Source organism: Ochotona princeps, chromosome 3, assembly GCF_030435755.1.
Source record: "Ochotona princeps isolate mOchPri1 chromosome 3, mOchPri1.hap1, whole genome shotgun sequence".
Classification (NCBI taxonomy): Eukaryota; Metazoa; Chordata; class Mammalia; order Lagomorpha; family Ochotonidae; genus Ochotona; species Ochotona princeps.
The window spans coordinates 103,074,126-103,145,846 of NC_080834.1; the positions used below are offsets into that span (position 1 = coordinate 103,074,126).

The window sequence follows — 71,721 nt, forward strand, 5'->3', positions numbered from 1 at the left end:
TAAGTGTCGCGAACACCGAGCCCGGTACTCGAACAAACGCCACGAGTGGAGAGAGTGGATGCTTGCCATCAAGCGCTTATTCAAGCGAGCACACACCAAACAGGACAGGGGAAGCCACCGAGAGCGCCCTTGACTTCTGTCTCGTGGAAGTCTACTGGGCTTTGGTTCCGGCCTAGTGGGAACCTGCTGGGCCTTTGGCTCCGGTTTTGTGGGAGCCTGCTGGCTTCGGATGGAAGCCCGAGAGGTTTGGCTCCGGTCTAGTGGGAGCCTGCTGGCTTCAGTGACTGGGACCAAGGCATGGGTTTGTATACAATTCAGTGGGTCAGGCAAGCAGTTGTTACAATATTTTGATTGGTTATTATATGTTATCTACCAACAACACTTGCTTTTTCTTAGTTCTGAGAAACATGTTTTTTTACATATTTATTAAGATACATTTTCTTCTCTTTTTTTTATCATTTTTACCATAACTTGTTTTTCATGACATGCTTACGTACATGAGAGCTTCTTGACAGGAGTGATAAGAGAGGGTTTACGTATTTTGGGGTTTCTTGACAGGAGTGATAGGAGAGGTGGCCCCATTTCACCAGTAGCTTAGGAAGATGGAGTCACCTCTGTTCAAAAGCTCAAACATACAGACTATATCCATTATTAAGTCACAGCATAATTTACATAAAAGGTCTATTATTATAGTTATTTCTGGGTCATCAATCTCAGACAAAAGTGTAGTAATATTAAGGATATAATTAAGATTATTGATAATATTACTACCCATATCTCCCATAGATTCATTTTTATCTATACCCATTTAAGTATGTGTTGATGGAGCAGTATAGATGCAGATGGGAGTAAATAAACACTTATAACCAGACTGTTCCTATCAGTGACAAAGTGGAGACAGCCAAGAGACAGAGGGCTTCAGGCAGGAAACATAAGCCATGCTTCACAGCTTGGAGTTGGTGGTAAGTGGGCTCTTACATTTCCATGGCGGAAAAGGAGTTTTCGTTTCCAGAGCTGATGAGAATGCCAGGCTAAGGGAATCATTTAGTTGAGGCCCTTTTCACCTTCTAATCTATTCATCTTCTAACCCTATGCATTTTCTCTCTTACGTCTCTTAGATAACAATGTCCTATGGACATGAATTTTTTAAAGATTTATTTATTTATATTGGAAAGGCAGACTTATACAAACAGAGACAAACAGAAAGACCTTCTAGCAGCTGGTTCACTCCCCAAGTGGCTTTCAATGTTCATTTAAAAAACATTTTACTCTCAAGATTTAGAAGCAGCCCCGGCCTTCAGGGCAGCCCTCAACACGGCAGGTGGTTCTGGTTCATCACCAGCCCACAAGAAGCCCCTCTTCTCTATTCCTTCCTTTCCTCTCCTTCCACTCCCAGGAACACAGGCCAAAAAGTTCTTGAGCGCTGGCACCTGGCACAGCAGCCTGAAGGGGTCATCAAGTTTACTGTGAGCTCCAGGCAAGCCATCCAGTGTGAGCTGAGAAAGCGTCGAGGTCAGCACGAAAGCCAAGTCCCAGCATTGTGAGAGTCCCGCGGTTCAGTGAACAGGCTAATGGGGCCTTTGCACAACAGCATCCAATCTCTGCCTGCTGTGTTCCCCAGAGGTAAAGTCCTGGCAGGATTTCCTCTGAAAGCTAATCCATTCCAGAGCCACTCAACCGGGGTGCTGAGGCCCTGTGATTGCTGACTCACAAAGCGGCACACTGGGGTTGGGGGAAATGGGACCAGAGTGAAAGGAAATGAGATCAGTTAAGATCCTGAGGGCTAGCACTGGGTCTGGCAGAAACAGAGAGGAGAGATTAGCTTCCTCTCCCCTGAGGCAGCAGACACTCCACTGGCCCACCCAGAGTGCCTGGACACTCCTGGAACCTCCACTGTGGCCTTGGCCTTCTCCAGGCAGGGTCTTTAAGGCGACTAAGTCACCGATCACAAAAGCAGAGACATGCTGGAGAAAACCACAATCTGCTAGTCCCCAGTTTGTCACCACCAAGGATTTCTCTTGGGCCTCCTCTTTGGGTATTCTCTAATTGGAAGATTCTAGAAAAGCTGTCTATTTAGGACCTGCTGTCTAGGGTTGCTTACTAAGCTGACAAATGTCCCATTAATATCTCATCAAGTACCAACAAAACTTCTGGGGAAAGAGGATGGCCCAAGTGCTTGGGTCTCTGCACTCACATGGAAGACCCCAAAGAAAAGCCTGGTTCCTGGCTTCAGTCCAACCCAGCCCTGGCTGGAGCAGCCATTTTGGTGATGAACTAGTGAATGAAAAATGTCTCTCTGTCCCCTTTCCTCTACCCCTGTCTCTTTGAAACCTTACCTTTCAAATAAAATAAATCTTTTAAAAATCTGCTGGGGAATGTATCTAATTATCTATTTTACATTTGTGAAAGCTAAGATTAAAAAGGGCTTGCCCTATATCCTACAATTAGAAAGTAGGGAAGCTAGCATTCAATTTAGTTTCATGTGACTTCAATTCCCCACATGCTGCCAGCAAGAAGAAATAGCCCAAGGCTGCCACACTTGCTGGCACACACAAGAGCTAGAATGGGTGTGGACCAGCCAGCCCACTGGCAAGTACTGGGACTGGGTGCAAGTCATGTCAGGCTGGAATGTAGTTATCCCCTAGTAGGCACAAGATCCGGGACTGAGAACAGGCCTGGTGGGGGAATGGTGGGCATTCCCCTGCTGGGATGCACTTCCTGCTAATGAGCATGACAGCCAGAGCTGGGGGCAGGCCAGGCTAGTGAAGCCAAAAGCACCCATCAGTGAAGATATGGACTGGGTCTGGGGGTTGGGTGGGCTGAGCTAAGCTGCACCCATGGGTGTGCAAAAGAGCCAGATGGGATATGGGATAGATCAGGCTAGGCCATAGCACATGCTGGCACAGGCAAAAACCAAGGCTGGGGGAGAGCCTGGTGGGGTTTATTGGGGGGGTCACCCTAACTAGGCCACAGCATCCTTTGCTGTGCCTGAAGAACAGACCTGGGGCAGGCTACGCTGGGTTGGTCCACAGTACCAGTAGGTTCGTGTGAGAGATGGGGCTAGGGGTGAAACTGACCAGGCAATTGCACCCACCAGTACGTGCATTGACTGGTACAGTGACAGATTTAACCTGATCCTAGTCTGGCTGACTCTCTTAAGAGTCAAGTCTGAAGCACAACGGGTAAGGTTTCTTAGGGGACTCCCCAACTAGATGGTTGGACTCAAACCCTGGCCACAGGGAAAGTCACAATGTATGTGTTCCAATCTTGGACTGCATGTATCAGACTGGGCCTCCTTAGTTACAGATGCCTGAGCAGCGACATGTACAGTTGCACCCAAGGGACTAAAGAGCCAGCTTATCTAGGTAAGCAGGGAATGTCAAGTGCCTCAAGAAACCACTACTGACTCTAGCACCCTCCAGTGGGTATTCTGGCCTGATCAAGACAACCCTCCAGAACCCCTACCAGGCCAGCCCCAGACACAGTTATGGTGCAAGCCAGTGGTTGCTGCAACCAAGTCTAGCCAACCCCCAGACCTTGCACTTGCACATGCTATTGGGTGTTGTGGCACAGCTGAGTAGACCCCCTGAATACCTGCTAGGTCCCCAACTGCTCCATCACCTGACCTACTCTCTTGTTGACATGTGTTTGCAGTGGCCTGCTCTGTAGAAGTCCCTAGCAACCATTTTATAGTCCTCAAGTGGTCCTCAGTGGTGTCCCTCTGACCCATCCCATTTGGTTCCATCTGTTGGCTCACTAACCAATGAACCCTCAATAGCCAAAGCTGGACCAGATAAATAAGCAGTCAAGAATTCAACCCAAGAGACACGAGCCCTTGTACCATCACCTGCTGCCTTCCAGGAGGTGTATGAGCAGGACAACAATAAATAGGAAGCTGGGGCACGAAAATAGGCACTCTGATATGGGATGCATGTGTCTCAAGTGGTGTCTGTTTCAAAAGGATTTGTTTATTTTTTTCATTTGAGAGAAAGAAAGTGAGAGAGAGAGAGAGAGAGAAATCTTCCATCTGCTAGCTTACTCTCCAAATGACTGCAGTGGCTGGAGCTGAGCTGTCTGAAGCCAGCAGCCAGGAGCTTCTTCTTGGTCTCCCATGTGGGTGCAGTGGCCCAAGCATCAAGTGTTGTCTTAACCACTGCACCAAATGACTGTCCCTGGCTCTTTTTAAAGGTGGTATTATGGTTTGTGTCATTTTGATGTGTTTCTCTCCAACTAAAGTGTCTACTACACATGTGGAGATGTTTTTCTGAAGATGATTAGGGTTTAGAAAGATATACTGAAAGAGCTAAACACATTTAAAAGGAGAAAGAAAAGAAAATCAAATAACTTGGTACTTGAGGTATGTTAGTGCCCGGAAATGATGCTAATCTGATAAGCATGGTGGAAATGTAGAGCTGCTGCCCGTAACTTCATTGATCCCATATGATGAAGTCATCTTGCCACAAAAATTTCTTTGTCTCGGTTCACCACTGGTGGTGCTCTCATGGTCATTTATGAGACAAAGTAGCAAAAACCCCCAGTTGTCCAATGAGGGTGTTCCTGGCTGAAGCTGAACCTATGCTCTGCCTCCTTGCTCCAGCTCTCAAACTGAAAGCAAGCGCCTAATTACTGGCCACTCGGTGCTGTGTTCTCGTCATTATTTGACTTTTCATTCGTTTTACCATTTAAAACGAAGCCCATGTGTGGTGCCGGAAGCAGTGCTTGCTAGCATCCCTGGACATGGGAAGGCAGTAGTACACCTTCACACATGCAAAGTGCGTGTGAGAATGCTATAGCTTTCAGATGTGAGGGCCAAGTTAATGAATCAACAGTACATGTTTACCTGCCTTTACACAGAAACGCACATGGGAAAAAAATCCTTATTGATTATTGAACAAACAGAATGTTGGGACAGGAGGCTCATAGGGACCTCAGCTTCTGTTTCCTGTAGGAACAGCAGTTCTATCTCTGCATTTTACTGGCTTTTATGGGGTATACCAACTGAAAATAACAAGAATTGACAATAGCTTTGTTTTATTTGTTGTCTCCTTTTAATGCCCACAAAGTCTTCTCTGTTTCACAGATAAGTAAATCAAGATGATTTGTATTAAATTATGCGATTTACAGCTAACATGAGAGGTTTTGACTGCTTCTGACTCCCCAAGAAATAACAGGAGAGCTAGTTCTTTGGTAAAATGTGGCCAGTCCCATATCAGGGTTGGCAGAAAGGCACGAATGAGCTCAGCTCAGCTAAGAGCAGTGGAAATTGGGCTCAAAGGATTAAACCCGGTCCCTTAGATGGGTCTGTGCTGGTCAGAGTGCAGTGAAGATGGTGGGGAATAGATGACAATCAGCACAGAAAGGCCCAGGCTGGTGAGGGGTCTAGGAGTGAACTTGCCTGGAAACAATGGGAGGAACAGGGATTGGTCAGAGTAGAAATAACAGCATGGGGCCGACTGGAGGGATCTGACAGGGCATCTTGTACTTGGAGAATTAGATGGACAGCAGGACCAAGACTACAGGCTGAATGCTGCATGGGAGCAGATCTCAGCTCGAACATAAGGAACATTTTCGGATTCAGAGCCCTTGTATAAGCCAAGATAGTGGAGTCTATGGCCCAACGCCTCCCACAGACCTGCGTTGTTGATTTGCAGTGTTGTTGCTGTTGCTTTTGTGTTTTGAAAATGAAACCACATGTCCTTCTGTGGCGGGTGCATCCTCATTTGCATAGCCTGTGTCACTCCCTGTGCTTTTAGTTCCTTCACTCACGTGTCACTCAGCCCTGCCTTAAAGTAGGGCTGCTCGATTTAGCAAATGAAAATAGAGGATATAACTTTGAATTTTAGGCAATACATGGGATAAAATGGTGCTGTATTTATATTCTAATACTTTGAAATTTGTTGTATTTAACCTATCAGCCATACTCTGGATGCTTCAAAGGGGAGCCTTCGATGTTTGATTTTGAGGAAGTGAATGCTCCCTGACCTGCAATACTGAAAGGAGTGCTTGACATTGAAGTGGGGCCGAGATGGCTTATGTATGATGTTTGCTCGATAGTTCATGAGACTCCCCCGTTTCAGAGGACCAAGCAACATGAGGTGGGTGGTAACTGAATAAGCCAGGTGCAGCTCTGGGCCCTTTGACAGGTAGGATGCTGACTTCTTGTTCTAACAAATGTTCTATTAAAAGACTGATGGATGAGGACAAGTTTTGGAGGGGACTCATAGCAAATATACTGGAAAAATCCCTTGTGAGAGTTGATTGGTGTGTCTGCAGCTGAGGAAGATGCTGGCAAGCTTTCTGGATGAACGCCTGAACCAAGAGGCATTTAACGCCCCCAAACAATCATTGTTTTTATCTGTCGAAAGCCATCTTCTGTGATGATTAGTCATCCTGACACTTGCCTATTCTGCTGCCAGAAATGCTTTTCTGGTTGTTTTGAACAGACTGTGACCAACTTGCCAAGGAACACTACAGCAGCTGGTATGAGAGGAGAGACTGATGCTAACTTTCTCTTTTCACAGCCTGTTTGTTCGGTACAAAATGAAAGGCAGGGACCTCTGGGGTCACATCCAGAAAGACAGAAATCGTGCCTGGAAACACAGCAGTAACTTGTGGTCCTCAGTTGTTCTTCCAGATTTCTCCTTCCATCTGCCCAGCACTGTGAGTGTTGCTGCTTAATGGGACCTCAGAGAACAAATGGCTCAGTTCTCATTTTGGACATAAGGAAAGTCAACTTTATGTTGGGATGACAAGGTCCAGGGCTGATGGCTGTAGCCAGCTCATGTGCTGTGAACCCTCCACAGGTCCACAGCTGGCTTCTAGTCCTTCTCCTTGGTTCGCTGTGCCCCCCTCCTTTGCTTTCACCCATTTCTCTCAAAATCTCTTCAACAGACAAAATGAAAAAATACAGGTAATACAACATAACTAAAAACACCCAGGGAAGAAAAAGCACTGCAGTCTGTAGTAAGCGCAAAGGAAGTTTTTTCAATTCTAATTCATTCTTTTTGGGAAAAATCCTAGAAGACCATGGCCTTGTTGTCTCTTTGAAAGGCAGGTATGATCAGCATATGCCCAGGTTCCTGCAACTGCTCAGCAGAGACTTTTAGGGATGCTATTCCCTTCATCACTCTCCCCTTCATCCAGATGAAACAGGTAAAACCTCAGCGGCTACTCAAGTCAGCATAACCAAGCAAAGCAACACGTCAATTACTGTGAAGTAAGAAGGGTCTAATGTGCCTTTTCTTTTCACCCAAAACTCAAACTCATAGTTGAGGAGTAACTGGCACTGAGCCTTTGGATTTTCAGGTGACCCATGGCTCTCCTGTCTTCCAGTAATAACCCTGGCCTCACTGGTTATGCTTGAGGGGTATTCTGTGTCCTCAGCAGGACCTTGAGGGAACCCTGTCCTTTCTAGCTTTTAACTTTTTCAAGGGGTTGTACTTTCATAACTAGCCAATAGGAACAAACTCATTAGAAATGAGAAGAAGACTGGCATTTGATTCAGAGCTATCCTGAACCAAACTCTGCCTCCTCCATTCATTTATATGCTGGTGAGCTATGGTAAGTTTTTAAACTAAATCTCAGTTCCCCTGATAAATCACCTTTGTTACAGAGCTGTGATGAGGAAACGGGGTAATGTAGACACTCACTACATGGCAATTATCATTGTCATGCCTGTTGAATTTGTGTAAAATGTAAGGAAAAGAAAGTACTACATAGTGGGATTTTATATCCGTTTAATGCCATCCCATTTTGGATCTGACAAATGAGTTAGTTGCCTATGGAGCTGTTTGCTGTGACTGGCACTACATTGCTGGTCCCTAAAAGCATTTAAGAGAGCGGTTACAGTCAGCAGTGGCATGCAAGTCAATGATTTTACTTATGTTGTCTCATGGGACCACGGGAAGAAGCCTATGGCCCCTCCCATCATGACTCCACAATGCGGCGAAAGGACTGAACGGCTGGGGAGACTGCACCCCAATCAACGGGCTTCCGGTACTCCTTCTTGTCGAGGAGGTACTGCCTGCCACGGTAGTTGGGTAGCTCATAGAAGACCCAGGCACCCTCCAGCACCTTACACGAGTGGATCTCTCGCATGTGAAACTGCTCCAGGAGGGCAGGGCAATCTCCAGTGGTCTCATACATCTGACCGTTAAAATCCCCTTTCTCAAAGATCTGGAGCTTATAGTGGCCTCCACTAGACTGAAAAAAGAAAAAAAAGAGAGAGAAAAGAAAGATCAGGAGGAAACAAACAACTACCACCATGGAAATGGAAATGACCCAGAACTCAGAGAGAGCAGTCTGCTTCAGAAATCAGCAGAAGAGCCTGAAGAACAGAACTGAATCACCAGTTTGCAAAACAAAGCAGCATGCAATTCCTCAGACAACTCAAAAAGTAGAGAAAGACCCCAGGAATAACTCAGGTCTTTAATCTTGCCACTAACGGATCTAAGGTTTTATTTACGCTTTTTGCAGCTGACAGGAAGACACGAGAGAAAAAGAGTGTGCCAGCCCGGGCCTGCCCCCGCACTCACCAGATGGACAGCTCGGCAGGAGCTGAGGCGATCATTGAGGCCCATCCAGCGCTGGTACTTGGGGTACTCTCCCTGAGGCAAGATGTACATGTACCCGGCAAAGTTGGGCCGTTCATACACTGCCCAGGTGCCTCCTTCCACTCGGATGGAGTTGCAGCGTCTTAGATATGCGTGGAAATCCGAACAGTCACAGTCGCAGTCATACCGGCGGCCTTGAAAATTTTTGTCTTCATAGAAAGTAATCTGACATGCAGGATGAATAAAAAGAGCTGAGGAGTTGGGTGCTTATAGTCACACAGTAAACAAAAATTAAGAGGGCTGGTACAGGAGCATAGTAAACTAATCCTCTGCTGGATGCTGGTTCTTGTCCCAGCTGCTCCATTTCCCATCCAGCTCTCTGCTAATGCCTCAAGGCCTTAGACCCCTGCACCCATGTAGGAGACCCGGAAGAAGCTCCTGGCTTCGGATTGGCTCAGCTCTGGCCTTTGCAGCCATTTGAGTGGTGAACTAGCAGATGGAAGATCTCTCTGTAACTCTAACTTTCAAGTAAATAGAAATAAGTCTTAATTAAGAACATATTGCCAATTTTAGAAATTCCTCTTGCCTCAATTATAACACAGAACAAATTTGACTTCACCCCACATTTTGCTTCCTGGCAGGCAACTTCCAGTTATCAACAACAGGCATGAGCAGTCTGAGGTCTAACCTGGTGCCATACCTGAGAGTGCTCTTATGAGAGCCTGCAGTTTTCTAGTCAAGTTCATTGCTTCTTTCTTGATGTCCCCACAGCCCTCTGCACTTGTCACACTGTTATAAATTACCCTCCTTCCCATCAGACTTGTGCCAGACTTTCTAAGGGAAGGACCAAATCTTACTTAATATGGATCTGCCGTGCTCAGCACTTTACCAACTCTCGGTAAAGTCTGATGAAAATGAGTTGCAAGTGTAGAAACCCATGTCAGGTCATATGGCAGATACACAAGAAAAAAAAAATCAAATTGATTTTAGCTCAGAGAGCTTATTTCAGATGTATACAGAGCATAAACCAAAAAAAAAAATCTTATTACTGTGTTACTAATGAATTGCCAATGGAGTAGCTATGGAGTAACAAGATAAGGAGAAGCTTTTTGCTTGCAACTTGACCAAGTTTCCACAATGCCTTGGGGAAGCCTCTGATGGTAGCCGTGGGAAACCAGAAATAGCAAATGCCGACTCCAGAGTGACATCCTTACAATCACTCCTGCCATCTTCATCAAGTCACCCCTCCAGAAGTCAGCCTCCCACGTGCCAGATGGCCTAGAGAGTCACTCTGAAGTCCTGGCTAGAAAGCAAAGCCCAAGAGCTTTTCTGATTGAAACAAGAGACAGAACTCCCAGAACTCCTAGGTATTCTCGAAGCAATTTCTGAAAACCACAAATGTTAAGAAAGCCACAAATGTTCTAAAGAGTTGGTCTCTTCTTGTTCAGCAATTCCACAATGCAAGATCAATGCTAGGTCACAAGTTGAAGTAAAACCGCAGGTGAGGGGCCAGTTTTCTGGCACAATGCCGCCACCTTGTGGCTCATTTACAATACTCGTTTAAAAGAAAAAAAAAGCCTGTTTTAACAATGAGAGCCAACTAATCAAGCAGGTGTTTTAGAGGCAAAGCAAGTGAGATAAACCTGTTCAAAGAAGAAAGGAGTAAAGGAAAGTGGGCAATTATAAGGCCAATAAGTGGTTTATTAAACCTGCATTGGCTAGGTGGTGAAAATCACGAAATAAAGCCAGAAAGGGGATACAGAAGCCCTGTTAGAATCTCCTTGATTACGTGACAGTCCTACATCATAGTTTGCACCTGGAAATAGATGGATGCTATACTTCAGGCAAGAGATGGTGAGGACGAACCAAAAAGTAACCCCAATGTGTATGAGAATGAGGAAGAATTTAAAAAAAAAAGTAGGATTTAATTGCTAAGCACATGTAGGCAATGAAAGAGGGGAAGAAACCAGACTCCCAAGAGAATAGAATACAAAATCTCCTTTTCTTCTACCCTGGCTGATTCATTCTAAAGAGTAGCATACGAATAATTCTTTCTTTTTCCTTTTTTTAATATTCATTTATTTTATTGGAAAGGCAGATAGATAGAGGAGGAGAGACAGAGAGGAAGATCTGCAGTTCGATGATTCACTCCCCAAGTGACCTCAATGGCTGGCGCTGAGCCAATTCGAAGCCAGGAGCCAGGATTTTTGTCACAGTTGTCTCAGATGAAGTGAAGTGGCTTATGTTACTAACAGTTGCAAGTAAGTCTGTGGACTGCAGTGCAAACTGCTGGTGAGCGAAGTGCGGCTCATCTGGTTTTCCCTGGCTGCCTTCCCTGCACAGCTTAGCTTGACTCAACACGGCATTTACCCTGGCACACACAGAGGCTCGGGAGCTCCTCCAGCAGCCTGCATCCAGGCCTTCAGAAATATCAAGTAACTTCTCTAAAGCAGAAATGGATTTGAAATTCTCTCATTCATACACTTAATTGGTCTTCACTAAAAGCTTTGCAAGGGCTGGTCAATGCAGAGATTAGCATCATGCTTCACTTCCTTGTTCCTCAGGTTCACTGCCTTCTGCATGTTTGTCCGACGGACATCAGTATCTGAGAAGTGGAAATACACACAATGTTCTGCAGGGTCACCATGCTATTTACCACCACTCCCACTGCAACAGACCCGCCAACCAGCCCAAGACTGAAACAAACCACTCATCATGTTGCTCCCGGGCCTAAGCTCCCACTGCAGGGAAAGACCTTCTAACTCTTGGAGCCAGACAGCGTTGCGCCTAGATACAATGCACTTCTGTGGGGAAAGAACAGTGATCCCCATTCCACTGCCACCTGAGAAATGACATTTGGACCAAAAAGTGAACAGTAAGAAATATGGAAATTTTCCTATTACAAAAGTTATTCCCAACATTTTTAAGTTTATTTTTTAAATAACTTACTAGCCAAAAAGCAACAAAGAAAACTCTTGAGTATACCCAAAGTTAAAAAACAAAATAACCACACACACTTAGTGAATTCGTTTTAACCCAGTCTGTAACATCTTCGATTAAATTGCTAGCTAGGTAACAGAAAAAGGAGGTGCAAGAATTTAGCATCTCCCTTGCCTATACAGCAAGCTGACTACATGAACAAGCCTATGAGAATGAAAGGAAATATGCTATTACAAATCTAGAAATCTTTACAAGCAGGGAATGTTATCAGAGTAGTTTAAGTAGCAGCTTCTCCTCCAGGCAGGCAGCTATCCCTTTAAGGACTTTCAATTCCTTCTTAACGGGATACGCATGGACATTTCAAGACATTCAGAGTGGTGAAGACAATTTGCCCCAAACCTACCAGATGACAAGAATGATTATTGGTTCTATTTTCAATGTGGAAAAGCTAGCCAATTACATAACATATTAATTGGTAGGCCTTGACACGATGCAATGGGAAATACAAAACACGGCCTATGTAGGTTTTCGTCAAAGCTGTTTAGTCAGAAACTAAACAAGAGGAAATAATCAGACAAGTCTAAATGCAGAGAGCTCTGCCAGACCCCTGGTCCAGACTGAAATATGTCAGTGTTCCCAAAAGCAACAAGAAGTGGGAGCTGGGGAGGGAGGTTGTTCTAGATTGAAAAGACTCAAGAAAAAAGAAGGGGTCTAAAAAGGACAGCAAAGTGCAATGCATGATCTTGGACTGGGACTTGTAAAAGAAAAACTGGCCGACCCTAATGCCTGTTTTTGGGAACGATTGGGAAAAACCTGAATAAGGTCTGAATATAGTGTGATACGATAAATCTTAGAAACATGATAATGATACAATGTTTATAGAGGGGATGTCCTTATTTTTAGGAGTGACATGCTCAAATACTTAAAAAGTGTAATGAAGTATGCTGTTTATTTCCAAACAATATAGCGAAGAGTGATCAGATACAGCAAAATGTTAATTATCAGAATACATACACATGCAGAATATACAAGTATGCATTCCATATTTTTTATTCTCTCAATACATTTGAAAACATTTCCTTAGATTCATTGGAGAGCGGCAGAGCTAAAAAGAGAATAAAAAGTGTATTTCCCTTGTCCCCAGAGCCCTCTGAGGTCAATTTCCAGCCCAGCAACTGTGAATCAGTTATTTTAGAGGCAATTTTCCTAATGTGAATGAGAACTGTGGGAAAAGGTAAGAATACCTGTGTGAATGAAGGAGGCAGATAGGATATAATTATCACTTGATTTGCCTATCCACCATGACCTGTAAGAACAATGGTTGAGGCCGAATTTCAGAAATAAATTATTAACCAACTACTACAACTTTTCCACTCCACCATAATCCTCATAGGCATGTTCTGTTCCGGCGGAGACAATTCATGACATAGTTGTTGCTGGAAGGTACAAGTGACAATGACATTTATACATTATTTACCTGTAGAGTATTCGACACAGCACCAGATATGACCCCTTAATAAAGAGTTTAATAAAACCGTTAAAATCGCCCATACGCTAAACATATTGTCTCTTCACCGTGGGTCTCTAACCACTGTCATACTCACCTTCTTTCTTCTGTCAATGTATCATCAGGTGATAAGTGGGAAGGCAGAAAGTCACTGGGGCCATTCACTTACCTTTGTTGGGGTTTTAGACATGTTTAGTTCATAGACTGGCTTCCCCAGTGCAGAGAGAAATCCAGGGATAACTACAGTGAGAGGCCCCGAGATATTTATAGTGGGCTGATTTCAACCGAACACCTGCTTAGTCATGAGAACTGGATCCAAAAATTGAGTCAGTCATTTCGAGGCTACTGATGGTTTCTAGCAAAACAATTGGGATTATAAAATAAAGGACAGCTTCACTACCCACTTTAGTGCCTACCAAGTCCTGCTGAGCTGCAGGCTTCGCTGAGTCAAGATATCCAAACCCAGCCCAAGTTTTGAACATCAAAACCAAATTTCCTCTCCCCTAGGTAATTCGGTTTTTGTTTTGTTTAGCAAGCAAACTGTCTGAAATGTATCGTCTCTTTCTTCCTTCAGTGAAGCCATAAATTTTGGTTTTTTTTAAAGATTTATTTATTCTTATTGTAAAATCAGATATATACGGAGAGGAGGAGAGACAGAGAGGAAGATCTTCCATCCGATGATTCACTCCCCAAGTGAGCGCAACGGCCGGTGCTATGGCAATCTGAAGCAGGATCCTGGAACTTCTTCCAGGTCTCCCACGTGGGTACAAAGTCCCAAGGCATTGGGCCATCCTCAACTGCCTTCCCAGGCCACAAGCAGGGAGCTGGATGGGAAGTGGAGCTACCGGGATTAGAACCGACGCCCATATGGGATCCTGGTGCGTTCAAGGCAAGGACTTTAGCCGCTAGGCCACGCCGCCGGGCCCAAGCCATAAACTTTGATAAGAATCCCAACATCACCCTTTACTTCTGGACAAAAGTAAAATGTCCCAAAGACAATAAAACTTGTATGACAACTAAAGGTAACATATGATCTTGTGTTTGCAGGAAAAATCGCTACAATGGACTTTTTGAGATAATTAGGGGGAAAAATTAGGGCTAAAGCTTTGGTGGTGGTGTTTGGATTTGGAGGGGGATGCCTGTATCTCATCCGAGTACCTGGCTTCCAGTCCTGGATCCACTCCTGAACTCAGCTTTCTGCCTCCGCACACCCTGGGCCACAGCAGGTGACGGCTGAAGCAGCTCCGTGTCCTTCTCACCCATGTGAGAAGCCTGGAGTGAGTTCCTGACTTCAGCTTGGCCCAGCTCTAGCTTTGGGGGCATTGTGGGAGGTAACCAGCAGATGGTTAAACACACACAAAAATAAATTTAGTAAATAAATAAATTTAGAAATAATTAAGGTTTATGTAGAATGTTATTATACCAATGCTTAATATCTTGAATGTGATCACTGTAAAATGACTAAAGAATATATTTCATTGTCGGAGATACATGTTAACATATTTAGGGTAAAGATCTAAATGGCTTACGTCCTTGCCTTGCAGGCACTGGGATCTCATGTGGGCACCGGTTTGTGTCCTGGCTGTTGTACTTCCCATCCAACTCCCTGCTTGTGGCCTGGGAAAGCAGCAGAGGATGGGCCAAAGCTTTGGGACCCTGCACCCACATGGGAGAACCCAAGGAAGCTCCTGGCTCCTGGCTTCGGATTGGCTCAGTTCCAGCCGTTGCGGCCACTTGGGAGTGAACCAGTGGATGGGGGATCTTTTCTCTGTCTCACAACCTTCTCTCTGTAAATCTGACTTTCCAATAACAGTAAAAACTCTTTTTAAAAATCCTTTTAAAAAGTGAATATTTAAAAAGATCTAAATGTCTGTGATCTACTCTCAAATTGCTGAGCCAAAATAAAATAACCATATAGAGGGGAAGCTTTGTGACATAGCAGCGTGAGCTACCACCACTTGGCAACGGCAGCATCCTACATCAGACTGCTGGTCAGAGTCCCCACTCTCTGCTTCCCATCCAGCCTCCTGGTAACAGGTCTAAGAAAGCAGTGGGCAATGGCCCAAGCGCTCAGGCCTCTGTCACCCATATGAGAGACCGACATGGTGACTTCAGCCTGGCCCAGAGCTGGCTGTCGCAGCCAGCTGAAGAGTAAATCAGCAGATGGAAGATCCCTCCCTATCATATCAGAAACAAAATAAAACAAACGAAAACAACTTGGGATGGTAAAGTATGGGAAAATGTTAACAACTGGTACACAAAGATATGTGGAAGTTCACTGACCTATTCTTGCAATTGCGTTTTAAAGTTGAAAAACTTTCACAACAAAAAGTTTTTTAAAAAATGCACAAGAGTACTGCAGTAGTAGAGACAAGGAGAGCTACTAAAAGACTCTTTCTCTGTGCCTGATATCACAATGACACCCGGTCAAAGAACATTTTAGGTATCTGACACGTGTAACTCTAGGAATGAGAGGACAGCTTATGAAAACTCAAAGAAACAACAAATTAACTATTCTCCATTTTAATGTTCCTAGTCAAGGATGTTCTTATTCAAAGTGTCTTCCTCATCTTCTACTATAGAAGTACACAACAAATATGTTAAACAATGGGATATCCAGAGATGTATTATAATCAATTTCGAAAGTGGCAAATGTATTAATTTCTATTGGAAAGTCAGATATACAGAGAGAAGAGACAGAGAGGAAGATCCTCCATCTGATGATTCACTCCCCAAGTAGCCGCGATGGCTGGAACTGAGCCAATCCGAAGCCAGGAGCCAGGAGTCTTTTCCCAGTCTCTCACTCGGGTGCAGGGTCCCAAGGCTTTGGGCCATCCTCGACTGCTTTCCCAGGCCACAAGCAGGAGTTGGAAGGAAAGTGGAGCAGGCAGGACACAAACCAGTGCCCACATGGAATCCCAGGACGTGCAAGGTGAGGACTGTAGCCACTAGGCTACTGTGCTGCGCCCAAATGTATTTCTATATAAAGATTTCTAAAGAACAAAATACACAATTTTCTGAATTTATAAACTTTTTTTAAGATTTTATTTTTATTTTTATTGGAAAGGCAGATTTACAGAGAGAAGGAGAGACAGAGAAATACTTTCCATCACTGGTTCACTCCATAATAGTTGGAGCTGAGCCAATCCAAAGGATCCAGGAGCCAGGAGCTTCTTCCAGGTCTCCCACTCAGGTATAGGGTCCTAAGGCTTTGGGCCATCCTTGATTCCTTTCCCAGGCCACAAGCAGAGAGCTAGATAGGAAGTGGAGCAGCCAGGACACAACCCGGCGCCCATATGGGATCCCAGCACGCAAAGTGAGGATTTAGCCACTACGCTATTGCACCAGGCCCATATATATAAAATTTTTACAAAGAATGTAGTTACTACTACTAATTTTATGAACATACATTAACATGTAATAGTCTTCAAAACACACTTAAATTATTCTAGTGTTTATTTGGTAATGTTGTACTTGTTTGAATTTCATCATAAAACAAAAACTGAAAACTTCAATTAAAATTAACAAACATTCTGGGTCTGGTGCCATGGCCTAGCGGCTAAACGTCTTTACCTCGCACCTGCCGGGATCCCATCCAGCTCCCTGCTTGTGGCCTGGGAAAGCAGTCGAGGACGGCCCAAAGCTTTGGGACCCTAAACCCACTTGGGAGACCTGGAAGACGATCTGGGTTCCTGGCTTCAGATCGGCACAGCACCGGCTGTTGCAGTCACTTGGGAAGTGAATCATCGGATGGAAGATACTTCTCTCTGTCTCTCCTCCTCTCTGTATATTTCTGATTTTACAATAAAAATAAATAAATCTTTTTTTAAAAAATTAACTAACATTCTGAGGATAATTTTCACTTTTGAAATAAAGCAGTCCTTTTTTTGATAAAATTATTAGTTAAATGTCCAACAAATATCTTTAAAATATCTAGTCAATGAATCAAGGTTGTTCAACTGATTTATTTCACTAGTTCAATCATTTCTTCCCTATATCTGGAAGAACTGGCTTACCAAATCAAATGTAAACTTCACTTTAATATACAGAACGACACTGAAAACTCTGAAAATTAAAAATCTATATTTTATTAAGAAAAATACTCTTTTGAGTTTATTGAAAATTAAAGCTAGAAGTGAAAACTAAAGATCTTTATGCAATTCCACTGTCTTATGCTTTAAAATATCTTTGTATCAAACTATCTGCTACATGTATGATAACAAATCATACCTTCAGTCAAATTTTTTTTGATACTAAGTTCCTTTTATAAATAGTAATAAAAAAACTATAAAACCCTTTTTAAACTTCATCAAGGAAGAAACCCTTTCATAAAACAAATTAAAATATAATACATATATAAATCTACATTACCTTAATGCTAACATATATACAATAGGGCTACCTTCATTAACTTTTTCAATTTAGCATCATGACAATGAGTGTTTCAATGTTCTATAAATAATTTGTTTATAAGAAAGTCAAAAACAAAGCTAAAATTCAACCTAAACAGTAGCAATTGAATATAATGGAAATAAGAAAAAGATTTAAAAGGGAAAAAAAAGAAAAATCCCTGCAAGTCTCTGAAGCAGGAAAAACATCTTCCCCACTCAGCTGTCAGATGCGCACCGTCCTCCACTCACTCCTGTGCCTCAGGCCCCTGAAGATAACAAAAGGAAAGTTCATAGCAATCACATTCCTCTGCTTTCATGTAAGTAAAAAGGAAAAAAATATATTTACAAAACCATATAAAGTATCAACATCAAGTGATAGATTAGGATAACATATGAAGTTTAAAGTTAGTTATTTTCCTCTCTTCTAAGTATCACATAGTTTAATCTGTGGGGATTAAACTAAAAATTTTTGAACTAAAACTTTTCAGACATAATTTTTAAACTTCATGAGAATATGGCTGTAACAACTTTAACATTTTATGTATTTGAAAAGGCAAGGACAGAGAGAGAAAGAGAGTTTCCTGATGATTCACTGCCCCAACTTTGGCAACAGTCATGTTGGACCAGGCCTGGGCCAGGGGCAGGGAAGTCCACCTGGGGCTCTCACATGGGTGGCAGCAGCCTAACTGCCTGAACTACCACAGCCTGCCTGCCCAGTGATATATCAGCAAGAAGCTGGACTGGCAGCCAGAGCTGGGAGTGAAACCCAGGTACTGTAACATGGGGAGAGGTGATGTGGACAATATATTAATTTCTCTCTGTGCTCTTCTTGGCTTATAGCAAGACAAGCATTCTAAGTACAGACATGCAAAAGCTGAAAAAAACCTGATTTTTTAAAAGCTTTATTTAAAAGGTAATAAAGCACACATGTGAACATGGGCTGCCCCACCCAGAAAACACCTGAAATGAGTGGGCAGTGGTCCAGAATGCCTAAAAGGAAGCAGGTTTGGGGAAGAGAAAGAGAAAAGGGAACCTGTGGGCAGCATCTGCAGCAGTGGTCAGCTGTGAAAAAGAGTGCCCTGTCCAGTGGCTGGCCTTTTTATCAAGTACAGGGTGGTCCCTGTTAAAGCATGAAGCCACCTGGGAATTATACGGCACATCCACAAGTCCTGGATGGGGCTCAATATCACGTCATGGTGTCCCCCCTCAGGTTCTGGATGAAGCAGATGCTGCTTGGGAAAGGGAGCAATTTGGCTGACGAGTAGGATAGACTTACATGTGCAGGCTTTCAGCAGTTTCCAGCTCAGCAGACATAAACCATTGACCTGCCATCAGCAGGTATCCCAAATGGGATCCTACCTGCTGTGTCCGATCCCTGCCACAGATATCCAATTTTCAATTCAGCTTTAACACTGACTAGATATTGAAATTCTTTTCTTAAGATATTTTAAAAATAGGAATAAATAAATGAATAACGAGAAAATCTTGTTGAGGCTTTGGAAGGCTGCAGCCCCTTAAAAAAGTTAAATATTGGGGAGGGGTGGGAGAACCCAAGTATCTATGTAACTGTGTCACATAATACAATGTAATTAATGAAGTTAAATAATAAAAAAAAAAAAAGTTAAATATATATATCCCTATAATCCTACCTCTAGGTAAATATCCATGAGAAGTGGATTTACAAATCTACACACAACTGTGTACGTAGGGATTGGTGTTGTGACACAGGCTTAGCCAGCACCTTTAAGACCAGCATCCCATTCCAGAGTGACAGTTTGAATCTCAGCTGCTTAGCTTCCAAACCAGCTGCCTGATGGTATGTCGGGAGGCAGGAGAAGACAGCCCAGGGGTGTGGGCCCCTGCCACCCAAGTGCAAGGCCAGTGGGAGTTCTGGGTTCTTGGCTGCTGCGTGAACCAGAAGATAGAAGATATTTCTCTTGTAATTTTATTCTGTACAGTATGATATTTTGAAATACATACATGTTATTTTTCCCTGTCACTCTGTCAAATAAAAGAATGCTTAAAAAGTAAATAAATGGTACCAGGCCCTGTACTTGCAACTACACACAAGAATCTGGTCTGGGATCACCTCAGACAAAGTTTCTCTTGGGATCTCCCCAATCGAACTGCCAGACTCAGAACCCATGGTCTGCCATGGAGTGCGAGTGCCAGAGCCAAGCCTCCTCAGAGGCTCAGACAGAGCACTGGACAGCATGACCAGCTGCACATGGAGGATATGGCAGTCCATCAGAACCTGCAGAGGATACCTGGCATCACAACAGAGGACAGAACAAATCAATCAACTACCCCAGCCATAGGTTGGCAGTGAAAAACTGGGCAAAAGGAGACTCTAAGGTGGACTATGTCAATCAGTGGATTTTGCAGCAACCTCATCATGCTTGGAATGGAGGGAGATTGGCAACAATTCATAACTGTTGAATTATCAAAACCACTTGAGCAAGACCCTCAGAGCATGCTCCACATTGGGGACCTGAGATGGGTGGAGACTGGGTGGGGCTTCTCCCTTTATCTCCTCCTTTACCCTAGATACATGACAAAAACCACGTGGAAATAACAGTCTTACCCACTTTCTTTGTGCCATAATTAAACATGTAAAGATCGTCAAAAATAAACAAAACATGGAAAAAAGTAAATAAATGATAAATAGAAACTGTACACAAAATATACAGGCAGCATTATCCACAATAGATGAAAAACAGAAACGATTCAATTGTCTGTCAGCCTGAGGAGCATCGGGCCTGTTTTCTGTTTGGATATTTTAAGTGATGCTCCAATGAGCAATTTTTTAAAAACAGATCTTCACAGGGTATAACACTTCAGTTAGGAGGAATAAGTTCAAGAGGTCTATTGTAGAAACAGTGACCTCAGTTAATAACAACATACTGTATTCTCTGCTTATGAAACACTGGAGGTATATGCCAAGTATTCTTGCCATTAAAATGACAACTGTATAATGTAAATACATATGCCAATTAGTTTGACTTGGTGATTCTACAATGTATATATATTTTACAACATCACACTGACAGAACAGTTACAAATTTATCTCTAAATTTAATAAATTAAACAGATCTTTACATTCATGAATTTATCTGTAAAACAAATTTTAAGAAGAAAAATTGCTAAGTTAAAGAGTATTTGTATTCTTAATTTTGATCTTGTCAAACTGGCCCCTAAAGAGGTAACACACATTTAGACTTTCTCCAGCAGACGGAATGTCTACCAAGTATGTGTACCACCAGTTTTTGCTCCCTGCCAATCTTACAGACAAAAAAAATTCCTTTAATTTTAAAAGTAGAGTATCTATGTCTGTGAAGATGTGTTTCTTTGTTTTTCTATGATCTACTACGTATTGACATCCTTTTTTCTTGTTTTTTTTTTTTTTTTAATAATTTTTAAGGGGACTTTACTTATTTGAAAGGCACAACAAGAGAGATGGAGAGACAGAAAGAGATCTTCCAGGACCAGCCTGATGGCTCAACTGCCTAATCCTCTGCTTACAAGTGCCAGCATCCCATATGGGTGCCAGTTGATGTCCTGATGGCCCCGCTTCCGATCCAGCTCCCTGCTTGTGGCCTGCGGAAGCAGCAGAGAATGGCTCAAAGCCTTGGGACCCTGCACCTGCCTGGGAGACCCTGAAGGAGCTCCTGGCTCCTGACTTTGTATTGGCTCAGTTCTGGACAATGTGGCCATTTGGGAAGTGAACCAGTGGATGAAAGATCTTTCTGTCTCTCCTTCACTCTATAAATCTGCCTTTCCAATAAAAATGAACAAATCTTTAAAAATAAGAACTACCATATATTTACATAATATGACTTTCCAATAAATGTCTCTGTGTTCTCACCTGTTTAATATATGATTTCTGGTTTCAATTCTGCTAATTTATTACACTTACATGAGCAATCAATAAAGATCAGAAAATTCACAAAACATTCGGGTTGGGGGATTGGAAATAAGAAAGACATATTACAAAGGAGGAATGAGACAACTGCGTTTGGGGGACAATAGTATTTTTGGACAGTACAACTTATGCCAAACAAAATAGCATAAAGATAATTATCCTGATCCTTAGACTAATATTTGTCCAAAATTTTATAAGTTTCACCTGAATATTCTGGTCTCACTATACAATATGGCATATATGAATATGTAAAAATCTGTGTGTGCTGGTGGGAGTGGCAGAAATCTGGCAATGGTATGTTGGTATGTTCATGCTCGGAAGGTGTTTCCCAAGGAATCTGGTTGAAGTGGCTACGTTAGACATGCTCACCAGTGCTGAGGCTGGAGTTCTATCCTGCCGCTTGTTTGGAGGCGACCGCAGGGGGCACGAGGCTGTCCAGCTGCTGGCGATGTCCCGTACTAACCAGCCACTCATAAAACTTGTTCTCCACAAGCACCTGGAACTGCTTCCTCTGTTCCCTAAAATTTCAATTTAAAGCAAGATCACTGATCCATATAAATTCTACTCCAAGTGACTACTCAGCACTTTAATCAGGCAATGCTAGGTGATTTTTTTCTAGTTATCTTTTTGTTCTTGCTCTCCTTAGACTACACAAATGGGAGTTAAAAAAAAAATAAAAGAAACAATAGATATTGCATGACTACAGAGCATTCCATTCACATTATGATCTATTTGGAAAACAAATATAAGATATAAAATTAAGTGGTTATTAAGTGCCTTGGAGTAAAAACAGGATAGGGGACTGGAAAGTATCTGGATGCTATTTAGGCAAAAGAATGGACAGAGGCTCTTCTACAAAGTCAGTTAAGAAACTGAAAGGATTACCTGGCAAGGATTACCAGCATCCCATATGCAAGGCACCAAAATAAATTTCTCTTTTAATTTAGTTTTTTCCTGAACTTTTTGAAGTCCCAGAATATTTAACATGATTCAAGAAAACAAAGAGTGGCTCCATGGGCCCAGCACGATAGCGTAACGTCCTTGCCTTGAACGGGCCAGGATCCCATATGGAGGCCGGTTCTAATCCAGGCATCCCTGCTTCCCATCCAGCTCCCTGCTTGTAACCTGGGAAAGCAGTCGAGGACGGCCCAAAGCCTTGGGACCCTGCACCCATGAGGGAGACCTGGAGGAAGTTCCTGGTTCCCGGCTTTTGGATCACCATAGCATCGGCCATTGAGGTCACTTGGGAAGTGAACCATCAGACAGCAGATCTTCTCTGTCTCTCCTCCTCTCTGCATATCTGACTTTCCAATAAAAATAAATAAATCTTAAACAAACAAACAAACAAACAAACAAAAGAGTGGCTCCTGATGGCCAGGAAATAGCTTAGCACTATTAACAGGCCTTAGTGGAGCGAGGACCTGGCGATTCCTCACAGTGTCATTGTTAGACAAAGACATTCTGGGATAAAGATGGACAAAGACAAGAACAAAGCCAAATTCTTGTGTGATCCGAAGCATAAAAACAACTAGTCACTCTTTCTTGGTTAACGACTGGCTACTGCTTTGGGACATTTCTCCTGTTTCTAACTTCCTTAAGCTACAAATCAGTTACTCTTGCTTCTGGAAGGCATCTAAAGTCACAGTGCGTTGCTTCCTGGACCTCTCCCCCAAGATGCCCAACACAAATCCAAGTCTAACTCTATCACTGAGTTATTTTTAACTCTCCTAATAATAAATTAATAAAATAAATAAAAGACTAATCCTCAATCAGGAAACAGTTTCTCCCTCCTAGGATAGAATAGATACAAGCCACCTTTTCTCTACCTATGTGCTCCTGGTAGTCTTTGGTCAGGAGTAATGACTAAGTAACAGCAAAAACACTGTTGTTTGTTGGCACAGAGTGAATGAGAGAATGGCAGAAAATGGGGCAGAGGGGACCAGGTAGATACGATAAGGACTTTGGATATACTCAAACATTATAAGAGGCTATAATGGGGGCAGAGCATGGAAATGACATGACCTAATTACTCTTAAAAGAATCACATTGGCACTTTATTTTCAAACTAACTTTGGTCTTCTATATGTAGACAGTCCCTGACTTATGACTTTTTTTTTTTTACTTTTCCAGGGTGTAGCAATTATATACATTCAGTGTAACCTTGCTTTGAATTTTGATCTTCTCCTGGACTAGCACTACTCACTGTGACACTCCATCATGACATGAGGCAGTGGCAGGCAGTCACAACTCCCAGTCAGTTGTGTGGCTAACCTATGATGTTTGGTAGATCAGATGTATTTTCAACTCGATGTTTTCAATTTATGGTGGGTTTACCAGAATGTAACTCCCTCATAAATCAAGGAACATCTGTATTTGCAAAGTTAAGCTGACTACTTTCATTGCTTCTAGTGTCGTAACAGATCTTACTGCCTGAAAACACTGACTCAGTCAACATTTACTGCTTACCATATGGACTCCACACAGGTATCTAACCCTAACCCTAAGCCTAAACTTTTCTTGTGTAACAGAATATAGGCACCTGAGTACAAAACTATTAGAACAATATAATTGCTTTAAAAATTTTTTTCAGTGACCAACCATTACTATATCACATTATTATAATTTTAATGAATTCATAAAATTATATAATAGTAGTTGAAAGGAATCAATAAAGATAATAGAGGCTTTTAAGAATTAAGCTAAAAGGGTATGACTCTTTTGTGACTCTGGGTGATGTAAGAGAGGACTTCAAAAAGTCTGAAAAAATGCAATTAAAAGGTAAGTTTATTTTGGTACAAAAACTAATTTGAAAGTAGTGTACAGATTTTTTCATAATATACATTGTCCATAAAATTTGTGAAGACGTATATATTAATGTCTGCATTCTAGTTTCTACATTTGTAATGGCATACTGTTTTGAAGAATAAATGACTTAGTACTAGAAGGTGCTTAACATAGTCTCTATCACATACTAAGTGCTTAGTACATACTATCTGTTATTATCAGCAGCAGCATTATGCAATACTCTACAATGAGAATGACCAATCTGAAGTAATACTGTCTTGGTAGCTCCATCCACAAGACACAGACCAAGTGGACAAATGCTAGCAGGACTACAACAAAGGAGTTACAGGTGTAGCAGGCATTATGACTCCTCATGATCTTTATATTTTTTCCTAGGTAGCAACTGCTGCAAAGAATCAAAATGCCATTGCCTAACCACGTAATATATTTTTATTCCTTAATCCATCTGATGAGAACAAAGCTAAGAAAACACTTTCAGAAAATACCATAATGGGATCAAAATTTTTTCAGTTACCATTTTTCTTAGAATGAAGATAATCCCAACAGATCAGGTAGCAAAAAATTAGGTTAAACAATCTCACCCAGACACACAAACATCACTTAACAGGGCTTCCTACTCATACTATTTAACACAGTGTCTCTCACACACACAACTAAACATGGTGGGGTACACATCACACACCACTAAACACAAACATCACTACTACGTCATCTTATTAAGTCTTCACATTAGTCTAATTAGATAGAAAATGTACTATTACTTTACATATACAATCAAGAATCAGAGAGGTTAAATAACACATAAAGGAAGTGGTAAAGCTCATATTAGCTCCTAATCAGAGTACAATCCAATATAGTATAGATACAACTATCCAAAGAATAATATTAAACTTAAAATTTAATTTTAAAAAGTAGACTTAAGTAAAACACACATTTTTTTACTCATCCATCAACTAACAGTTTTAGATCACCAGAAATTCATCTAACTTTTACACCTGCCAATTAGACTTAAGCTTCTTTAAAGAAGGGAGTCTAAGGCTTTTGTATCAACCCCAACTCAACACTGCATAGAACTCCAGTCAGATACTCAAGTCTTAACAAAAAACCTACTATATTATTTTAGCACAGCTGTAAAAATGTATAAATCAATTTGTTCTCCCATGGAGTTGCACACAGAACACAAACTGCTACTTTTAGAAAACACTCACTTTGTCAAATGAGCCTCCTTTACAGTCTTCTGCCAGATTTGTATCTTCTGTTCTCTTTGGCTCAGTGCTTTCTGATATGCAGATGGGAGACCCCCAGGTATCTCTGTTGTGTCCCCTTCCATTTCAAAGGGCGTAATAAATACGTAGAATTCAGAGGGTGGTAAGAGGCGGAAAGTATTTGTGTCAATGTTCTCTCTGCACACAACCATTGGATTATCCCAATAGTTAGGCACTGTAGCAAGGCCAGCCTTAGCCATATGGTCCTCTAGCATTGGGTAATGAGTATGAAAGGGGGCAAATGTTGCTCCTTGGTTTCCAGAGAGAATAAGTGGGCGTGTAGGTGTCAGAATGTGAAAGATGCAACCTGCTGTAGAAGAGATGGAAAAACGACGGCACACGGCAATGACTTTAACATTGTCACAGCTGTGGAGGTGAAGTGTGGTCTCCACAGGGCCCAAGACGAAGGTGCTATTCCTGCACTTCTCAACTGTCACAGAGCTGAAAAAGAAATGAAGACGTAAATGACTGCACGGAAAAAGAATTTTTTTTAATCTGACTTATGTACTACTAACTGGTTGTAAGAAAGGAAACATCCTAGCGCAAAGATTTGTCTGCCTGTCAGGACACTAAGAAGACTGTGCTTACCGTAAGGGAGAAAGCAGATATATAAAAGATTCATTGCAACGGTGAATCCTCACATGTGCCCCCACCAGGGTATCTGAGCTCTTGGCTAATGTCTGCTTGTAAACCTGGCTCATCACCACAATGCGGTGTCTTCTTGGGGCCACATGAGTATTGCAAGTGATCTTGGCTCTCTTGGCTGTACCGTCAACTATTTAAGAAAACATGAACAAATGAGAGAGTTTCAAATAAAATTAAAACAACTATATATGGTTACACATTTCTACATCTATTCATCCCTAATGTGAGATACACGTGAGGAAAAAAAATGCTAGATCTAAGCTTTGAGCAGAGATGTTTGCTATACTAGTCTCTATTTTTGGGGTCAATTTATGTAACATTTCATAATACTTATCATAATTCTCAAACCTATAATCCATTCAAGATTGCCATAAGATTCTTCATCTTGTTTTTTTCTATCAGTTGCCAATAAAGTTTTATTTGCAAAGTGAACAAGTGAATGTGAAATGAAGACACAATGCAACATGCATCCCTACTTCCAAACAAAAGATGGACTCCCAAGGAATCAAGATGGCGGAATAGGGTAAGGACACATTTAAGTGGATGGAAAAACATTTAATCAGGATGAAGCAGAAAGGGCATATTCCAGGAAATAGGAAAGGACAGAACAATAGCAGAGGAGTACCTGGAGACTGACAGACACAGGAAAGCAGCGGACACAATGGTGTGGTATTGCAGTGACTGATACTCCTGCAGCATTCAGCTAACAGCGATCTGAACTCCACCAGCAGCCAGAACTCCACCAGCAACCAGGTGGGGAGGGACTTTCACTGGGAGCTTGGAGGTGAGTCCAGACAAAGAACTGTTCTGCTGGTCTCTTTGATTTAACCAGGAGCAGAGACAGAGCAGCAGATCCCAGACGGACAGTGTGAGAACAGGGTAGATTTCACAGCCCAGTCAGCCCCTTAGAGCTGAATTGGGCGCCATTTTGCGTAAGGAGGGAAAGGCAAGGGAAAGGACTGAGCATACACTGAGCTGGGAGTGAACTCATTTCTGACTCAGTGAACTGCATCAACGTGGCATTCTACAGGTTCCACCCAAGAGAGGTCTGGATAGCCCTAAGACCTGACAGCCAGCAGATCAAGAACTCTACTAGTGGCATATCATATGCCATTTTGTACACTGTGGCAATAGCTTTAGGATTGCATGGGGACAACCGTGAACTGCGCATGTGCTGAGCTCGCAAGAACTCACTGAGGTTCGTGGATTGCACTGGTCCCACAGGAAAATAATACCGACTGTGGCATCGTACGGGTCAAAATAGGTCTGTGTGGCACTCAGACCTAACGTCCAACAGGTTCTGACAAGATCAGTGCCACCAACAACCTAATTATATAGGATACCTGGTGTCTCTCTAATTCTGGGACCTGCTCCAACTGAAAGTGAGAGTAAGGTTGCAGAGACAATGGTGCAGCCTCAGCACAGTATCACAGGAGGTGGAGAGTGGTGAGCCAGCAGCTGGAGGTGTGGAGACCACGGTGGAAATCTAACATAAGAACCCAGACCTGGAACTCGCTGGAGGTTGTGGCACAAGTGGATGCAAGCAAAGAGTTGTGTACCAACTGCAATAAGTAAAATCGCACTGTAGACCTGTGGGTGACACAGCTTAGAAACCTGCCCCAAGGAGAAGAATCTGCTAACCAGAAGTACAATGACCAAGAGCAAAAGAAGAGACAAAGGCACAATGAATATTCCCGAAAACTCCCCTGCAAAGGAGCAAAACCCTTTGCCAACCTCAGAGTTAAGTGAGGAAGACATCGAGAAAATGGGGCACACAGAATTCAGAAAACTCACTTTAAAGATTCTGGTAAAAAATGAGAAGCTCATGCAAGAGTTCAAAGAATTTAAGGAAGCAATAAAGCAAATCAAGGCTGATATATCAGAAATTAAGAACACAGTAGAGCAAATTAAAAGTGCAATGGAGAGTCTCCAAAATAGAATGAAGCAAGCAGGGCCCAGAGGCGTGGCCTAGCAGCTAAAGTCCTCACCTTGAACACCCCGGGATCCCATATGGGCGCCAGTTCTAATCCCGGCAGCTCCACTTCCCATCCAGCTCCCTGTTTGTGGCCTGGGAAAGCAGTCGAGGATGGCCCAATGCCTTGGGACCCTGCACCCACTAGGGAGACCTGGAAGAGGTTCCGGGTTCCCGACTTTTGGATAGGTGCAGTACCGGCCGTTGTGCTCACTTGGAGAGTGAATCATCGGACAGAAGATCTTTCTCTCTGTCTCCCCTCCTCTCTATACATCTGACTTTGTAATAAAAATAAATAAATCTTTAAAAAAAAAAAAAGAATAAAGCAAGCAGAAGAAAGAATCTCAGAATTGGAAGATATTTACTGTCATCAGTGGGAAGCAAACAAAAAACTGGATCAGGCCAAAAGTATTCAAGGATTGAAAGATACTAAGAAACCGTTGAACTTATCTGGACAATAAGATACTGGACTTTATGCTTGGTAGATGCTTGCAATGAAACAATCTCAACTGAATTTGAACTGTGGTAATGCAACAAGGTGGAGGAATCTACCATGGGGGGTTTGGGGGAGGGGGGGAATCCCCGTGCCTATAAAACTGTGTCACATAATGCAATGTAATCAATAATTAAAAAATAAAAAATAAAAATAAATAAATAAATAAATTAATTAATTAAAAAAAAGAATTGAAAGATACTATTAAGAGGCCAAATATAACAGTTATGGGAGTCCCAGAAGGTGCAGAAAGAGAAGCTGAGTTTGCAAATGTATTTAATGAAATAATAAAGGAAAATTTCCCTAATCTAGAGAAAGAATTGGGAAACAAGATCCAGGAGGGGCACAGAACTCCCAACAGGCTTGATCAAAATCGATCTTCACCAAGACACATGATCTTCAACCTCTCTTCAATTGAACATAAGGAAAAGATCCTTAAACGTGCACGTGAAAAAAATCAATTGACATATAAAGGAATGCCAATTAAACTCACAGGAGATCTCTCACAGAAAACTCTACAGGCAAGAAGAGAGAACGGAGTGACATATTCCAGATTCTAAAAGAAAAAAATTGTCGGCCGAGGATAACATATCCAGCAAAGCTTTCTTTTGTCTTTGAAAATGAAATAAAATTCTTCCACAGTAAAGAAAAGTTAAAAGAATTTGCCTGTTTAAACCTGCCCTACAAATGATACTTCAAGATGTTCTCTTCACAGAGAAGAGGAATAGCACCAAACAAAACCAAAGACAAATAGGAAGAACATCCCAGTAAAAATGACAACAGAAGACTAAACCAATGAACAATCCATTCCTAAAATGACAGGACCAAAGTACCACCCATACATATTAAACTCTGAATGTAAATGGCTTAAGCTAAATCAAATGTCACAGATTAGTAGACTGGATTAAAAAACAAAACCCATCTGTTTATTGTCTAGAAGAGACACACTTCACCAACAAAAATCAGCGGAAACTATATCGCATGGGTTTTGTTGTTTTCTGTTAGTTTCATCTCTTCAAAACACTTTCTTCTGATTAAATCATTCAAATACTCCTAGATCATACAGTAGCATCATTTTCTGCAAGAAGGTTCTTGATTTTCATTTCTTCAGCTACACGTTAGTCAGTTAGTAGCATGTTATTTAACTCCACAGTGTTGTTAATTTCTTTTTTCTCCCTGATGTTGAATTTGTTTTGTGGTTTTTCATTTAAGGGGATGTACAGTAGCTGTGAAATGCAGAATAATATCCAGATGTGAGGATACAATATAGTATGCATTTCTACTTCCAGACAGACAGACTTATAATGAAACTGTTCACTATATTTTGACAATAGGATGCTGGACTCTCTGCCATTGTCCATGCCCGCAATGATGGACATATGACTGTATATGAAGAACTATATTTTAGTAATGATATAGAGGAACTAGGTGGGGGGGAGCGATTTGGGGAGGGGATAAGGGAAATGCCAGAAGCCTATGGAATTTTATCATAAAATGATGATGATAATAATAATAATAAAATGCAAAAAAAAAAAGATGGACTCCCAATAAAAGTGATGGACATCTAGACAATGGGATGATGGACTGTCTGACACTGTCTGTACCAGCAATGTCGAAGCACACTAAAATAGCAGGCTGATGGAACTGTAACTCCTTATGAAGAAATATATTGTGACAATATGGGAAAAATCAGTCAGGGGGTGGAAATTGGAGGGAGGGGAACCCCAGACTATACAGAATTAATTGCACAATAAAATTCAAAAATTTTTAAAAAGTGAATGTGAAAACAAGGAAGTGGACAGATCCGTCACAGATCCAGAAGACAGGACATCTCCTAAAACAAGAGAGAGGAGAGAGAAGACAGGAGACAGAGAGAGAGACATTGAGGTTTCCGGAAATGTTTTGGATTTTTAAGGGTCCTCCTTGTCTGGGTGGGACCCTGCAGAAGATCTTCCCCTTTGGTGGTCTCTAATCAATTATGAAATGATGGGGCAATTCCTGTGTTGCCCATTTGATGGTGTTACTGGACCTCTGACAAATGATAAGCTTCCCAACAAGCAGTGTATGTGTAAACACAGGGCAATGAGATGGTGGTGACCCACGGACAATGGCCCCACAAGATTTTCCCCTGGACCTCACACGAGACTTTAGCAGGCTTGAACAGTCTCAGAACCCACTCTTGGAACCTCATTGCCTAAGGGTAAGGGACGAAGATATCTTCTTGCTATTTCATGCTGACACAGGGCATCATTTGCGTAAAGGAGCCCCTTGAAGCATGGGATTCACAGAATGGTGGTATAAGTCATCCAGGTTGCTGCCACAGAAGGTGGTCGCCATGCAAGGTTCCCTGTAAATGACCACCTGGAACTTGAGTATCTCTACTTGCTTGTGAAATCTCCCAGCTGAGTTGAGTCACACAGCCCAGTTTAAATACCATAAGTCTTATATATATATATATTTAGATATATTTTTTTAAAGATTTATTTATTTTATTACAAAGTCAGATATACAGAGAGGAGGAGAGACAGAGAAGAAGATCCTCCGTCCAATGATTCACTCCCCAAGTGACTGCAATGGCCAATACTGCGCCTATCCGAAGCCGGGAACCAGGAACCTCTTCCAGGTCTCCCACGCGGGTGCAGGGTCCCAAGGCATTGGGCCGTCCTCGACTGCTTTCCCAGGCCACAAACAGGGAGCTGGATGGGAAGTGGAGCTGCCGGGATTAGAACTGGCACCCATATGGGATCCCGGGGTGTTCAAGGTGAGGACTTTAGCCGCTAGGCCACACCGCCGGGCCCAAATACTGTAAGTCTTGTTCATGCCCCACATCGGGTGTCAGGGAAAATGTTATCAAAGTGCAGTGGGTTCTTTCCTCAGTTTAGTATAGAAATAAAAAGCCAGGAATTGGTTGCAGACAGGTAAGTTTTATTTGCAAGTGAACATGGAAAGCAGAGAGAAGAGGAAAGCACCTCCTGGAAGATATCTGGAAGATGGGATCTCTAGAAAGCAGACAGAGACACCCAAGATTATTTTTCATATATATCCCTCAAGTTAACATACCTGAGGTCATACATCTGCTAAGAGGTAATATTCTCCCACCTCAAAATTTTCTCCACTTCTCCAAATAATTTACTTCATCAATCCAACTAATCTTCCTGAGCCACCATGATATTAATTCTTTATCCCCATAAATTGCTTCTCAAATCATTCCATGAATTCCATTGGAGTTCATGTGTTTATCCCAAAGATCATACTACCTGAGAGCACATCCTCCTAATACACAGTGTCTAATCCAGACACTCAAAAAATATGCACAGGTTAGCAAATTCTGTCATATTGTTATGAAATGAAGAAATGCTCAAGTGAGAGAGCAGAGGGTGGGGAGAGGAAGAGAGGCAGAAAAGAGAAAAGCAGAACAAAGACCGACTGCGGCTGTAGTAGTGTTAACAGCAACCACAGGAACCTCGACTAATGTGTCAACTGCACTGAGACTGTGCCTTTTATAGCAGTAGTGTTTTTTAGGCTTCCACCGAAAGGATATGATCATTAGCACACCAAAAATCCCTACATCCCTTAACCTGTCATTCAGTGTCATATATGTTAAAATATTAATTTTAAAAAAATACCTTGGTGATCCCAAGCCAATTTTTTTCCAGACTTGAGGCAAGCAGATGTACCAAATGGATTCTCAGTCAAACAGGTTCTCAACCAGGCTTCCAGCTTGTAGAAAGAGAAAGTCTTAGAGATTTTTGAGAAGCCACTTTCCACATGCAGTGGTTGCCACAGTGCAAGTTCATGAAGTGGATAGATTTTCCTGGCTCCACTTACTGTACCTTCAATTAGAAAGCTGAGTGCAACAACAGCTTCTGGAGAGACTAGGCTGGCATGGGATGAATGAAATGATGCAGTGAGTTGTTCTGGATCTAGAAGCAGCTCAAGAAGGTCTGACAGATGAGAACAGACAAAAGCTTGATGACTGTAATCATTCCAATTCTAAAAAAAAAAAAAAAAAAAATCAAAAGAAAGCACTGTTAACATGTCAATGATTCTGAGATTCAAAATTTTCATATTTTAATTGCTTCACATTTATACTGTTTCAAACTCAAAAGAAAATTTAGATGGCTACATAAAATGTTTTTATATATTTCATATGTACAACCCAGATTCTTTCCCCAATAATAATACCAATAAATCACTTTGAATATGTGTCAAGCATTAAGTATTACAGTTTAACCTATCTAACCCCAGCAATAATCCTGAAATAGATGCATCATCATACCCACTATATATACATATATATATGAAAATGAAGATACTGAAAGGTTAACAAACTTGTCACAGAGATAGTAACTACTCTAGAAGTTTCCAATCAAACACGAATCTAATCATTATGGACATACAATGAAGCACTAGGTTTCTTCATTTATCTTCTCTATTACAGAAGGAAGCTTAAATTCTATAGGGTGAAATGAGGCAAGGGTCTTACAAGACTAGATCTGAGAGAAGTTATAACTTTGGAAATAAGCTTACAGTTGGCAAATGTCTCAGCACAATGGCTCATTTGACAGACCTGTTTTTGTAAGACTTACCTATTCATGTAAGTGAAAGGCAAAATAATAGAGTGAGAGGGAGAGAAAGAGAATCTTCCATCTGCCAGACCACTCCTCAAGCTGCCACAGCAGCCGGAGCTGCTCCAGGCTGAAGACAGAAGCCAAGAACTCTATCCCAATCTCCCACATGAGTGGTAGGACCTCAAGCACTCGAACCTCATCTGTTCCTACCTAGGCACATTAGCAAGGAGCTGGGTCTGAAGCCTAATAGTCAAACTGGTGTTCTGACACAGGACACGGGCATCCCAAGCAGCAACCTAATCTGCAGCACTACAATCCTGTTCCTGAACAGATTCCTGACAGATGTTAGTAGTCAAGCAAACAGACAAGGAAAAAGCATTCCAGGCACAGGGAATAGCATATGCTAAGGCACACAGGGACAGATGCACCTGCTCTGCTCAGAGAATCACAAGTTCTGAGTGGCACACAGGAAGCATGCTGGGAAGCAGAAGCTGAAGCTAAAACGGCATGACTCACAGTCATCTCCCAAGATGAAAAGCAGAGGCAGAAGTGGAACTGGAAGGCCATCTGGTAGGAGGTTCTATGAGGAGCCAGCATCGCTCTGCATGTCTCGCCCATTCTCCCCTTTTTCTTGGATGACAAGCATTCCCCTGATTACCTCAGTTTCTAATTCCTCAGAATTCCAGGAGACTTATGAGCATAGCAGCAATTCCAGTCCTAACATTACATGAGTTTTCAACTCAAGCACCCATCACCAACTGGTAATTTCTTTGGTCTTTCTAGAGACTGATTTGTTCCACATCATCTAAGGTCAGACTCATTCCAAATGGACAGCAATAAAGAGGCCACTCAAGTGTCCATTACTGAGCCAATCAATTGTCCAGGGGAAATCATGCACAGTACAAACAAGAGGCACCATTTACTGGTGCTTACTATGCAATAAATCCCTAACTTAATTCAGGATTGAATTATCATAGCCATCTAAAAATAGGTCTAGACCATTTTGACAAAGCCTAGACAAGTTAACAAACTTGTCTAAAATCATCGGACTACTAAGTAGAAGAGCCAAATGTGAATGCAGGTTACCTTAACTCAAAACACCATCTCCTGGACCTGGTGCAGCAGCCTAGTGGCTAAAGTCCTCACCTTGAACGCGCCAGGATCCCATGTGGGCACCAGTTCTAATCCCGTCAGCCCAGCTTCCCATCCAGCTCCCCTGCTTGTGGCCTGGGAAAGCAGTTGAGGATGGCCCAAAGTCTTGAGATCCTGCACCCACATGGGAGACCTGGAGGAGGTTCCTGGCTCCTGGCTTCGGATCAGCGCAGTACCGGCCGTTGCAGTCACTTGGGGAGTGAATCATCGGATGGAGGATCTTCCTCTCTGTCAGTGGAACTGCCGGGATTAGAACCAGTGCCCATATGGAATCCCAGCACGTTCAAGGCAAGGACTTTAGCCGCTAGGCCACTGCACCAGGCCCAAAATAAATACATCTTACAAAAAAAAAAAAAAAAACACCATCCCCTAAGAGTACCCATTTAGCAAAAACTACACATGGGTAAGGCAGGCAGTGACTGAGTTCTCCAATCACGCTGGACTGGGACATTCTTGATACCTAAGGGCCTCTACGTGAAGAGGTGACACAAGGCTCTAGAGTGGAGTGCAACAGAGGCAACAACAGAACATAAGGGCCAAGAAGAGAGACACTTACGAAGAAAAAGCAGGTACCAAAGAAAATGAAGAAAGACAAATTTATCAAAAAGCCAATTATAAAAATATCTAAGAAATTTCCTGAGCATCAGAAAATGCTTAAAAAGCCAGAACACGGTATTAATTCTGAGATACACATTTTAAACTTTTTTCAAAATACTTACACAAAACAAGTGAAAACATTCTGATTTTCTTTACAAAAACAGGAAGAGAAAGCCCATAACACATTTTCTAAATCTTACAATGTGAGGTAGTTAAACTGAGCTTCCAGATTACTAAAAAATACAAAATTACTTAAACAAGACTAGAATTTTTATAGAAAATTTTCAGAGTATTTCAGTAAATTTTGCAAATACTACATGTTCTCATTCATTCTATCTTAACTAAGTAGATTCAAATTTGTTAATATTTGCAGCAGTAGGAATGCTAATACGATACAGTGAATGATTTCCTAAGAGACTTATGTATCAGTGAAGGAGCTCAAATCACTTCTCCGAATTGATTAAAATAAGTGCACACTTACTTTAATTAGGAAAAAATAGTAAAAAGACAAAACAAACCATCAAATCACTGGCATATAAAGGATTTCAAGCATAATTGTTTTAATGTTCTTTTTTTACATATATGAGAGGCTGAGAGAGAGACTGTGCAAGAAGAGTGTTCCCATTTGAAGGTATATTCCCCAAATACCCACAATGGCTGGTGTTGGGCTGGGGACAAAAACAGGAGTCAGAAACTCAGTCAAGGTCTCCCTCATTGGTGGCAGGAACTCAAATAGCCGGGACATCAATTAGGGTCTACGTCAACAGGAAGCTGGAATTAGGCATCAGAGCTGGCCATCAAACCCAGCTACTCCAAAATGTAAGATGGGCATCTTAACAATCTGAGCAGAGGGGAATGTTTATCTTGCCAAGAGTCATTTGGATATTTATAACATCAGTCATGGGCCACACACAAAATTATCAGGTTAAAAATTAGCCCATCAGGTTTACCGAATTTTGAGTCCTGACTGTGGTTTCCTTGGAAGGGCCAGGTAAAATAATTTCATAAGCCTTACACGGTCTGAAGGCTAGAAAACCCTCATTCAGGTGCAAGGCTACATGCCTGCCTCAACGTAATTTTTTGCAAAGATTTATTTTTATTTTTATTGGAAGTCAGGTACACGGAGAGGAGAGACAGAAAGATCTTCCATCTGATGATTCATTTCCCAAATGGCCAAGACCCAGGAGCTTCTTTTGGCTCTCCGATGTGGGTGCAGGGTCCCAAGGCTCTGGGCTATCCCCAACTGCTTTCCCAGGCCACAAACAGGGAGCTGGACAGGAAGCTGGGCCCACTGGGACACGAACCAGCCCCCATATGGGATCCTGATGCATGCGAGGTGAGGACTTCAGCCACTAGGCTTTTGTGCTAGGGTCTCAGCATAATTTTTAATGAGGTGAACCATTCCCCTCACAGATTGTCCCTTTCAGACAAACAGGTCAGATATAAACAGTACCTTATTATGACAATTTGGTTTTTCAGTAGGATCAGGAGACGGAGCTCTGTTTCTGGTACTAGGCCATTCCTCCCCAATCAGAGATGTCCTCAGGGAGACCTTGTTTAGTTGCTGTATGTACAGGAAGAGCAGGAACTGCAAGGTGTCCACTGAGAGCTGTTCACAAAGAAAACAAGGGATGACACATTTCTTCAAACAGTATCCATCACTAGTTTACAACTAATTAGACACTGCAAATAAATTTACAACAGTTTGTTGGTTCTGAAGAACTCCTTTAGAAACATTGCTAGCATCTGATATGTGCATCTCTGCTACCCAGATATAAGAGTCTCTAAAACTAATGCAACAGCAATCACATGCCTTCTCGGAAAGCTGTGTTGTCCTCCATGGCCATAGATACAATTCTCTAAAAACTGAAGGGGAGGATGAAGCACAAACTTTCTTAAAGTATAATATTTCAGGGCCTGGATGGAAGCCTAGCGGCTAAAGTCCTCGCCTGGAACGTGCCAGGATCCCATATGGGCACCGGTTCTAATCCAGGCAGCCCTGCTTCCCACCCAGCTCCCTGCTTGTGGCCTGGGAAAGCAGTCAAGGACGGCCCAAAGCCTTGGGACTCTGCACCCATGTGGGAGACCTGGAAAAGTTTCCTGGTTCCCAGCTTTTGGATCGACACAGCACCAGCTGTTGCGCTCACTTGGGGAGTGAATCATCGGACGCAGGATCTTCTTCTCTGTCTCTCCTCCTCTCTGCATTTCTGACTTTGTAATAAAAATAAATAAATCTTTAAAAAAATTTTAAAAAGGGTAACTTATATAGATAAACGAAAAGGTATGAGAAAGAAGGAAATTCAGTGAAGACATATAAATATAACTTAAGAATAAATTTTTTAAGAAGTTCAAGGCATTAGTACAATATCTGCAATTGGATATAATTTTTTTGGTTTAAGTACATTTTGCTGAACATTAGTCTCCAGGTTTTCATCAAGTTACTAAGAAAAAAAAAAGATTTGTTTATTGGGCCAGGGGCAATAGCCTAGTGACTAACTCCTTGTCTTGCATGTGCCGGGATCCCATGTGGGCACCAGGCCAAGTCCTGGCTGCTCCACTTCCCATTCTGTTCCCTGCTTTGGCCTGGGAAAGCAGCAGAGGATGGCCCAAGTCCTTGGGCCCCTGTATGTCCATGGGAGACCTGGATGAGACTGCTGGCTTCTGGCTTCAAATCTTTTTTTTTAAAAAAAGATATACCTATTCATTTGAAAGGCAAAGAGAATCTTCCATGCACTGGTTATACCCCAAATGGCTATGAACAGCCAGTGCTGACCAGATGGGAACAGCTCTCCCATGTGGGTGCAGGACCTTTCCCAGGCACATCAGAAGGGAGCTGGATCAGAAAGGGAGCAGTCAGGACTTGAACCGACTCCCATATGTGATGCCAGTGTCACAGGTGGTAGCTTTAGCCACTTTGTCACAGTGCCAGCTCCTATTAAATTCTTCAAACACTGTGGCCTGATCTATGCATTTTTATTTGAGGGAGGTTGTGCTTTGAAGCTCAAGATTATACAAATACAGGAGAGGCAAGAAAAACAGTGAGATGATCTATCAGTCAATAGCTATATTGATTCCGATTCCCAACCTAGATGAATAAATTACCATCATTTAAGAAATTAAAAAAATCGAAATTCTCAGGATCACACAAAACTATTCAATTAACTGTCAATATGGATTCCCAAATCCATGGATTTTTACATTCTTAAACTTTATGTAGTAACTGTAGAATCACATGCAAATGTATTAAATAATAGACAGGTGCCATATGCCCTTTACCCAGTCTACCCCACTGCAAACACTGTAGTACAATGTTAAGCTATGCTACTGACACCAATATATTCAAGACAAAGATCATTTCTATCAACACAATGCCCTTTTACAACTGTACTCTTTCCCGCCACCTATAGCACTTCCCTAGCCTCTAACAACCACTTTTCTGTCCTCCAACTCTACAATTTTATTTTCAAAAGTATTATAAGAGCAAGATGGTGGGAAAGGTGAGAGCACATTAGAGTGCACGGAGAAGGGTTAGCAGAGAAGTAGAGAGGGCGCAATCCTTCATAATGTGAATGGGCAGACCAACGGCAGAAACAGCAGAGTGGCGTTGCTGTGAACGGGTTCCCCACACTGTCACTCCACCAGTGACAGGCAGGAAGGGGAGCACACTAGAAACACAGGAGGAGAATCAAGCCCCAGAACTATGAGTCCTAATCATATTTTTAGTCTGAACACAAGCTGAAACAGCAGTAGAGTCCTTGCAGACATGTGTGGGTGTGAGGTGAAGTTCAAATCCAGTCTCCCAAAGAGCAGCACAAGTGGCGCATGGGGCATCATTTTCAGAACTGCAGCAAATCCCCTGACGGGGTATAACAGCCAGCTGCACATGCTCTAAGACTGGGGAGAACTACTTCTGGCTCAACACATTTTGTTGGTTCCACCAGGAAAATCATACCAACTCAGCATCCCCCACATTCTATCCAAAAAACGGTATAGGTTACCCCCCAGACCAGCTGCTAGCAGGTCCCGGCAAGAAGAGGAAAAAAATCCATGTGCCACCATCAGACATGGTGTAACTGAAAGCCCGATGATCCAGCTTAAAGACATAGCTGGTGTCTCCCTAATCCAAGGCACCGCTGGACCTGTGAACAGCAGAAGGCTGAGCAGAGAACAGTGCAGCCACCACACAGAATCACAGAGGGCAGAGTGAGATGACCCGGTACCATGATGGAGGAAGCCATGCAGGAGCACAGCACAGGAACCCGGGTCTGGAACTTGTAGGAGGCAGTGGTGGGAGTGATATAAATGGAGAATCGGCACTGAACAGGATCAGTAAAGTCAACCTGTAAACCTATGGACACCACGGCTTAAAAATCAGTCCCAAGGAGAAAAGGCCATTAATTTGAACTGCAGTGGCCAAGGGCAAAAGAATAGGCACAGGCACAATGAAAGAACTTACCGGGCCCAGCGCGATAGCGTAGTGGTTAAAGTCCTCACCTTGAACGTGCCGGGATCCCATATGGTCGCCGGTTCTAATCCCAGCAGCCCTGCTTGCCGCCTGGGAAAGCAGTTGAGGACGGCCCAAAGCCTTGGGACCCTGTATCAGCATGGGAGATCCGGAAGAAGCTCCTGGTTCCTGGCTTCGGACTGGCTCAGCTCCAGCTGTTGCAGCCGCTTGGGGAGTGAACCATCGGACAGAAGAGCTTCCTTTCTGTCTCTCCTCTTCTCTGTATATGACTTCACAATAAAAATAAATCTTTAAAAAAAAAAGTTACCAATACCTCCCCAACAAAGGACCAAAAGGATATTTCAATTTCAGAATTAGCTGATAAAGACATCGAGAAATTTTCAAAAATCATGATTAAGCTTGTTTAAAAAACAAAACAAACCCCATATGACCCAGCTATTTCACTCCTGGGAATATATCCACATTAAATGAAATTTGAATATGAGAAAGTGACATGCTACCCTATATTTACAGCAGTACAATCCACAATAGTGAAGACACGGAAACCACTGAGATGCCCATCGAAGGGAATGCATACACAAGCTGTGTTACATCTACTCCATGGAATACTACTCAGCCATCAAAAAGAATGAAATTCTACCATTTGCAACAAAACTAGAGACCATTACAATCAATGAAATAAGCAACTCCCACAGGACAAATATCACATGTTCTCACTGATATAAGGCAAGATTCATGCGAAACACATAACAAATAGATATATAGGTGAACAAATAAATACACATTCTCTTAGATGAACTGTACAATGGAGACTAGCATACCAGGAAGTGAAGCCACATCACAATAGGCATCTCTACTCCCAAATGAAAGAATTCCTGCTGAAACAGTTAAATATGTCTTGGAAATAAGATTCCACATTTTCTTTGTCTATAGCTACAATTCCATGATGTTCTTAAACAGCAGAATATTGGACTTGTAACTTACTAAAGGACTGTACTGTTGTGAAAATATGGGGGAAATGGTAGAAGGGAAAATGGGGAGAGAGAAATGGGGAATCCCTACACCTAAAAAAATGTACCATGGAAAATAATAAAAATAATCGTAAAGGCCCAGCATGAAGGCTCAATGGCTAAAATCTCACCTTGCAAATGCCAGGATTCCATACGGGTGCCAGTTTGGGTCCCAGCTGCACAACTTCCCTTCCAGCTCCCTGCTTATGCCTGGGAAAGCCACAGAGGATGACCCAAAGCCTTGGGAACCTCACTCATGTAGGAGAGCCAGAATAAGCTCCTGACTTTGAGTCACCTCAGCTCCAGCCATCACATTCATTTTGGGAATGAACCAGCAGACAGAAGATCTTTCTCACATCTCTCCTTAGCTCCATAAATGTGATCTGCCTTTCCAATATAAATAAATATAAATATAATAAATTTTAAATAAGAAAAAAATATTACAGAGTGGTCAGTTCAGTGGCATAGGCTAAGCCTCTGTGGCACCAGCATCCCATATGAGCATTGATTTGTCCCGGCTGCTCCACTTCCAACTCAGCTCCTTGTGATGGTCTGGGAGAGCCGTGGAGGATCGTCACAGTCCTTGGGCACCCACACCCACATGGAGACCCAGAAGAAGCTCCTGGCTCTTGGCTTCTTAACAGCCCTGCTCTGGCTCTTTGACACTTTGGGGAGTGAACCAGCAAATGGAAAAATCTCTCTTTTTGTCTTTCCTTTTCTCTCTGCAACTCTGCCTTTCCAACAAATAAAAATAAATCTTGGGCCTGGCGGCGTGGCCTAGCGGCTGAAGTCCTCACCTTGAATGCACCAGGATCCCATATGGGTGCCGGTTCTAATCCCGGCAGCTCCACTTCCCATCCAGCTCCCTGCTTGTGGCCTGGGAAAGCAGGAGAGGATGGCCCAAAGCTTTGGGATCCTGCACCCGCGTGGGAGATCCGGAAGAGGTTCCCGGCTTCGGATCGGCACAGCACCGGCCGTTGCCCTCACTTGGGGAGTGAATCACAGGATGGAAGATCTTCCTCTCTGTCTCTCCTTCTCTCTGTATATCTGCCTCTCCAATAAAAATAAATAAATCTTTAAAATAAACACATAAATCTTACCAAAAAAAGAAAGAAAAAAAAAGAATCTTGTAGAAATGGAATCATGCAATACATAATCTGTTGGAATTGGTTTTTTTCACCCAGGTTAATTCCCTACATTTAATTTGCTTTAAAGATTTATTTATTTTTGTTGGAAAGTCAGATATATTCAGAGAGGAGGAGAAACAGAGAGTAAGATCTTCCATCTGATGATTCACTCCCCAAGTGACCGCAAAGGCCAGAGCTGCGCCGATCTGAAGCCAGGAACCCAGGGCCTCTTCCAAGTCTCCCACGCGGGTGCAGGATCCCAAGGCCCCAGGCCACAAGCAGGGAGCTGGATGGGAAATGGAAAACCCAGGACACAAACCAGCATGAATATGGGATCCTGGCACATGGAAGGCAAGGATTTAGCCACTAGGCCATCATGCCAGGCACTAGAAAAAATTTGTATTATGAACAAACAAAAAAAACATTTTTAATTCCACTTTTTGAAGCACCTATCTCTGATGAGTGAAAAACAATAATGTCCTTCCTCTCTTTGTATGACAAACTTCAACTTCCAAAGGTTTGCTTAGACATTACCTATCAGGCAGAAACAAGGTGGATGATAACTCCATGCTTTTCCCTCCTTCCTGGACAGAAAATTAGACGGCATTTCCCAGGGTCCCTTCTGGTTAGATGCAGTACAACTGAGTTACAGTCAATAGAGTGTGGTGAACTTATATTTACCAATTTTAAGTCTGACCAATAAAAATTCTTCCCACCCAAAAAAATAGACAAAAGGATTCTGAGGCCATAATGGGTATGGCTGTGGTAAACCGTATTATTATTTACAAATGTTCACATCTCTATCCTTAAAGGGTTTTATACAGCCCCACGGCTGTGAGATTTTTTTCCTTACCTCCTCTGAGGTGGTTTACCTTCCCATCTCATTGACTTTAGGCCTCGCCATGTGACATGGCATTAGCCAAAGGAAAGAGATCTGTTACTGTCTATATTACACATAAGCAAAGGTTTTTAGAAGTATTACACGAGCCCAGAAATAAACTCATACATACATGCTCAACTAAGTTTCCACAGGGGGAGCTAGTTGTTTGATGCTCACACAATATCTTTCCAGGTCTCTGCTGCGAGTCTTATACTATGAACTGTGGCTTTTTGCTGTTCTGTCTTCTCACTGCAAAGACTCTGAGTCCCTTAAGTATAGATCCTGCAGCTCATTCACTTCACATATGCATTACTTAACATTGCTTATGTCAACCCAGAGGTACTCAGGTGGATACGCCTCATGTCTGTCAGATGGATAAGTTAATCTCTGGGACACTGGGCAACTCCAGGCTTATTCCCAAAATTACAACTTTCCCCAAATCTAGTCTTATAAGACCACTTGCCTCATTCCATCCCATAAGATTTCCTCATTCCATCCCACAGGACTTTCTTCTATAAAGAGAAAATAAACTAGAAACCTAGCCTTCATTGAATGACTGCCTATGATGGTTATTTTGATGGATGATTTGAAGCTTTAAGAGTAGCTACTAGGGCCCAGTGCAGTACCCTGGTGGCTAAAGTCCTCGCCTTGCATGTGCCGGGATCCCATATGGGCACTAGTTCTAATCCCCACAGCCCCGTTTCCCCTTCAGCTTCATGCCTGTGGCCTGGAAAAGCAGTTGAGGACGGCCCAAAGCCTTGAGACCCTGCACCAGTGTGGGAGACCCGGAAGTAGTTCCTGGCTTTGGATCAGCGCAGCTCTGGCCATTGCAGCCACTTGGGGAGTGAATCAGTAGACAGGAAATCTTTCTCTCTGTCTCTTCTCCTCTCTGTATATCTGACTTTACAATAAAAATAAATAAATATTTTTTTAAAAGAGTAGCTATTTGCTGTATGACAGGTTTACTAACTTATCTGCATTTCTATTTTCTTCTATGAAAATGGGTCTGGGTGAAGCACAGGCAATAAGAGCAAAAATAAGAAAGTGGGACTATAGCTATTTTAAAAAGTTTCTGTATATAAACAAAACATTCAGCTTTTCAACAAAATGAAAAGCAATCTATCAAATGAGAGAAAATTATTGCAAACCATACCACTGACATGAGGCTAGTATGTAAAACACATAACAAACTCCTACAACTCAAAAGAAAATTTTGGCCAAACACCTAAATAAACATGTCTATAAAGAAGATAAGCAAATAAAGTATATATCTTCAAGTATATAAAAAGATCCTTAATATCAGTAATGAACAAGGAAATGCATTTGCTAAGAAGGCTATCATTTAAAAAAACAAACAAGATTTAAAAAGTGCTGACAAGGATGTAGCAAAAAGTGAACCCGGTACATGGCACATGCTTGCAATGAAGGAACCATGACTGGATTTGAACTGTACTACTGCAACAATGTGGAGGAATCCACCATGGGGGGAGGGCGTGGAGAGGGAATGGGGGAATCCCAGAGCCTATAAAACTATTTCATAAAATGAAATCAAATGATGGGAATGCAAACTATTATGGTTATAATAAAAATGGTATGGACATTCCTCAAACAATTAAAAGTGGAACTAACATGATACAGCAATCCTACATTCATCTACATCAAAATGAACTAATATCAGGGTCCTGAAGACATAGCCATCCTCCCATGTTCACTGCATCACTAACAATGGCCACTACAAGGAAACAACCTAAATGTTGCTCAACTGCAGAACAGAGCAACAAATGTGTATGTAAAGGGGTATATACAATAGAACAGTATTCAATATATGAAAGGAAGGAAATTCTGCCAAGTGAAATGAGCCAGATACAGAAAAACAAGCATTCATTTACATATGGAATCTCATGTGAACTCCTTTACATATGGAATCTAAAACAGTGAATTTCTTTTTCTTTTTTTTTTATTATTAATTACATTGCATTATGTGAGTTTCATAGGCTCTGGGATTCCCCCATCCCCTTCTCACGCCCTCCCCCATAGTGGATTCCTCCACCTTGTTGCAGTATTACATTTCAAATTCAGTCAAGATTCTTACATTGCAAGCATATACCAAGCATAGAGTCCAGCATCTCACTGTCCAGATAAATTCAACGGTGTCTTGGGGAGACCATCTCTGGTCTGAAGGTACAGCTGGCAGAATATCATCCTGATCAATTAAAAGCCCCAACATAACATCAACGACAATTTACAACATTATGGAATTAATTGACATGGTATTGAGAGACTGATATATTAAAAAGATGCAAATTCTTAACCACATCCTGTGACTACTTCATTGACATTTCAGTTTTAGTTTATATACAACCAGCTTCTATACACCTTAAAATGGCTATAGGTTACTATTCAGCTGTCTTGTGTCTATTTTCATTTCAATATTTAGCAGTTTATAGTGTTGAAGCATGATTTTGCTGAACTTGGCAGATTTTAGGATAGTCTAAACTGACTTATAACTCTAACAAGGCATATGTCAATAGTTAAGGTGCAGAACAGTTTTAGGAGGGGTGTGCAGAGAAATCTTCAATACCCTAGTGAGGAGTAACTAATCATTTGTGTCCTACCTAGTAAGGTATATGTGAATCCACGCTGACCGTTTCCTGTCTGATTCTAAGCTTTTCTTGTTGTTCTCCGTCTATCTATTCTAGTTTTTGTTTGTTTGTTTGTTTGTTTGTTGTTTTGAGGGGGTTCCAGAGTATTCCTGATGGTCATTGCAAGAGAGGGTGGGGACCCAAAGTTGGAACTAAGTAAGGACCAGAGCAAGCTCCTCTCCCTAGTCCTGAAGGAAGTTCTTCTGTTTCTGTGGACCACTCAGGGCTCCTGGTTGTCGTTCCGATGACCTTGAATCCTGTGAGGAAGGATTTGGGCTTCTTCTATCCCATGTGGGAGATCCAAATGGGGGTGGGTGACCTCAGAGTTCTCTGCCTCCCAAGGCACTCCAATTCCCCGTGGACTCCTTGGCCGTTGGGATGCAGTCCTTGGTGCCCAATAGTCCTTGGTGAGGATCTGGGAGTCTCCAGGGTTGGGATACAAATCTCCTGTCCACCCGCTCCACTCTGGGGTCCTGCTCTGTGCATATGACCTCCTGTTAAGAGGTTGTCAGGATCGCTCCTGATTCCCGCTATATGTCTTTGTAGTTTTACTATTGTCTAATGCTGATTCGAGTCCGTTGTCTATGAGCTACCTGTTATGTTCCTGATAGATTATACTTCACGTCTTCCTCACACATTCTAAGGAGATGGAAGATTTCTCTGCTCTCCTGCCCCCTTTCCGAGTAGCGTAGGGTCTTAAAAGTATATTAGCTTTTACAGTTCTTTGATGTAGATCATAAGCAGTCTGATTCACATTGATTGTATGTTTATTGGTTGCATCAGATTATCTTACTGCATGAGATACAGGCTGTTTGGGGTTGGACAAATATTACAGTTTACAGGTATTGTTTTTCGGATTAACATCATTTCATCTTAAATTAAGGCAAACATGTGGTATCTAACCTTTGGGGGTTGGCTCATTTCCCTTAGCATGAAGGTTTCCAGTTGGGCCCATTTGGCCACAAAAAACTACATTTCATTTTTTTAATAGCTGAGTAGTATTCTACGGAGTAAATGAACCATAGCTCTCTTATCCAGTGTTCTTAAAACAGTGAATTTCATGGAAAGAGTAGAACGGGTACTGCCAAGGGCTGGGAAAGGGGAGTGATGGAAAGGTCATGGTACACGTATGAGAGCTGAATGGGATATGAGACAGACTGTACTAGTCTGCTGCACATACTGGCAAGCATGGGAACCAGGGCAGGGGGTGAGCCTGGTGGGGGTTATTGTGGGTCACTCCGACTAGGCTGCAGCTCCCATTAGTTTATGTGAGGGCCGAGTGTGTGCTGGGCAGAACCAGGCTGGACTGCAACAACTATTGATTCCAGTGGAAGCCAGGGCTGGAAACAGAACCAACCCAGCAACTGCAGCCACCAGCTGATCGGGGCGATGGACTGTACCAGGCCCCGCACTTCAAGTACACACAAGAACCAGGTCTAGGTTCACCTCAGACAAAGTTTCTTTAGGGATCTCCTCAAACTGCCGGACTCAGATCCCTAACCATGAAAAGACAGAGGACAGAACAAATCAATCAACTACCCCAACCATAGGTTGGCAGTGAAAAACTGGGCAAAAGGAGACTCTAAGATGGACTATGTCAATCAGTGGATTCTGCAGCAACCTCATCATGCTTGGAATGGCGAGACTGGCAGCAATTCATAACTGTCGAACTATCAAAACCACTTGAGCAGGACCCTCAGAGCATGCCCCACATCGGGGACCTGGGATGAGTGGTAGACTGGGTAAGGCTTTTCCCTTTATCTCCCCCTTTACCCCAGATATAGAAAAAAAATGTGGAAATGATAGTCTTTTAAAAAAAAGGAAAGGTCATGGTAAAGGATATAATTCAGTGATGTAAGATAATTAAGACCTGGTGATCTTTAAAGCACACTGACCATAATTCATGGTACTATTCTGCATAGTTAAGCATTTCTAAGAAAGCAGAATTCAGGTTAAGAGTTAATAATTATAAAAAAGGTAGAAGAAAAATAGGGAGAGGCCCGGATGGTAGCCTAGCAGCTAAAGTAATCACACTCCGGGATCCCATACCAGCGTTGGTCCTAATCCCGGTGGCTCCACTTCCCATCCAGCTCCCTGCTTGTGGCCTGGAAAAGCAGTCAAAGACAGCCCAAAGCCTTGGGACCCTGCACCCGCATGGGAGACCTGGAAAAGACTCCTGGCTTTGGATCGGCTCAGCTTTGGCCTTTGTGGACACTTGGGGGGTGAATCATCAGATGGAAGATTTTCCTCTCTGTATATAAAAATAAATCTTTAAAAAAGAAAGAAAAGAAAAATAGGACAGGGTGATAGGCACATGCATGGTCTTCCTGTTAGTGATGGTTTCACAATATATACTGATCCCAAAATTCAGTGAGTTGCATATATGCATTTAATAGGAGAAATATGAGGCATTATGACTCTCCGCCTGTTCTGTATTTCTTCCCTGCTGTTACAAGAAGTCATGACCTACAAAGTTTTCTTTTGCCCGGTTCCCAAAGGAAAATACGCAGTCCAGCCTCAGCATGGAAGAGGCATAGCTGAAGTGCAGCATGCATTCATCACTAAGTGCAGAATCTTTCATCACTAAGCCACTGGGATTTTTCTGTTGCAGCAAAGCTGATTAATAACTACTTTAAATTCCAGAAGCAAACGTGGGAATCATGATGTGGATAACAGCATCCCAGAAATCCATCCCATCAGACACAACTACATTGCCACATGAATATAAAATAAAATTACTGCTCTGAGTTACTGGAGTGTATGCTACTATAGCCTATTCCCAATTAACATGCTGATTAAGACCTTGTGAAATCTTTCCTAATCACTAGAATCAATCACTCTCTATTCCATTCTGTACTTTATGCCTATTTATAGTTGAACATGACCTGAGCAACTAGCGCGTTTTTACCTGTCAGCTTTGCTCCCTGGCTCTGAGTTCTGTGAGGGCAGTCAGGCTATCCTAACCATTTCTGAATCCCAGCACACAGCAGGCACTCACTTAAACACAACCAGCCACTGTGACCATAGAACAGCAATGGTTCCTAACACTCATCCCAAAATATCCTTAAAGGCAATGAAAACAGTTCCCTCTCTCAATTACAAGGATCCTATAAGGAGACTGCTTTGGGACTGGATGCATCAGCATTGGTTAGGAAAGACTAATTCACTGAATATGTTAAATACTAACAACCTGCAACTGCTACAACTCAGATGTACTCCGGGATCATATGGTCATCCACCTAAAGCCTCAAGTTACATACATCTGTAACAAAAAAACAACAGATGCCTTATTTTTCAAATCCAACAAATACACATGCACCCAACCATACCTGACTTCTCTGCTTTTCAACCTCATCCTCAGACGTACAGTTGGACAGAAGCTCAGACCACTCCAGGCGCTCTTCGGGTGTCTTCACCGAAAGACCATCAAATATTTCAAAGTACAGCCACGCCAGCTCCTTAGGCAACTGCAGCTTCCCACAGGCAATGCGTCTCCACGTGGGCCAGGAGAGACGGGGGTATGCCCCCTCGGCCGCCCGGGTCCGCACATAGGTGGCTATCTTCCTGAGATAGTGAAGACTGAACTTGGAGGGAGGGGGGGTCTGCAAGGCACCCACTATAAAGGGGTCTGCTTTCACCCAGAGGAGAACTCCAGGCTGCTCCATATTCTCTCCGAGGACATCCAGGAGAAAAGGCTTCTTTGCATACCTAGGAAACAAAGTTCCTTCACATTCTGATGCGAAAGGAGTATCATGTATAAATTTTTTTCACTGGTTTTAAAGGTGCTACATGATCAGTTTAAGAAGCAGCTCACAGAAAAACAGATTTTTTTATCACAACTTATTACAACCTATTCGAGAAAAAAAAAAAAAAAAACACGCCGGTTTTAGTCCCGGCAACTCTACTTCCCATCCAGCTCCCTGCTTGTGGCCTGGAAAAGCAGTCGAGGACGGACCAATGCTTTGGAACCCTGAACCCTCATGGGAGACCTGGAGGAAGTTCCTGGCTCCTGGCTCCGGATCGGCACAGCACCGGCTGTTGTGCTCACTTGGGGCGTGAATCATTGGACTGAAGACCTTCCTCTCTGTTTCTCCTCCTCTCTGTATATCTGGCTTTGTAATAAAAATAAATAAATCTTAAAAAAAGAAACAAAAAAAAACCACTACCTTACTTGAATTGTTAGGAACGTACTTGAGTTGTCAGGAATGGTTGTTTTAAGAAGAATGTGTAGATGCTTAGGGCAGGAAGCTACAAGAGCTTGCCACCAGAAACCTTGCTCTCACCTTGGTAGGAGCACTGGTCAAAACAAGGGAAACACAATGTCACAGAGAATGGCTGGTTGAAGCTTTGGCTGCCTTAGCAGACCACACAAGCTCAGCAGGGAGCCCTGACTTAAGGTGTAAATACAGGCTGCAAAAATAAACCAGGGGAAATTAAAACACCTTTCATTTCTGTAAGCGTGACGCACTCTGGCTTATCTTATCAAAACCAGCTCATGTGTAGTATTTTTAGATTCTGTTTGTTGTTTCTTTGCTAAACAATGATACATAATTTTGAGGAATGTTTATAAAATTAAAAACAGGTGGAGGACTCATCCACAGTTTCAGAACTGAACAGCAATTAGCTAATGTTATGCTTTTTTCTAAACACTGATACTAGATTTTACAATTTTATGAGGACTCATTTATGTATTCTATTTTCATGTACGTAAAAGTTTCTTATCAACTGCTTTCACCAGCATAAATATTGCTAGCACTGCCACCCTTCTTCATATTTCCTACATGATGATTTCCTAGGGGAAAGGTTTCAGAAGCGCATTTGTAAAATAACTGACACTTCTGAAGTTCCTGACATACACTCCCATTGTTTCTCAAATTATTTTTATCAAACTCTACCATCCGTTGGTCACTAAATCCCACTTCACTGATCATGCTCAGCTTTAAGTAACATCGATTAAAAACAATAAATAAAAAGTCTTTCTGGGCCCAGCGGCGTGGCCTAGCAGCTGAAGTCCTCGCCTTGAACGCCCCGGGATCCCATATGGGCGCCGCTTCTAATCCCGGCAGCTCCACTTCCCATCCAGCTCCCCTGCTTGTGGCCTGGGAAGGCAGTCGAGGACGGACCAAAGCCTTGGGACCCTGCACCCTCATGGCAGAACTGGAAGAGTTTCCTGGTTTCCGGCTTCGGATCGGCGCAGCACCGGCTGTTGCAGTCACTTGGGGAGTGAATCATCGGACGGAAGATCTTCCTCTCTGTTCTCCTCCTCTCTTTATATCTGACTTTGTAATAAAAATAAATAAATCTTTTTAAAAAAAAGTCTTTCTGGGGCAGGTATTGTAGCACTGTGGGCAAAGCTGCTACTCGCCATACCAGCAGCCCATATGGACTACTCCACCTCCACTGTAGCTCTCTGCTAATGGCCTGGGAGGTGCAGTAGAAAATGACTCAAGTCTCTGGGCCTCTGCCACCACATGTAAGACCTGGATGAGACTCCTGCCTTTGGCCTGGTCTTGTCTTGGCGTTGGTGGCCATCTGTGGAGGGAACCCCAGCAGATGGAACATTTATTTCCTTCTCTTTCAAATAAATATTTTCTTAAAAGGTGTATTCATTTTCATTGGAAAGGCAGATCAGATTTACAGAGAGGAGAGACAGAGAAGGATCTTCTACCCACTGATTCACTCCCCAAGTGGCCACAATGGTCAGAGCTGGGCAGATCTGATATGAAGCCAGGAACTTCTTCCTGGTTTCATATGGGTGCAAGGAACCAAGGTTTTAGGCCACATCCTCTACTGCTTTGTATTTGTAATACTTCCTTGGGCCCTGCAGGATGGCTCAGTGGCTAAACTCTATAGAATGTTACAGCATCCCATATGGGTGCCTGCTCTGTCCTGGCTGCTCCATCTCCCACCAGTTCCCTGCTTATGGACAAGGAAAGCAGTAAAGGACAGCCCAAAGCCTTGGGACCCTGCACCCACGTGGGAGACCAGGTTCCTGGCTTCTGGCTCCTAGCTTCGGATCGGCCCAACACCGGCCGTTGCAGTCACTTGGGGAGTGAATCACTGGACGGACGATCTTCCTGTCTCTCATCCACTCTAGATACCTGACTTGGCAAAAAAAAAAAAAAAAAAAATCTGTAAAAAATATATTTCCTTATAAGGTTGATACAAAATATTTTTTGATTATAGTATAGTTTGCATTTGAGTCTAAGAAAATTGTGCTTGAGAATGATGTGTTCAAAAATTATCAAACACGGGCTACATGCTAGGCAGCACAGCACTAAATATTTTTGCACTACACATTATTCTTTCAGATGAGAAAACCGAGGCTGAGAAAAATTAAGGAATTTACTCAACTAGCACAGCCCCGGATTATTTAGGACTGCTCCACAACTGTATTGTTTGTGGACGTATTCTTGGAATCGATTTTGGTAAGAATCCCAAACAATTAAAGCTTGGGTCGGGGGCCCAGAGGGGTGAGAAGGGTGAGAAGGGTGGCTGCCCACCGTCCCCGACCACCGGGGTGGCTCGCTGTCGTTCTGAACAGATATACACGATCCAAGTTACAAGAGGGAGAACTTCACTCTAAGACCGGGAGGGAGGCCCTGGGAGAAGCCGGGACGCCGTCCTGAGGAGAGCAAGCCAAAGCCACGTCCTGAGCGCGCAGCCCTCCATTGCGACTCGGGGTGAGGAGAGTATTACACAAACGATCAACAAGGGCGGTTCTTTCTGTCAGGACTGAGGGTGTCTCAAGACCCGAGGACACCGCCCCCTCGGAGGCGGTACGGGGCTGACCTGGCTGGAGCAGCCTCGCGCCCCGCCCGGCCTTGGAGAACACCACAGGCGTCCCGTCCCGGCTGACAGCTTAGGTCGCAGCCCCGACTCCGCCGAGCGCCAGGGCAGCCTCCCCGGGCCGAGCCAGAAGCCTGCCTGGCCCACCCCGCCGGCCCCTGGGCTGTTACCTGCAAGGGCCGGCACCGCTCCGCCGCACCCCTCAGCGCCGCACCCGGCGTCCGGCTCGTCGCTCCGCCCTCGCCGCGCCCACTGCGCAAGCGCGAGGCCGCACGCCACCGAGAAGCGGAAGAACCTGTTCCTAGAGCGGCGCACAGAAACTCGGAGGACGCCGATTCCTAGAAGGCGACCGGCGATGCTTGGAGTGTGGCGCCTTTCAACTCCAGGGATTGGAGGTCTTCCATTCTTCCACGGCACTCTAGTCGGCCAGCAGAGGCTGGAAACATTCACGCGCTTTGGTCAGTAATCATGGCAGTTTGAGAGCGCTCGCTACGGGCTGGACGCTGTGTAAATCACCTTTATGTGTAGCTCTGCCACCCTGAAGTGCCTTTGTTTGACAGTGAAGAACCTCAGTATCTAAACCCCAACCATTTGTTTATGGTTCATTGCTACTAAGAAACTGTGTGAGCTTGCAGGCAAAACGGCCTATGTGACCTTTAGCAGACTATGTGACTTTTAGCACTGATGGGCCTCAATTCTTACGAAGCCAGGCCCACCTGAGTCTGGTTATCTCACAGGTGCCTCCAAATAATTAAGTAGACACTTCCCTTAGTTGCTGGAGGCATGGGCTGTCCAGCCATGAAAGGTAGGGAATGTGTGCTATTTCCCCTCACCTTGCAGACTATTGTGAAATTCCCTTTTTGAAGCTGTTGTGGACTGCCCCTATAAAAACCCTATGAATGCGCTGTTCGGGGCCACACTGGTAAGGGGTGTTGGTCTCGGATGTGTTGAGCTTGAATAAACCATCCTTTTGCACTTGGTTCGGCTTCAGACTCCTGGTGATTTCTGGGGATCTCAAAATCTGGGCACAACAACAGCTGGTGCAGCTAGGGCATAGAAAGGGAAAAGTCCAAAGCAGACCTTCAGGTTAGTAGTCTCGGCTGCCCCTTTGTCCAGTTTGGTGACCTTGAGCTAACTGCACCACCTCTCTGTGTTAGATTCGCCGCTCGCCAAAATGTTAGATTCGCCGACCACCAGGAAAAGATAACTCAGCAAAATATATGAGAAGAATTTAGATGGCCTTTACTTCAGGGAACCACGGTCACGGGTTTCCCTTCCCCATGCAGCAGAAAGGATAGACGTGAAGGAGTGGGCTGCAGAGGAAGAAGAGCACGGAAGAGACGGGGAAGGGGCCCTTTTAAACTCTCTTTGAACCAAAGCCAAGATGGGGGCAACTGCCTCAGCCCTTATTGGTGGGGGAGATATGGGTCTGTACCCCTCATTGGTGCAACGGGGGTCTCACTGCCTGAGGGGCCCGCCAGAATTCCGCCATCCATTCAGGGTTTGGTTGGAGGCAAACTCCACCCTTCTCTGGCCGCCCGATGGCTAAAGCCATCACTCTGCACCTTGATTTTCTGCCACAGCAGTGATGGTGGAGTACCAGCCTCCATGTGTCTGGCACGGTGCTAAGCACTGAGGTGACAGCACGTGAGCAAAACACACGAGGGCTGCGTCTTATCAGCGTGTGTAACAGAATAGAAGATACTGTGCACAGTAAGGAGTCATAAATGCTGTGACGATGGAGAGCAGAAATGCAGGAACCGCCTCTGCCGAGCCAAGTTGAGCTGAGGCCTGTGAAATAACAGGGCTGAAGTGAGGGGCTCCCTGTTGAGCAGGGCTCCATCTTGGCTGAGGTAACCCTCCACCCTTGTGACTAACCCAGCGAAGAGAACCGCATCCTGTTTGGCAGGAACGTTGGAACCCCTGACTAGGCCAAACACGACTAGGAGAAAAAAGAGTTTCACTTGGTTCATCAACAAAAGGCTCAAAGTTAGTAATTGTTTTATTTCTAAGGTGGTTCCACTTTAGCTCAGCCCCTCTGAGCCGCTCCGGTTTGCGTTTTTGCTTTTGTAAACCCTGCTGTTTTGTAACTTGGGATCGAGACATCTTTGCGGCACAAGCCCCTCATCACCGAGACCATCTTTATTGGACTTTCAAATCTTGATCAGTGCAATACGTCAACAGCCACACACAGATAGTCAAGCAACCTTTATTCAAAAATATCTGAGTTTAAGAGAAATTGAGGTAGAGAAAGAGAGGCTTTTTGTTCAGGGAGTGTATTACCAGTCAGGAGAGAGAGTGTGACCGGGCACTTCAATGCAGCAGGATGATCCTGTGAGGCAAATGGCCGCCCAGGGTTTTTATACGTCTTAGGAACCGGGATGGGAGACCAGAGGGCAGCAGCACCTCCATTTGCGCATGCGTATACCATGTAGCTGGATACTCGTCCTGGCAGGTACTGACCTCCTGCAGGGACAAGGTTAGGGTATTCCACATTCCAAACATTCCTGAGTGCGAGTGTCCACGTGATTTCGGCAGGGTGGTGGGGTCACTTCTGCTGTGCCCAACCCAACAGTACCCCGTGCCAGGCCCTCTTCCTACGGTACTTTATATAACCGTGAGGAGGATACTCTAGCTGCAAATGTTCCTGAAAACTACCATATCGGTATAAGAGGATGAGAGCAGCGATGGAAACAATGAAATGGGATGATATATGAGTAAGGGACCCAGGAAGGGCTAATTTTAATTGATCAGGGAAATCTTAGTTAGTATCCAAGTTTTTAAAAGAAGTTACCCAACTGAAGACCTGAGGGGAGGCAAGTAGCTCTTGCCCCTACTACAAAAGGTCCAGTCACCTATGCGCTGATAAAAAAGAAAATAGAGACCAGTTTTGGTGGAATATGGTAAGAAGTCTAGTAGGTGAGGTGTAGCTCATTTAAGGATTTGTAAGCTGGTGTGGAGTTGGGGTTTTGTTTTAAGCACAATGAATTTAAGAATTTTAAGCAAGAAAACATCATGATTTGACAGTTTTCAAACGCATGGGTTGGGGCAGGGGTGAAAATGGATGTTTAGAAACTAAGAGCAGGAGCTTACATGGTGGTACAGTGCCAAGCTGCCACCTGTAACACTAGCGCTGAAAATGGGCGCCAGTCCTGGCTGCTCCACTTCCCATCCACTGGATGGTCCAAGTGATTAGGTCCCTGCTCCCACAGGAACAGGGGTCAAGTTCCAGATTCCTGGCCTCAGCCTGACCTAGTTCTGACCACTGCCTTTCCGGGATTTTGAGTGGATGAAGGTGGGCCCCGAAGCCTAGTGGCTAAAGTCCTCACCTTGTATGCACCAGGATTTCAATAAGGACGGCTGTTCTAACCCAGGATGCTCCACTTCCCACCCTGCTTTGGCTTGGGAAAGCAGTCCAGAATGGCCCAAAGCCTTAGGATCCTGCACCCCCCCTTGGAAGACCTGGAAGAGGCTCCTGGCTCCTGGCTTCAGATCGGCTCAGCTCCAATGTTGTGGCCACTTGGGAAGAGAATCAGTAGACAGATCTTCCTCTCTGTATATCTGACTTTCCAATAAAAATAAAGAGTGGATGCAGGCTGACCTGCTAGGAGGTCCTTGACATGTTGGCGGTATTTGAGGATAATAATGGGGCCACAGATCAGTATTGTGAGAAAGGAATCGGGTCTCTTAATTTTTGCTGGACAAGGTGGTGCATTTTACTGCGATGGTCAAAACTAGGAGGAAGTGGGGCGAATTCAAAGAATTCGGCTCGTTAATAAGTTTCTGCTCATAGTGGGCCAGCCGCTTTACAATCTTCCTGGTAAAAAGGCACATCACTGTTCGTGAGTGGGTTTTGGTTTTGGTTTTGGTTTTTTGCCTCTTTTGTTCATTAAGAAACTGGGTTCAGGCTGCAGTGGGGAAGGATGGCGAGTCCAAGCTTAGATTAAGTCGGCCTTCAGGGCCGCTGCGCGTCTACGAACCCGGGACGACCTTCGGGGTTGCTAGGAGAGCACACAGCAACAGCTCCGCAGAGTCCGGGTCCGAGGCCGTGCCGCCGCAGTCCCTCAGCTCCTGCCCACAGCTCCCCGTGAATGAAATTCCGTGACTTCGTCACCGGGATAAAATCTTCCTCCCGTGATTGGCCAGGGCTGGCGGAGACGTCTTGTGATTGTGAGAAATCTGAGGCGCCGGGCGAGGAGGACCTGCCCCCTGGCATCACCCTCAGCCTTGAACGTGATTTCTACCACCCGGGGGAGCCGGGCTTGAGAGTGTTGAAGCGGCGGCGCGACCGTCTGACGTTGCCGCTCCTAATTGGCCGGGAGCTGCGGCTGCAGTGCCGAAGCGTAACTGGCTGAGCGCGCCGCCTCGGAGATGAAGTGTACTGTGCTGATTGGCTCCGAGGCCCCGGCCGCGTGTGATGTCCCGGGTCGCGATTGGCTGTCGCCGCCGGGGGCTTCTCTCACCGGGACTCGGACTCCCGGGAAGTGGTCCCGGTGAAGGGGACGCGGCAGCTGTGTCCGCGGGCCGAGTGAGCGGGCCCCCGGCGTGAGGCGGCCCCCCAAGGCCGGGTGGGCCGGTGTCCAACGCGGCGGCGGAGGGAGCGGTGCCGAGAGCTCCGACCAGAGACCGGCATCGAGGAGCCATGGCCCCGCAGAACCTGGGCACCTTCTGCCTGTTGCTGCTGTACCTCCTCGGGGCCGTGATCGCCGGGTGAGGAACGGGCTCCGGGCGGGACGGAGTCAGGCTTTGCCGGCGAGAGGCGGCGGGAAGACCCCCGGGAGAGCAGAGAGGACCTCGCTGTGGGACAGCGATGGGGGTGGGAGGAGAGCTGCGGGTGACCCGGGCGAGCGGGCCTTCGAACCACAGGCCTACAGAGCTCAGTTGGCCCAGAGAAGTGGGAGTTGGATGCTGTGCCCGAGACAGGAGCTGGGAGTGGAGGAGCGGAGGGAGTTGAGGGAAAGAGGGGGTCGTGAGCGGATGTAGTGTCACGTGGTGCCGCGGTAAAAGGGGGCGCCGGGCCCCGCAGAGGGTAAGAGGATGGACGCTGCAGTGCTTGCTGAGCCTGCGAGGAACCAGGGGCAGGCGGGCATGGAAGTGACCGGGTGCTGATGCCAGACCAAGTGGGAAGAGCAGGTGGGAAAGCCATGCAGACAGGGGCTGGAGGAAATTGGGGTCAAGGTAGCAGAAAGAGCCTCTTAAAGAGCCCTTGCATTGAGTCCAAGCTGTCGTCGTGCCCGCTGTCTCTCCATGGTACATTCTTGGGAAGGTAACTTGTCTTATGAAGTTCCCCAACTAGTAGTAAAGTGGTATTCATTCTAGCCTCCCCTCTCACTCCATGAATTCCTTAACCCTAAAGGAACCCTGTAACTCCTCTCATGTTCCACATGAGAATAATCCCGAGCTGCCCCTCCGCGTAGAGTAGGAGCAGGTGAGCCCCGCAGGCTCCTCTCCGGCTTTCAGAGCTGTGGTCCCTACAGCCTGCTGGCCCAGGAAAGCAAGGAGTATACTCCTCGGTTTTTCTAGCAATTTACAGGTTGTTCTAAATGGGGTGGTACAGCCTAGCAGGACTGAGAATTTTTAAGCGCTTCTTACTCTCAAGATTTTTTTTTCCTGTGCATATACATTTAAACACTGTTTTTTTTTTTTTAACAGCTTGAATTTCTGATAATTAACGTCTAGATAATGCTATCCGATTATTTTCCTAGTATGTTTTAGTAATTCTTATTCTTAAGCAGCAAGTATCCTAAATTGTTTAATAAAGACATTAGTATAAATATTGTTAATACTGGAGCTTTCAATGTTGGTTGGTTGGTTGTAAACACATCTCTTAAGACCTGTAAGCTTTGGTTATTGGTAGCTTCTCTTAAGAACTACAATGTTGGGGCTGGGACGATGGGGCAACAAGCTGATTCTCCATCCTGTGACATCTGCACCCTGTAAGAGTCAGGTTCTACTCCTAGCTGCTTCACTTCCCTTCAGCTCTCTGCTTATAACCTGGGAAAGCAATGGAGGATGGCCTAAGTCCTTGGGCTCCTGCACCCCATGGGAGACCTGAAAGAAACTTCTGGCCCTTGGCTTCAGACCAGCTCAGCTCTGGCCATTGCTGCCATTTGGGGAGTGAACCAGCAGATGGGCAGTCCCTCTCAATCCCTATCATTCTCTCTGTAAAATCTGCATTTCCAATACAAAATAAAATCTTATTTTTAAATGAGCTAGAATGTTAACAGTGAGCTGTATCAACCATCCTTTTCCTGCATTTTTCCAGGCTATCACTTAACTATTTTATATCAAGTATTTTCTAAGTATACCTCACTCTTTATACACTTAGTCATTTTGGCATTAGCTTTATTTTTCCTTTTGATCTTATTTTTAAGAGGTATTAAGTATAGATTTTGAGATTGGAAGAAGAATGGCCTTAAGACTCAGAAACCCTTGTGGATGATGACTTTTAAAAACTAATGTGTAAAATAATTAAATTATTTTTCCCTGACCTGTGATCAAGAGTTTTAATGTTCTGTCATGTATCATTAGGATCTTGGTATCTTGATGCATTTTTCCTGATTCATGTTTAAATTACCTCTCTCTTTTTTTGTAGAGGATTGATTGGTTTATTTGAATGGCAGAGCGAGAAAGAGAGGGAGATCTTCATTTACTAGCTCACTTTCTAAATGGGCACAATAACCTGGACTGGTCAAACCGAAGCCAGGAGCCTGACGATTCATCTGGGTCTCCCATGTGGGTGCTCAGATATGGGATACCAGTGTTGCTCTTGGCAGCTTAACACACTGCACCAAAATGCTGGCCCCTAACATTGCTAGTAGGGAGTAGGCATTTGACTTAGTAGTTACAAAGCCCTCCTCTGTATGGTATTATTTGAGTCTAATGTCTGACTCCAGATAGCGGTTCCAAGATGAACCGTGGAAGGCAGTGGACAGTGGCCACAGCCCTGGCTCAGCTTCAGCTGTTGGCATGCATGTGAATGGAGATCCAGCAGATGGGAACACTTGCTCTCTTTTTCTGTCTCACGAGTAAATGTTTTAATTAAATCAGTGCAGTTACATTACTAAGTCAGTGTCTCTGTTGTGAATAATTTGGCATTCCTGATGAAGAATGCATTTTCAGAATAAATTCTCATGGCTCAAAAGATTAGAAGAAGGAGTTGACTCCTTTTGAGCATTTTTATTCATTTCATTTTTAAGATTTTTTTAATTGGAAGGTCAGATTTATAGAGAGAAGGAGAGACAGAGAAAAAGATCTGCCATCTGCTGGTTCACTCCCCAAGTAGATGTAATGGCTAATGCTGATCTAAAGCCAGGAGTCCAGAGCCTCTTCCAGGTCTCCCATGCGGGTGCAGGGTCCCAAGGCTTTGGACCATCATCGACTGCTTTCCCAGGCCACAAGCAGGGAGCTGGATGGGAAGTGGAGCAGCGGGGATATGAACCAGCACCCATATGGGATCCTGATGCAAGGTAAAGATTTTAGCCGCTAGGCTACTGCGCCAGGCCCCATTCATCTTTTCCATGAACCAGATGTGACCCCTGAAAGTTTATTCTGGTCTTAGTGTACCTTTGCATTACTATTTCTCATCAAGTTCCTCTTTCCAGTGGGTTTGATTCTAGACAGGCCTTAGCAAGGTGTTCCATAGATCTTGGTCTTTTCTCACAGTTCCTGCCATGTGCTTGCTGAGACAGAGGTTTCTAGGTAGACTTTAGCAGCTCTGTAGGGAAGGCTTGACATTGTGGACTCCACTATCCACAGAATACCTGTGTAACAAAGTATTCTCTTTCATGCCTCTCAGACGTGATTTTTATAAGATTTTGGGGGTACCTCGAAGTGCCTCAATAAAGGATATTAAGAAGGCCTACAGGAAACTAGCCCTGCAACTTCATCCTGATCGGAACCCTGATGATCCTCGAGCCCAGGAGAAGTTCCAAGATCTTGGTGCAGCCTATGAGGTAAGTTAGGAAGAAAGAGCAGTAAGACTACCTAACAGAAACACTCCCTTTGGGTCACTTCTGTTTCAACTTAGCAGATAAAAGTGATAATGGATTTCACATTCATGTTAGTAGATGCCATTCCCCACCTTTTTCATGTTAACGTTTACTTTAAAAAGGAGAATGATGTTTACAAAGAATGAATGATTGTAAGTAAAATGTAAGGATTAATAAGTAGATGAACTGATCAGTCTATCCACCAGTGCCTCTGGGATCCAGAGCCAGATAGAGAAACAAATCCTAAGTGAGAGCTGCAAAGGCCTGTGCTGTAAGGAACAGAAAGGGTGTGCGGGCAAGAGAAAGGCAGCACAGCACCAGGAATATCCTGTGGCCATTGGGAGCAATAGGGTTTGATAAGACTGTGCCCAGATAAAGCTTTTTAACCCATTTCAAGGGAGTAGAAGTACTCAACCTAAACCTGCATATGAGAAGAGGATCTGTAATCCTATACTTACAGCAGCACAATCTACAATAGCAAAGACATGGAAGCAATCCAGATGTGCATCCAAAGAGGAGTGGTTAAAGAAACTGTGGTACATCTACTCCATGGAATATTATTTAGCCATTAAAAAGAATGAAATTGGGCCCGGCGGTGTGGCCTAGCGGCTAAAGTCCTCGCCTTGAAAGCCCCGGGATCCCATATGGGCGCCGGTTCTTATCCCGGCAGCTCCACTTCCCATCCAGCTCCCTGCTTGTGGCCTGGGAAAGCAGTCGGGGACAGCCCAAAGCTTTGGGACCCTGCACCCGTGTGGGAGACCCGGAAGAGGTTCCAGGTTCCCAGCATCAGATTGGCGCGCTCCGGCCCGTTGTGGCTCACTTGGGGAGTGAAACGTTGGATGGAGGATCTTCCTCTCTGTCTCTCCTCCTCTCTGTATATCCGGCTTTCCAATAATAATAAAATCTTAAAAAAAAAAAAAAAAAAGAATGAAATTATAGCATTTGCAACTAGATGGTCCCAGCTAGTGAAATAAGTCAATCCCCAAAAGACAAATATCATATGTTCTCTCTAAGAAAAGGAAACCATCATGCAAATTAGAATGTATAGTGGTGTAGTGGAGACTACCATATCCAGATGCAACCAACATACATCCCTACTTCCAAACAAAAGATGGACTCCCAATGAAACTGTTGGACATATCTAGACAATGGGATGATGGACTGTCATTGTCTGTACCAGCAGTGTCCCGGCACACTTAAATAGCAGACTGATGGAATTGTAATTCCTTATGAAGAAATGTATTGTTGTGAAAATATGGGGAAAAAGAACTTACTCAACCCAGCCAGTTTTTGCTACCTACACATGCAAACTCTATATTACCAAATGTAACTTTTTTACAAGAAAAACCTAAAACTTTGATTAAAACTGCTTTTGATGTGTGGGGGGGGTGTTAGTGCTTCTTTGAAAAGCAGAGTGACAGAGTGAATAGAGACTAGTTCATTGCTCAGGTGGCCACAGTAACCACAACTCACAAGTAGTCTAAGTTGAAACCAGAAACCAGTTTCGCCACAGGTGGCGGGGACCCAGGTGCCTGGGCCATCATCTGTTGTTTTCCCAGGCACGTTAGCAGCGCTGGTTGGAAGTGAAGCAGCTGGGACTCAGACGGAGACTGTGTCATAGGATGGAGGTGTTGCAGATAGTGCCTTAACCTGCATGCCAACCCCTAATTTTTTTTGTTTGGTTTTTGGTTTTCTGTATGCAGATCAAACAAAATTCAGTTTATTTGAATTTTCCACCTCTAATCTAGAGGTCAAAACATTGTCATGTGTTTCATCTTACTTAATCTTCATTAGAACACTGAAGTATGGATGAAGTATGGAGGAGCTGGGCAAATCTTTATTCTCATTTTTTAAAAGACCACACCAAAAAAAAAAAAAAAAAAAAACAACTCCTAAAGTCATAAACTGAAGCTAAAACTCTTTGAATTCAAGTTTAAGTTGTTGTTGAGAAGGTTGAAAGCACATCCCCCTAAAACCTATTTTAGCAATACAAAGAACTCCAAAGGAAGGGAGCATGGTACTATGGAACAGCAGGTCAAGCTGCCCCTGCAATGCCAATGTTCTGACTTCTCCACTTCCCATCCAGATTCCTGTAATATACCTAGGAGACAGTAGAAGATGGCCCTGTTTCTTGGTCCCGTTACCTGTCTGGAAAGCTCAAATAAGCTTCCTCTCATGGCTTTAACTTGGCCAAGGCCTGGCTGCTGTGGCAGGTGGAAGGTCTTTCTCTTCTTTTTTTCTTTCTCTGTCTCTCTTTCTGCCACTCTGGCTTTCAAATAATTCAATAAACATTGTTTAAAAAAAAAAAAATAGGAAGGGATCCCAAAACCTTATAACACTGTTCACAGGCCACACAAGATTACTAACTTAAAAATTAGACTGCTATAGATTTTATTGAATGTTGAGTTCCAGCTGACAGAGTCAGACCTCATGGTGTCACAGGCCTTGTGCAGCCTGTGGGCTAGACATTCCCCACTACTGAGGAACCACTGAGCTGAAGCCGTGACGTAGAGCAGACAGGCCCTACTGCCGTCCTTCACACCCTTGGGGAGCAGTTAGGACAGTAGGCTTAACCTGGCAAGGGTTGATGGCCCTCGCAAGTTCTGCACACCGTTTGACTTCTTGCTGTTTATATGGATTCCATATTTCTTAACTCTGTTTCTCATCAGTTTTCTGTTTGCTAGGAGCCAAGTTCTCAGAAATATCTTGTAGGGAAGCTGAATCAGCTTGGTCTCTGAAGAATTTATCACGTTCTCTGTGTAGAGCATTGAGGAAGCTGCAACTCATTAACTAGCATTCTGGTCGCTAGTCCAGATTTTATTCTTTCCTTTGTATCATTCAAGCTTAATTGCCTGTAGCCTCAGATAAATGTGTGTTTACAAATCAGAATCCCAGGGCGGTGTGATGAGTCTCTGGGAATACACATTGGTTTTCTACGACTGATCTGGGGTTACTGGTGCCATTTTAATTGGTTAAGAATCTGCAAATTGTTAACTAAAGATGACTTTCTTTTTTCTATGGAAAAATAGTTTCTAAGGCCATAGAATAAAATTGCACTTCTGAAACAAAGTGAGGAGGGAGTGAACAATAAGTGACTTTAAGCATAATTTTGAGAAGGTTGTGACAGAAGCTGTTGATGTCCAAAAAGAAGCCAACTGAAAACTGGTCTTTCTTTCAAAATTTAAAAAAGATTTTTTTTTTTAAAGATTTTATTGTTATTGGAAAGCCGGATATACAGAGAGGAGGAGAGACAGAGAGAAAGATCTTCCGTCCGATGATTCACTCCCCAAGTGAGCCACAACGGGCCGGTGCGCGCCGATCCGATGCCGGGAACCAGGAACCTCTTCCAGGTCTCCCACGCGGGTGCAGGGTCCCAAAGCCTTGGGCCGTCCTCAACTGCTTTCCCAGGCTACAAGCAGGGAGCTGGATGGGAAGTGGAGCTGCCGGGATTAGAACCGGCGCCCATATGGGATCCCGGGGCTTTCAAGGCGAGGACTTTAGCCGCTAGGCCACGCCGCCGGGCCCAAAAGATTTTTTTTTTTAATAAACCCAGATACAGTGTTTGTTTCATTGCCAAAGCAAGATCAGAGAAATAAAGTGGAAATATTTGAACCCACATTGTATAATAATAAGAATTTGCTTGGGTTTTTGAAATTAACTGTACTCATTGTATCTCCCCCCAGTGCCTGTCTTCTTAGGACTTACCAAAACATTCTTTTTTCCCACCTGATCTCCTAGTGGCTTTAGTCAAGTACTGGTCGCCTCTAGAGCAGTCTATTGGTGTCTGCTTTCAAGAATAGTCATTCTCCTGTACACTGAATTTTTTATTTATCCTTGTAAATATTTCTTATCTTGATAGAAATTTTGTTCTGGCTCCTTAAACAGAGTTCAAGCCCTAGGCCAAAAATATTTTCTTTGATGCTATTCAAATCTTCCTCTCCTGTGAGTCAACAAGCCCTGTCTACCCCCATCCTTTCTCTACCTGGATGACCATGAATATAGATTTAGAATAGCTTTCTCTCTCTCTCTTTTTATATTTATTTATTTTTATTGGAAAGACAGATATACATAGAGGAGGAGAGACAGAGAGGAAGATCTTCTGTCCGATGATTCACTCCCCAAGTGACCTCAAAGGCTTGAGCTGCGCTGATCTAAAGCCAGGAGCCAGGAACTTCCTCCAGGTCTCCCACATGGGTACAGGGTCCCAAATCTTTGGGCCGTCCTTGACTGCTTTCCCAGGCCACAAGCTGGGAGCTGAATGGAAAGTGGGGCTGCCAGGATTAGAACTGGCGCCCATATGGTATCCTGGCGCGTTCAAGGCGAGGACTTTAGCCACTAGGCCACTCCGCCAGGCTTTAGAATAGCTTTCTCCTTTAGTCTTGTCTAGGTAAAATTTATAAAGAAAGGCTTAAAAATTTTTTCCAAAGGTATATATAATGTGCAAATTTTAGAGTATGGAAGCTTATTTTGTAACATAGAAAGAGCAGACTCTATGAGAAGGCTTAAAGCCACCAGTGAGAAATATAGTTTTCTAAAACTGCTTACTAAAACTTCAAAAATTCTTCTGAAGTAGTAAAATTATCCTTCAGCAACTTTCATTGAGGAGTGTTTCTTATTTTGTAGATTCAGACTTTGGACACTGAATTTAAGCACACACATGAAAAAAGCAGACAGCATTGTTTCAGAAACGGGTTTCTACCAATACCAAAATGAACATACAGAATGTAAACCTGTTCTGGAGGGCGACTGTCCTCTGATCCCCTTGATTGTCAGGCTCTGTCTGTGGGGGGTGGGCACAGGGTGCCCTGCTTTAAGATTGTCCTGATCTAATGCTTCTGTTACTGATGACAAGCTGTCACGGTCACATCCTGGTTAGTAGGTTAGATAATCTAGCACGGATCCACAAACTGGATTCAGACGACACCGGAAGTCGGTCTGGGGAATCCGTTCCCCCTGCTTCCATCCTGACTTTCACAGCCACATCTCTAATCTCAGACATGAGGTTTATGTGCCTTGGGGAGGTTTGATTACCATTAAGCTGAAAACATGTGCAATGTACAGCATATCAATACTTTGTTAGGGAAAATAACATGAAAAGAGGGCTTTATACCACGAATAGTGAGAACAGCATTTCCCTGACATGTTAGATACAGTACCAGAGTTTGGGGGGAAAAAAAAAACGAAAACATGCCATTTGAGTACATCTTTTTTTTTTTAAGATTTATTTATTTTTATTACAAAGTTAGATATACAGAGAGGAGGAGAGACAGAGAGGAAAATCTTCCCTCCGATGATTCACTCCCCAAGTGAGCCGCAACGGCTGGAGCTACGCTGATCCAAAAGCCGGGAACCAGGAACCTCTTCCGGGTCTCCCACGTGGGCAAGGGTCAAAAGGCTTTGGGCCATCCTCGACTGCCTTCCCAGGCCACAAGCAGGGAGCTGGATGGGAAGCAGGGCTGCCGGGATTAGAACCGGCAACCATATGGGATCCTGGCGTGTTCAAGGCGAGGACTTTAGCCGCTAGGCCATGCCACTGAGCCCCATTTGAGTGCATCTTAACTGAGCACTGGAACCTGATTATGGTTTGCTGGATTTTATCCCAGGTCCTGTCAGACAGTGAGAAGCGGAAGCAATATGACACCTATGGTGAAGAAGGCCTGAAAGATGGTCACCAGAGCTCCCATGGAGACATTTTTTCGCAGTAAGTAGTTTGCCCCTTTGCCAAGTATTGGTGTTTGAGAATGGATCATTTAGTGAGTATTTTAAAAAATAGTGCACTACACACTGAGTTATCATCTTGCTTGGGGGCATTCAGCATTTTAAGAAGCTTCATCAGAGAGATGGCACTGAAAAGCCAACCGTAACTTAAAGCAGCTCTCACAGTCCTGGGTGATGGCGCTAAAGCCAGTCCAGCCTCAGCTGCTTGCTATCACGGAATCTGCAAACACTAAGCCAAAAGTACTTTGATAACCAGAAAGAAAGAAAAAAGTTCCCTTTCCATTAGCCAGAACAGCCTTTTTCTTTTTTTTTTTTTTAAAAAAGATTTATTTATTTTTATCACAAAGTCAGATATACACGGAGGAAGATCTTCCGTCCGATGATTCACTCCCCAAGTGAGCGCAGTGGCCGGTGATGCTCCGATCCAAAAGCCGGGAACCAGGAACCTCCTCCGGGTCTCCCACGCGTTTGCAGGGTCCCAAAGCATTGGGCCGTCCTCGGCTGTTTTCTCAGGCCACAAGCAGGGAGTTGGATGGGAAGTGGAGCTGCCGGGACCAGAACCAGCGCCCATATGGGATCCTGGTCGCCCAAGGCAAGGACTTTAGCTGCTAGGCCACGCCGCTGGACCCAACAGCGGCCTTTTTCATCCTGTCAGAAGGGAATGCTCACGAGCACAAGCATCGAGGGAAGGAATTGCAGTAGAGTCGCTTCATCTGCTGGCATGTGCAGCTTTCCGAGGCCTGGTGCCTGGTGCCTGGTGCCTGGAATACTAAACTTCCCCAGGCACTTTTTGTGTGGTGGTGCCTGTACCAGGAGATCTTAATCTGGGGGTTCAGATCTGAAGTTTTACACAAAACTGCTTGAATCGCATTTTTATGGAGAGAAATTCCATTGCCTTCTTTAGATCCTCAAAGAGTTCTGTGAAACCTGCTCCAGAAGGAAGAAGAGTCACTGCTGTACACAGTGGTGTGTGGGGGAGACAGGGATGGTAGGACTTGCCAAGTTGTTTATACAGAAGTCAGATGGTTAGGCTGGTTTTTTTTCTCTAGCAGGACTAAGGGTTGTTGTGGCCTACCATGTAATTACCTGTTCTCCTTGGCTGTTCATGGTGATATCTAGGAATGCCAGAAAGAAAAAAAAAGCTGCTCCCACCACATCACCCTGTCTTCCCTCCTATTTTTTTCTTTAAGATTTATTTTATTTTTATTGGAAAGTCAGATATACAGAGAGGAGGAGAGACAGAAAGGAAGATCTTCTGTCCGATGATTCACTCCCCAAGCAACCACAACGGCCTGAGCTGCGCCAACCCGAAACCAGGAGTCAGGAACCTCCTCCAGGTCTCCCACATGGGTGCAGGGTCCCAAGGCTTTGGGCCATCCTTGACTGCTTTCCCAGGCCACAAGCAGGGAGCTGGATGGGCAGTGAAACTCCTGGGACTAGAACTGGCACCCATATGGGATCCCAGGGTGTGCAAGGCAAGGACTTTAACCACCAGACTACTGCACTAGGCTGAAGAGTAACAATTTTTAAACTTATCAGGAGACTAAAATTTTTTAATACTTAATACCAAAGAGTAGTTGCTACTTTCATCAAAGATAATTTCTTGAAAAAGCATGCTAAGTGAACATTAGTTATACATTCAAAATTATTGCTACTAACACCAACCGTGAACCATTAATTTTATATGAGTTTCTATGTACTATACTTGTTCTCAGTAGGTCCACTACGTCTAGATTGTCCTCAGTATCTAATCAATTAAGTTCCACATTGGATTTATGGACAGTAAATACTTTATTGTGTGTATGGGCCAGATTGTGTTAAAATGTGGTGTGTGTTGGGGGGGCGGGTAGAGAGCAATGTAGCTGATATTGTGTAGATTAAAAATTGCAATGTGTGATTCCAGTGCATTAAAAATGTCCCAAAAATCGTGCAGTATGTTGTTTGGAAACTATGGATGATTTAACAATGTGAAGAAATGTGAGGCATTTTGAGACACCTACTCTGACTGTCTTTCTTGATGGTTTTGTACTTGTCCGCAGCTTCTTTGGAGATTTTGGTTTCATGTTTGGAGGAACCCCTCGTCAACAAGACAGAAATATTCCAAGAGGAAGTGATATTATTGTAGATCTAGAAGTCACTTTGGAAGAAGTATATGCAGGAAACTTTGTGGAAGTAAGTTCATAATGACTTTGAATCTGAGAAGTTTCTGTGTACCTAAAAAGAATGGTCAGATGTCCAGAACTGAGATCATCATAATCCTTGGATCAGGATAAACCGATATTGTTCCATGAATTGCTGATCCAGCCCAAGAGCCCCCTACAGGCTGTTTCTCATTCCATTGCCTCCCCTCCTTTCTGACTTAACCACTATCCTGGCTTTTGGGTTGATTGTTCATTTGCCATCCTAAATTCTTTTATGTTTTCTGTGTATGTTTGAATACAGTAAGGTTTGGCTTTTTGCTTATAACAGTGGGCTATCATTTATTGTCCCCTGGGACTGTCTGTTATTGCTCTATTCCATTTTCCCTTTGTCTTCCTTACCTCATGTGTCGCCATGCTCGTTTAGGTTCTTGATCTGTTTTCTCTGATACATTTTCTTCAAACGTGTGCTCCCTGGTTTGTTGAGGAACAGGCACTTGCACGCCTCAGGTCTCTGTGGTTTCGGCCTCTGCACTCATCCCCTATGGACATCAACAGTTATCTGTCCCCGCAGAGCCTGTTGGGCTGAGCCTTTGCTCAGAGTGGTTTTGACTGTGTTTTGTTTGCTTTTATGATGTATTTTTTTGGTGTCTAGGGAGTTTTGTTTTCTGTAGAGTGGTGCCAACAGTACCTGTCCCTGAACAGTTCAAGAGAGGCCAATGTAAAACTTGACCTGCGTTTTGCCAGTGTCTTGTTACTTCTCCAGCGTTCAGGTGCCCAGGTTGTAATCACTGCCCTGCACACGCTGTTTCTGGGATGCTCTTGTGGCATCCATGTTACTGATCCCTGGGACCCATGTTTTCTTCCAGTTCTCCTAAGGTCTTACAGGAGCCAGCAGCCTAGGCCTGTGTGTCGTCTTGACAGGAAGCGTTTTCTTCTTAGTTGGGACCTTTTCTCTAGACATTTGAGAGAGAGAACTAGACAACGACGATGTGATTGGCTTGGAATACTGCGATTCAGGCTGCAGGGCAGGAAGAAGGGGCATCACATCTTGTTAGGCTGTCCACAAATCGAAGAGGTGATTTAGGTGGAAGTGCCATGAGCCTGATTCACTCCCATCTTCTGGACTCCTTGTTCTTCAGGTATCACTAGTACTTGGCATATAGAGTGGTGGATATTTGGCCAAGTGACAAGCCTTCATGCCCCAAGCTGCAGGACTTGACTGAGTCTCAGCTCTGTTCCCGTCCAGCTTCTTCCTGATGCAGACCCTGGGAGGCAGCGGTGGCGCTCTGCTCAGGAAGTTGAGTTCCTACCACCCACAGGAAAGGTCTGAATTCAGTTCCCAGCTCCTGGCTTTAGCTTGACCCAGTCCTGTCCATTGTTTGGAGTGAGCCAGTGGATGGGAACTTTCTTTTCCAGCATTGTCTTCCCTTCTTTTTCTGGCTGTTTGTGTCTCTGTCTGCCTCTCACTCAAAGACAAATATTACAAGCTCCTAGAAATTTAATTAAAAGATTAGTTTATTTTGGTACAAAATTCCTTTTTATTTTCATTTTATTTGAAAGGCAGAGAGGGAGCAAGAGAGAGATTTTCTTTCTTAAAGATTTATTTTTATTGGAAAGGCAGATTTACAGAAAGAAGGAGACATAGAAAAATCTTCCATCCATTGGTTCACTCCCCAAGTGGCTGAGATGATCCGAAGCAAGGAATTTCTTCCAGGTCTCCCACGTGGGTGCAGGGTCCCAAGGCTTTGGGCCATCCTTGACTGCTTTCCCAGGCCACAAGCAAGGAGTTGGAATAGAAGTGTAGCAGCTGGGACACAAACTGGTGCCCAAACAGGATCCTGGTATATGCAAGGCAAGAATTTAGCCACTAGGTTATCACATTGGGCCTGGTACAAAGTAATTTTTTTTTTAAGATTTTTATTTATTTTTATTGGAAAGGCAGATATACAGAGAGGAAGAGAGACAAAAAGGAATATTTTCCGTCCAATGGTTCACTCCCCAAGCGGCCACAACGGCTGGAGCTGAGCCAGTCCGAAGCCAGGAACCAGGAGCTTCTTCCAGGTCTCGCAGGCAGGTGCAGGGTCCCAAAGCTTTGGGCCATCCTTTACTGCTTTCCCAGGCCACAAGCAGGGAACTGGATGGGAAGTGGAGCTGCTGACCATATGGGATCCTGGCGCATTCAAGGCAAGGATTTAACCACTACACTATCGTGCTGGGCCCACAAAATATTTTTTGTTAATACTTATTTATTTTACTTGAAAGAACTATAGAAAAGAAAAGGGAAAGACAGAGAAGTCTCTTATCCATTGGTTCACTTACCAGTAGCCTCTGAGGCCAGAGCTGGGCTAGTCTGAAGGTGGGAGCCAAAAACTTCCTTTCAGGTATCGCACATGGGTGCAGGGACCCAAGGGCTTGAGGGCTTGAGCCACCACGTACTGCTTTCCCAGGCCATTATCAGAGAGCTGGATCAGAAGTGGGACAGCTGGGACATGAACCAGTGCTCTTATGGGGATGCCCACACCACAGGCAGAGGATTAACTGGCTATGCCACCACACTTGTCCCCAGTGCAAAATATTTTAAGGCCATCCATACAATAGATCTTAAAAAGTTTGTGGAGAATTTGTATTGTGAAAAAAGCTATGATTGAATTTGAAAATTTTTTTGCAGAAAAAAATGAATGACTTTTAATTCCATTTTTCCATGGGCTTTTAAAAATACCCAGGTATATTACTTTTTACAGTGAATGTGCCCCTAAAAAAAAAAGAAGGGGAAAAAAAGTCTTTTATAATCTAATCAAAATATAAGATGCAAATTTTAAAACAGACTACCCTAAGAGATGGGCTAGTATGATTAGAAGCATGTTCTTTTCAGTTAGTCTGCTTTGTTTTAGAATTATGGTCCTGCTGCTTGTTATGTGACCTTGAGCTTGTCACCTGCCTCTTAAGGTTGTGCCGTGACCACGCGGTGAATATATAAACATGTGAAAGTATTTAGAGCATTGTTTGGAGTAGTGGTCGCTCTTCAGTGTTTGCTCTGGTTTCTGTCATTGTTCTGATTCTGTTGACCAGGACTTTCATACACTGCTCGTCTATAAGGGACTCTCCTCCCATGCCTCGGTGTCATCATGCTGCATGTATGTTGTGACGAGGCATTTGGCTAATTGGGCAGGCGCATGTGGGAATGCCTTTGTTCATATGTATTAACTTCTCATGCCCAGAGGGCTCAGGCCGAGTACAACTGGCTGCAAGGCAGTGGCTGTGTGTCCTGCTATGAGTTCAAATGTCTGAATGGAGATAGGCCTGGAAGATGGCCTGGGATTGAGTTACTTGAAAACAAGGAGCCCTTTGCGTTAGGATTAGGTGGCCGCTGCATGCCAGCTTCTAAAGGCCGTGATTGGTTTTTTTTTTTTTTTTTTTTATAATCTATTTTATTGTGTTGTTGTTGACAATCTTTTCATAGTTAATTACAGTTAAAGAAAGAAAAAGAAAAAAAAGAAAAGAAAAAAAAAAAAAGAGGTTCAGGGGGATAGGGAAGTAAGGCCGTGATTGTTTTTCATGGATGAAGCTCACATTTCAGCAAAGATAGCATTTTTTTTTTAAAGATTTTATTTATTTTTATTGGAAAGGCAGATACACAGAGAGGAAGATCTTCCCTCTGATGGTTCACTCCCCAAGCAGCCGCAACAGCTGGAGCTGAGCCAATCCGAAGCCAGGAGCCAGGAGCTCTTCTGGGTCTCCCAGGCGGGTACAGGGCCCCAAGGCTTTGGGCCATCCTCGACTGCTTTCCCAGGCCATAAGCAGGGAGTTGGATGGGAAGCGAGGCTGCCGGGATTAGAACGAGTGCCCATATGGGATCCCGGCCCATATGGGATGCTGGTGCGTGCACAGCGAGGACTTTAACTGCTACACTATCATGCCGGGCCCAAAGATAGTATTTCTATAAACTACCTCAGCTCAGTGACTTATAAATGCTGATACCATCAACCCTTTCTTCTTTCTTACTCTCCTCTCCGTTTTTATTGCTAGAACTTGAGTCATTTCAGTGTGTTTTGTTTCTTTCCTACTTGGGGCGGGGCCCTGCTTGGCTGAGGCCACCGGGGTCAGTGGAGCTGATGTTGTTTATGCACTCCTCAGGTAGTTAGAAAC

At 43.7% G+C, this 71,721-nt stretch overlaps 3 protein-coding genes across 3 annotated transcripts in view; 1 reads left to right on the forward strand and 2 right to left on the reverse strand.

Moving 5' to 3' along the window:
* Positions 1 to 7,762: 7,762 nt before the first annotated feature.
* Positions 7,763 to 8,839, reverse strand: CRYGS (crystallin gamma S). Its single transcript, XM_004591249.3, has 2 exons — positions 8,535 to 8,839; positions 7,763 to 8,202 (listed from the first exon to the last, which is right to left on the reverse strand). The coding sequence occupies exons 1-2, from the start codon at positions 8,622 to 8,624 to the stop codon at positions 7,927 to 7,929; spliced, it is 366 nt and encodes a 121-aa protein (XP_004591306.2). The 5' UTR covers positions 8,625 to 8,839; the 3' UTR covers positions 7,763 to 7,926.
* Positions 8,840 to 21,293: 12,454 nt separating this feature from the next.
* On the reverse strand, positions 21,294 to 52,006 carry TBCCD1 (TBCC domain containing 1). Its single transcript, XM_004591250.4, has 7 exons — positions 51,896 to 52,006; positions 48,266 to 48,644; positions 36,266 to 36,421; positions 32,119 to 32,485; positions 25,971 to 26,157; positions 25,326 to 25,823; positions 21,294 to 21,830 (listed from the first exon to the last, which is right to left on the reverse strand). Exons 2-7 carry the CDS (start codon positions 48,599 to 48,601, stop codon positions 21,701 to 21,703), a joined length of 1,674 nt encoding a protein of 557 aa, XP_004591307.2. The 5' UTR covers positions 48,602 to 48,644; positions 51,896 to 52,006; the 3' UTR covers positions 21,294 to 21,700.
* Positions 52,007 to 55,956: 3,950 nt separating this feature from the next.
* The window catches only part of DNAJB11 (DnaJ heat shock protein family (Hsp40) member B11), a 20,354-nt gene continuing 4,589 nt past the window's right edge, over positions 55,957 to 71,721 (forward strand). Inside the window, exons 1-5 of the mRNA XM_004591251.3 lie at positions 55,957 to 56,435; positions 59,524 to 59,680; positions 65,320 to 65,417; positions 67,474 to 67,606; positions 71,710 to 71,721. The exon at positions 71,710 to 71,721 is cut by the window's right edge and continues 131 nt beyond it. Of these exons, the coding sequence (XP_004591308.1) occupies positions 56,368 to 56,435; positions 59,524 to 59,680; positions 65,320 to 65,417; positions 67,474 to 67,606; positions 71,710 to 71,721 (468 nt within the window). The 5' untranslated portion in view covers positions 55,957 to 56,367. The remainder of the gene's footprint in view (positions 56,436 to 59,523; positions 59,681 to 65,319; positions 65,418 to 67,473; positions 67,607 to 71,709) is intronic.

Coding starts and splice junctions, on each gene's coding strand:
- CRYGS (XM_004591249.3), bottom strand. CDS start 8,624: ATGTACATCTTGCCTCAGGGAGAGTACCCCAAGTACCAGCGCTGGATG. Junction 8,203..8,534: donor CCTGCCGAGCTGTCCATCTG/GTGAGTGCGGGG, acceptor TTCTTTTTTCAG/TCTAGTGGAGGCCACTATAA.
- TBCCD1 (XM_004591250.4), bottom strand. CDS start 48,601: ATGGAGCAGCCTGGAGTTCTCCTCTGGGTGAAAGCAGACCCCTTTATA. Junction 25,824..25,970: donor TATCTGCTTTCTCCCTTACG/GTAAGCACAGTC, acceptor TTTCTTTTTCAG/CTCTGTGACAGTTGAGAAGT. Junction 21,831..25,325: donor AAGGAGGCTCATTTGACAAA/GTGAGTGTTTTC, acceptor TTGAAATTTTAG/GGAACAGAGGAAGCAGTTCC.